The sequence below is a fragment of the Cenococcum geophilum genome (genome assembly GCF_001692895.1).
Source record: "Cenococcum geophilum 1.58 unplaced genomic scaffold K441scaffold_49, whole genome shotgun sequence".
NCBI lineage: Eukaryota > Fungi > Ascomycota > Dothideomycetes > Gloniales > Gloniaceae > Cenococcum > Cenococcum geophilum.
Genome location: NW_027137607.1, coordinates 982,191 through 1,054,279, shown reverse-complemented (window position 1 = coordinate 1,054,279; position 72,089 = coordinate 982,191). Strand labels below are relative to the sequence as shown.

Genomic DNA, 72,089 nt, shown 5'->3' with positions numbered 1-72,089 from the left:
TATAGTACTAAGTAGGAGCAACCTATAAAGAAATAGAAAAAGGACTAAGTTATATACCAAAGAGATACTATAAGTATGGCAAAAAACTATGGTTACCGGAAAGTAAAAAGCTATTAGAATATACAGCATGGGACTATAAGATAGAATTAGAACTAGGGATAAGTCCAAAGTTCTTTCTAATCTATAAGCTTACCGAAAAAAAAGGTAAAGCGCTAAAAGAGTTTATCTAGGAAAATCTATAAAAGGGATATATTAGACCATCGCAATCATTAGCAGGTTATCCAGTACTATTCGTACTAAAGAAAAATAGCAAACTAAGGCTGTGTATTAACTATAGATAGTTAAACAGCATTACCAGGAAGGATAGGTATCCTTTACCCTTAATTAGCGAAATCTAAGACAGGATAGGTAATGCGCAAATCTTTATAAAGATAGATCTAAGATAGGCGTACTATTAGATCAGGATTAAGGAAGGCAATAAATGGAAGGCAGCCTTTAGGTTAAAGGAAGGACTATATAAACCATTAATTATGCAATTCGGGCTTATAAACGCACCAATAACGTTCTAGAAACGTATTAACAATATATTAGGAGAACACTTAGATGAATTTATTATGGTATATTTTAACGATATTATTATCTACTTAATAACTAAGGAAGAATATAGGGAATACGTTAAATAGGTTTTAAAGAGACTATAGGAAGAACAGATGCTAGTAGCAATTAAAAAATACAAGTTCTTTACCAGGAAGACCAATTTTATTAGATTTATTATTAAACTAGGCTAACTTAGTATAGATCCAAAAAAAATTAAAGCTATAGTAAATTGGCAGGAACCAGAGAACGTTATATAATTAAGATCGTTTCTAGGGTTTTATAATTACTGTAGAAGGTTTATAGCGTAGTAGTTAAAGGACATTAAGCCATTTACGCGGTTAATAAAGAAAGAAGAACTATAGGCATAGGGAGAGGAGTAAAGAGAACTCTTTAAGAAAGTTAAAGAGTTATTTACCTAGGAGCCAGTTCTTAAAATCTATTAACTAGGACTAGAGACGGTTATAAAGACAAATGCATTAGACTATACACTAGGGGCGTGCTTTATATAAAGGCATTAAGATAGATAGCATCTAGTAGTATACTACAGTTGGAAGATAATACCACTAGAGCTAAACTATAATATCTACAATAAGGAGTTATTAGGTATAGTTACAGTATTAAAGAAATAGAGGGCATTCTTATAAGGCATAGAGAAACTATTTATAGTTAAGACGGATTATAAAAACTTAACAGAATTCCTAACAACGAAGGAACTCAATTAAAGACAGGTTAGATAGGCAGAGATGCTTACAGAATACCATTTTAAGATTTAGCATACTAAAGGTATAGACAATACGCGGGCAGATACTCTAAGCCGCAAAGCTAAACTATAAAATGAGGAAAAGCTATTAGGGGCTTTATTGCAAAAAGATATAGATAGATTAATTAGGTATAATTATCCAAAATTATAGTAACTCGAGAAGATAATAAACCAGAGAAAGTCTACAAGACACTAGAAAGCTTTTAGGCATAAAGAATTCTAGAAGTATAGCTAGAAGATCCATAGACGGATATATACGAAAATTAAGAAGTAAAGTATATCCTAAGAAGCATAGCAGAGCAGTTTATAGAAGACTTCTATAAGGGACTAACTTAAGGACACAATAGGGCTACAGGCTTAGTATTAAGACTCTAGGAGAAATACATTATTAATAGAATTTAGAGAATAGCCAAAAAAGTTATAAAGGAATATTTAGATTACTAAAGGAATAAACTGACGAGGTATAAGCTATATAGAGGGCTACAACCTATCAAAATACTAGAGAGACTATAGGAGGTTATATTATAGGACTTTATTATTAAGTTGCCAAAATTAAANNANNNTATTACCGGANAAGATTATAACGNGATNTTAGTAATAGTAGATAAGCTTATAAAGTGGGGATACTTTATAGCATATATAGAAGAAATCTTAGCGGAAGATATCGCTAGAATCTATATTAAAGAAGTGTTCGTAAAATATAGAGCACTAAGTAAGATTATATCAGATAGAGATCTAAGATTCGTAGTAGTATTCTAGGAAGTATTCTTAGCGGAGCAAGGAGTTCAAGCAGCAACTTCTACCATATATTATCCACAAATAGACAGTTAAATAGAAAGATTAAACCAGACACTAGAACAATATCTAAGGTATTATATCAATTATACACAGAACAATTAGGTATCGCTATTACTAGTTATATAGTTTGCGTATAATATAACACCTTAAAAAGAAATAGGCATATTACCATTTAAGGCAAATTATGGATATAAGCCAAGAACATTATTATTACTATAGTAAGTAAAGAAAACAAGTAGTATAGCTAAAGAAAGAATAAAGAATTTAATAAATCTTTATATAGACCTTATAGAGACAGCTAAGGTAGTACAGTAGAGAATAAAAAGGTACTATAATACTAAGAGATCTAAGGGACTAGATCTTAAGGAGGGAGATAAAGTATAGCTACTATATAAAAATTTTAAGAATTAATAACTAAGTAAGAAATTGGACCATATTAGACTAGGACCTTTTAAAATTATATAAAGGATTTCACTAGTTATATTTAAGTTAAACCTACCAGCCAAAATAAAGATCTACCTTATACAGCACATTATAATGCTAGAGCTAGTATATAGGAATATTAAGCCACTAGTCTATAAAGCAGACACATATAAAGGACAAAAAGAAGATAAATAGCAAGTTTTAAAGATTGTTAATTATAAGGACATCAACAATAAAATATAGTACGAGGTTAAGTAGATAGGCTACACTAAGACTACCTAGAAGCTACTAAAGAATTTAAAGAACACTATAGAAAAGGTATAGGAGTATTAGAAGAGATTAGGTTAGGCAGCATTAATAAAGAAGAATTACTAAAGAACGAGTTACCTAAGGGGGACCCAAGAAGAGCAGTTACTAAACTACTTAGATCTATTTCTTTCTCTATTAGAGGAGAATCCGTTCTTTTATTACCTAGTTCCTATAGACCTTATTCTATAAGTTTCTACTCCTTAAAATAAACCTTCTTATAAACCTTCTTAAGACGAAGCAGATAAGCAGACGCCATAATTCAAGTATTTAGGGCCTTCTATTCCGCGTTATAGGAATATTCTAACTTAGCAAGGGCTTGCGACAGTTTACTATCTAGCCGCGTAGCAGCAGATTAAATATAAAACCCTAAGATAAATTAATCAGGGAACTAGATAACTATTAAGAGTAATAGGTCGCGTATATTTAGTATTAAAAGTAGAGTAAACGTTATAAGATAAACAAATATTTACTTTAGTACACTCTAAGTAAGAGGACGGTTATTATAAAGATAGGTTCGCCAACGCAATATAAACTAACCCCTTTTTTAAACAATAAGAACACGGAGACGGCATAATCTCACTAAGAGATAATATTACAGCAATAGTGCGGACACGACGTTGGGCGTATAAAGAAGAAATTGCTTTAGGCATAATAAGCAATAATATTAACTAAATTAATTAGATGGATATTACACCTTTAGTAAACAACTTAGAGATATTTTAAATCTTTAAGGACGAAGATAAAGAGGAGGGAGATAGTATTACGGACGCTTTAAGTACAATATTATAACTACTTGGAGAAGAGACGGAAGAAGCTAGTTGGTTAATTTAGGTACGGTTTAGGATAGAGCCGATAGAACTATATAACGAGGAATGGTAACTAAGGTTATATAATATACTACGTATTAAACAAGAGGAATAAGAGGAACTTATGTACCTTATATATAAGACGTATATTATATATAAGAAGGATTTTATAGGAGTATGGTTATATATTTAAGGACCCTTAGTCCCTACCTAGATAGTTTCTTCTTTATAGTGATTCTTAGAATACAATTAGAGTTAATCTATTAGGCAACCACTCCACCAGTTGTTATTACGTTCTTAACTTTTATACTTGCATTTCCTACACACCTAGCCCAATAACGAGCCCATTGTAGTTCTTGCTACAAGGTTCCGTTACACTAGTTTAATAATAAATCTAATAAAATTAGTCTTCCTTATAAAGAACTTATATTTCTTAATTGCTACTAGTATCTATTCTTCTTATAGTCTCTTTAAAACCTATTTAACGTATTCCCTGTATTCTTTCTTAGTTATTAAGTAGATAATAATATCGTTAAGGTATGCTATAATAAACTCATTAGGGTGTTCTCCTAATACACTATTAATTCTCTTTTAAAATATTATAGGTGTATTTGTTAACCTAAATTATATAACTAATAGTTTATATAGTCCTTCTCTTAACCTAAAGGCTGCCTTTTATTTATTGCCTTCCTTAATTCTAATCTAATAGTATGCCTATCTTAGATCTATCTTTATAAAGATATACGTATTGCCTATCTAATCCTAGATTTCGCTAATTAAGGGTAAAGAATACCTATCCTTCTAAGTAATGCTATTTAATTACCTATAGTCAATACATAACCTAAGTTTTCTATTCTTCTTTAGTATAAATAGTACTAGATATCCTACTAATAACTACAACAGTTTAATATATCCCTTTTGTAAGTTCTCTTAAATAAACTCTTTAAGTACTCTTAACTCTTCTTTAGTAAGCTTATAGGTTAGAAAGGATCTTAGACTTATTCCTAGTTCTAACTCTATATTATAGTCCTATACTATATAATCTACTAGCTTTTTACTTTCTAGGCTCTATAGTTTCTTACTATACTTATCCCTTGCATAGATAAACACGCCCTATAAAATGTGGCCCGTGCGCACCAATCAATAAGGTATATATATAGGCGGTAAGTCGTTCTGCCGCATTACCAAACCAAAACTCTTAAAAAAATTTAATGTTTTACGCACGGGCCACAGAATATAGCACCCTATTCATGCAAGGGATAGTATCTTTTTAGTATATAACTTAAGCCTCGCTTAGTCTCTTTATATATTACTCCAACTTAGTACTATACTAACTTAGTTTATTATTATATCCTATATTATTAAATATCCCTAATATTAACCTAACCTATAATCTAATTAATCCTTAAATTATATTTCTGTAACTAAGGCATTTTTAATACTACCTTATCCCGTCCTAATAATAGGATATTAAAAAGTATCTTAATTTATCTTCCTTTAATAGTTATTTAAATAGGTCCTGTTTTAAGGTTAATAATCCCTCCTCTATAGGTTATTAGATCTTCTAAAATTATAACTAATAGGTAAAGTTACTATTTCTGTCTATAAGGTAATCCTATTCTTTTAACTACTGCTAATAAGATATAGTTCTATATTACTCTACTATCTATTAATACTTTAAACTACTAATCTTACTAATTAACTTATAAATTTAGGTATTATCCTTAAATTCCTCTAAGGGTCTAAAGCTCTACTACTAGCTTCCTTTAGTTCTATAGGCCTCTACTTTTCCTAACTATTAGCTACTTAATCCTGTTATATTTAGCTTACTCTTTAGCTAATACCTAGTTCGCTTTTTATCCTCTATATACTATAAATATATATTCTTTAGGCATTCCTACTACTATTATCCGTCTAAGTATTCTTCCATAAGGAATCTTCCTAGTTAAAGTATTAAATCTCCTAACTCTTATACTTCTATTAAATACCATCCATGTATATATTTAGTATTTTAGTATTATTACTTATTTAGCGCCTAATATATCCTTATAGGGTACTTCCAATTCTTTTTTTTTTTTAGATTTTTATATATTTCGCATATATTATCTATATATGCAATCTATAATAGTATATAGTATACTAGGTGCTTTAGGTTAACTCTTAACTTATCCTTATCTTTAAGTTTAAACCTTTACTGTATTAATCTAAACGTTGCAACTTTATTCGCAGGTACTAAAATACGTCTCTTACCCCTCTAGTCCTTTAATTATTTCTTTAAATCCTTTAATATTATAATTAAGGCTCCTTTAATATAAGTTATAGCCTTCTCTATAATCGGGTGGTCCTAAATAACTCGTTTATCTAACTATATATAGAAATCTTCCTACTTATTATTGTGTTGTTGCCTATACTACTTTTAGTACAGCTACTAGAGTATATACGGCTTATCTATAGAAAAGTATCTTCTTATTATTATATTGTAACAGCCCTTTATATATTGTTTTATAAACCTAGTAAGAATCCCTAAATCCTCTTTATTTTCTAATTAAGTAAGCTACTTAGCTCTTAGTGTGCCTGCCCTAGGCCTATTAGTAATTCTTTATACGGGTGCTCTATCCCTTATATAACCTAGTATACTAAATCTCTTATCTAGTTTCTGTTCTTGCTATATAATAATTCTTTACCTAAATTCTTCTATAGTTTCTTTTGGTTTATATCTTATAAGTAGATCCTTAAAGTCTTCTTACTTCTTAATCTTAGTATTAACATTTTAATCCTATTGCTAAGCCTTACTTGCAATTTCTTTAATAGTCCTTATTCTGTTACTAAAATCTTAGTCCTATAGGATTTTTAATCCTAAGCTTACTTTTTTCTTAAGCTTAGCTCTAGCCTTAGTTTAACTAGGCTTTTATAGTATTCTTATCTTATCTTAAGAGTCTTAAATCTCACTTATTTTATCTTAAGAGTTTTATACCTTTAGGAAACTTTATCCTAAGCTTATTTATATATTACTAAACTAAGCTATTGCTCTACTTTATTAGTTATCGTCCGTTATAAGTCCTTAAGCTTACCTTATCTTGTCTTAAGAATCTTAGTTATCTTTTATTTTATCTTAAAAATCTTAAGCCTTTAGCCTTTTGCCTTTATTAAGTGCTAAAGTAGTTCGCTATTCTACTTCTCTTATATCTTATAAAGCGATAGATATTATATCTAATTGTCACGGAGTAAGCATAAGCGGTGATAATATATAGCGAAGTAGGTATTATTAAGCTATGTATATAAACTGCGTGATAAAGTTAAGACGTTGCGTAAGGAAAGAAGGTAGGAAAACGGGAAGAAAGGGCATATATTGTTGACTTGGTTGCTTAGTTAACACATATATGGGCAGAATAGGGTTTAGGTTGTGGTCCTGGCAGAACTTAGCAAAATTTAGTAGAACTTGGCAGAATATGGCAGAATGCCGTAGATTGCCGTTAGATTGCCATTAGATTGCCATTAGATTGCTATTTTACGGTTAGTCTCTAATTACTAAGTTAGTAAAAATAGGTGGATGTGTGCAAGGTGTTACGGGGGTGTCCCGTAATAGTACCCCCCCTTTAAACTTAAGCTTCTGCGAGATAGGGCTGTGGTAGTTCTGGGTAGAGTTTGTAAAAGTCTTCTGCGGCTTATATAAGTCTTATAGAGTTAATGGGTTCCTATAAGGACTTAGTAAAGCCTTTCTATTTCGTAAGATATATATATTAGCGTTTCCGTTTGTTATACTTAATATTATTAATTCTTTTAATAAAGTACTCGTTCTTACCATCTACTTTAACTAGTGGGGGAAGGTCTTATATCTGTCTAGGCAGGGCATCTAATATAGGGGTAGTAGGGTAGAGGACTAACATATGGAATATGGGGTGGATTTTAACCGTATTAGGGAGCTTTAGTCGGTAGGCATAAGGAGAGATAACCTTTTCAACCTTATAAGGGCCAGCGTTCTTCCAATTAAGTTTCTTAGTAGGTTATTTCGTGTTTAGATTTCTTATATCTAGCCAAATAAAATTGCTAATTTAGTAGGCTGGTGCTAGGGTTTATTTCTTATTTACTGCGGCTTTATAGACAGATTAAGCCTATATTATCTCATTAGTAAGGAACTATTATAGTTCCTCTATCTTCTCTATGAATTTATTTGCTTCTGCGACTTGTAAGGCGTGGTAAGTAGGGTAAGGAATATTACTAAAGGGTTTAAAACCTATTTATAGGTGCTGGCCGTAATTAGCTAGGAACAGGGAGACTTTCGTGGTTTTTGAGACGGAATTATTTATAGTAAACTTGGCGAATGCGAGCCAGTTAATCCAGTTATCCTATAAATATAATATGTATATCCGAATATACTGTTCTATTATAGCATTTATGCGTTCTGTTTAGCCATCCGTTTCTAGGTAATACGTAGTAGATAATAGTGCTTTAATGTAGAGTTAAGTAGTTAGTTCCTTTTAGAATGCTAAGACAAACTAGCTGCCTTTATTAGAGATAATTGTTTTAGGGAGTCCATAGAGTTTCCATATATAATCTAGGAATAGTTAGGCGATAGTAGGCGTTAATATATTAGGGCAGGCGATTAAGTATCTTATTTTAGATAGTCGGTCTATAACTACTATAATGTTTATGCAGCCTTTACTCTTAGGAAGGTTAATAATAAAGTTAATTAAGATATTTTTCTATCTTTGGTTTGGAATAGGCAGTGGCTTTAAAAGACCGTTATATGTCTTATGCGAGGCTTTAGCTCGTCGGTAGGTATAGTAGCTAAAGATGTACCTTTATGTCGTGTTATGCATATTTGGCTAATAATACTCCCGTTAGAGTAGTTCTAGGGTCTTTCCTTAGCCTAGGTGGCCGGTAATAGGTAGATTGTATACATATTTAAGGAGTTTAAGCTTAAGCTTATTATAATTAGGGATAACTAAATAGTTTTAGTAATATAAGCAATTTCTATAGGCTTCGTATTTACTTAAAGAAATTTTTTTTTTTTTAGAGCATCTAATGCCATCTTATATTAGCTTAAGCGTCTCTTAGATAAACTCGTTATTTAGGTATTTATTAACTATAATCTATTTAATTAATTGATTAGTTATTTCAAGAACGTGTACCGTAAGATCTTTAGTAGGAGGGTTAAATAGTTTAGGGCGAAGTAGGGTCTGATTTTGGTAAGAGCGCGCTTCTTTTAGGGCTGGCGCGTCTTACGAGTATTGGGTTAGGGCATTAGGCTTCTGACCTTAGACGCCTAGGCGGTATATAATTAAGAATTGGAAATAAAATAGATATTCTAACTAGTAGGCCTAATAATGACTTAGCTGTTTCGTGGTTGTAAAGTATTATAGGTTCTTATAGTTGCTAAGGACCTTAATTAGAAATCTAGCGCCTTTTAGTTTGGGTCGCTATTATTCAAAATACCTAATAATAGCTAATAATTCCTTATTGTAGATCTTATAGTTATATTTAGCTAAACTTAGTTATTTTAAGAAGTATACTATAGGATGTAATACTCCATCCTTATTATACTAAGATAGGATGCCTCTAGTGACGTAGTTAGATAAGTTAGCTTCTATAACACTTATTTAGTTTAGGTTAAAGTGTTAGAGTATAGGCGTAGTAGTAAATATAACCTTTAGATAGGTAAAGGCCTTCTTATATTCCTTATTAAAGATAAAGACTTTATTCTTTTAGGTTAGAGCTATAAGGGGTAAAACTAGGGCAGAGAAGTTATTAATAAACCGTTGGTAGAAATTAGTAAATCCTATAAAGGCTCTTACGTCCTTAACGTTCTTAGGTTCTTACTAGTTTACAATTACTTCAACTTTCTTTGGGTCCATTTATATACTGTTTATAGAAATAAGGAGTCTAAGGTATAGAACTTCCGTTTTATAGAACTCGCATTTATCTATATCTAATTATAAACTAGCTCTGTACAGGGCTTATAGGATAAGGTTAACATATTTCCAATATTTGGTTAGGTTATTACTATATATTAGGATGTTATTAATATAAGTAGTATAGAAGATATCCAGGTAGGGGCGTAGGGTATTGTTTATATAATGTTAAAATAAGCTTAGGGCGTTTATAAGGCTAAAGGGTGTTACTAAGTACTTAAATAGTCTATATCGGGTACAAAATATAATAAGCTATTTATCCCCTTTTATAATATAGAGACGGTTAAATATAGAGATAATATTAAGCTTCGTGTAGTAATAAGCCTTACTTAGTTAGTTTAGTGTCTCCTATATTAATGGGATCGGATATTAATTCTTAATAGTAACGGCGTTAAGAGCTTAGTAGTCTACATAGAAGCGCAGACTGCTACTGGGTTTCTTAATGAAGATCACTAGTGCGGCTATAGGCGATAAGCTTGCTCTAATAAATCCTTTACTTAGGTTCTTATCTAAATACTTTTATAGTACTTAGAGTTTATTTTAGGATATTTTATATAAGGGTCTAAATCTAGGCTGCTTTCCTTCTTTAAGTATAATCTTATGGTCGTACAATTGGTGTTCTAGTAGCTTATCGGCTTCCTTCCGTAAGAATACCTCTAGGCGGTTATGGTACTTTACTGGTACCTTTATAGCAGGGTTAGTGTACTTCTTTAGTGCTAAGGCCTTCTTAATATTAGCTATAGTGACAGCAAAGATTATATATTTAGGTTTCTTAGCAAGTTGCGCTAACAGAGTAGCTCTAATTATGTAGATATCTAGGGTACTAAGCTCGTTTGGCTTGTCTGTAGTTTCTTGTTTAAGTTTAGGTTTAGTATTAGGTACGGAGTTAGTATTAGATTTAGGTTTAGGTTCTTTAAGTATTCTTTTTATTATAGGATACTAGTCCTTTTAGTAGTTTTGTGTGCTAAGTTTAAGTTTCTATTTAGTTTAGGGCGGTGTAGTGCTTAGTAATAACTTATGGAGCTTAGTGGAATTTTTAGATCCTTAGTGGGTGTCGGTGGAATTCTTATGTTAGTGGAATTTAGTAGAAATCTTATATTGGTGGAATCTGGTAGAATTTTTAAATTTTGGTTTTGGGTTTAAGTAGCGAGTTATAAAGCACTTCTACTTATAACGGGAGGCGGTAAATAGAAGCTTAAGGTTGTTTTAATTAATAGTTACCTTATATAGCTTTATCTAGGGTTATCTAAGGATTACTAAGTGACCTAGGGTGGTAACGAAAAGCTTAATTAGTTCTTTATGGTTTAGGTATTAGAGTCTTAGGGTTACTACATAGGTAATACGGCCTAAGATGGTGCGTTTACTATTAAATCCAAATACGTTAATATGCCGGTTAAGGGGGGTTAGGGTAAAACCATTATCTTATATAAAGATCTTATTAATAAATCCTATACCGCTAGCTCCTATATTAATTAGGATTTAAGTGTTAGCCTATTAACTATTTTGCTAAAGATAACAGTTAATAGTTATGCTATAGTCCTAAGAGTTGGAGTTTGTGACGTTAAATGTGTTTAATGAGATCCTATAGCAAAGCCGTCCTAGAGAGCGACTTAGCTTTAGGACCTTCCTTTTAGAGGCAATTAGGGTGGGGTTCTTGTGGGACGTTAGCTATAGCTTTATCCTCGTGAATAGTGCTTACTAGATATAGGGGTGGAACCAAATAAAGATCGGGGACGGTAACCGGAAGATTAATGTGGTGAACGGCTGCTAGTATTGGCCGTTTATAAATTGTTTTGGGGTATAGGGACGGAGTAGTGGTTTAAAAGGTAGAAGCTACTTCCATATTTAAAGTAGAGGCCTAGCTTAATGCGTTGTTCTTATTTAAAGGACCCTAATAGGGCGTATTCTAGGGTCCTAGTATTAATATCTATGGCGTTGGGGTGCTTAGGTTAAGATAATAACTTAATAAACGTTTACGGGGTTATTATATTATATTAATAAATGGGCTTTAGTATAAGGCGTAGTATATTATTATACTGTTTGTTAATAACGTTTATATAGGCGTTAAGAGTTTCCGGGAGGTCTATGCCTATTAGGGAGGTTTTTAGTTTAGGGCTTAAGGACTTAATAAGGCTGTTAATTAGTGCGGAGTTATTCTAGCCTATTTTTTTTGCGTAGTGGTTAAATTTAGAAAAGTATACTAGGAAACTTTTCTTTTCCTAAGTTATTTAGTTTATCTTTCTTTAAGCAGTAGCTTGGCGGTTTAGGTCACTATATATAGCTTTAAGAAGTGTAACTAGGCTTTATACTAAGTTTGGTTGGAGAGGTTTAATAAGGTTAGCTATATTTTCTTCTAGTTAACTTAGGGCGTAATAGAGTTGGTTGGCTTTAGTTAGGTAGCGGTTAGTATTACCGGTTAGCTTATTCTTAAGCCAGCTTAAAAATAATTAAAGCTCTTATTGTTTACTAGTGAATACTAGGGGGTCTAGTAGTTTCTTAGATTATTTTGGTGTAGTAGTTGGTTTTATAGGGTAAGTAACTACTACTAATTTGGGGCTTATATTCCGCGTATTTATTTCCGGAGATGGCGTTTGGTTTTAGGGCCTTAATATAGGCATCTTAAGGATACGGACTTCTTCTTAAAGTGCTTTAATTAATTNTTATTNTNGTGCTTCTTATTNNGCTTNCTATTNAGTTAAAGTGGCTTNNTNCTATNNAAGGGNGTCNNTAAAGGACTTCTATATACCTGCTAATTGTTCTTAAAGTATAGCTATAATAGCGTCGGCCGTTGCGGGGGCTTTAGGGTTATTCTGCATTTTTGGAGGGTAGTATAAGTTTTTAACGTAACGTAGTATTATAGAGTAAGCATAAGCGGTAATAATATATAGCGAAGTAGGTATTATTAAGCTATATATATAAACTGCGTAATAAAGTTAAGATGTTGTGTAAGAAAAGAAGGTAGGAAAATAGAAAGAAAGGGTATATATTATTGACTTGGTTGCTTAGTTAACACATATATAGGCAGAATAGGGTTTAGGTCATAGTCCTAGCAGAACTTAATAGAATTTGGTGGAACTTGGCAGAATATAGCAGAATGCCGTAGATTGCCGTTAGATTGCCATCAGATTGCCGTTAAATTGCCATTTCGCGGTTAGTCTCTAATTGCTAAGTCGGTGGAAATAGGTAGACGTGTGTAAGGTGTCACGGGGGTGTCCCGTGACACTAATGGGGCCTTAATCCCTACTAATATTCCCTATTTTATAGTAGAATTATTCTCTACCTCTTATATAATATCTTTAAGGTCTATACGCTCCTAGTAAGCTGCTTTTATTACCTTATCATTATTAAATGTTTTACCTATATTAAATTTATTATCCTTAATATCTAATCTATAAACTAGTTTATTAGTTCCTCTAAACTCTATTAATTTTAGCTCCTATAGCTAATAGCTTACGCTATACTTAGCATCCTTATAAATTTAGTATGCGTTATTATAACAAAATGCGAAACTTTTAATTAAATATTCTTTTATTCTTATAGCATATTATTATCCCTCTATACATATATATTGTCTACTAGTCTTATTCCTCTTACTATATAGTAACTCTAACCACTTTTACAGTCTTTAATATAATAACCCTATTTTCTATAATTTATATAAGCTCTTTCTTTAAACTATTTTTTTTGCTATAGAGTCCGCCTAAATGTCTTCTACTACTAAAATCCCTAGTTTAGCCTTTACTCCTTAGACCTTTAATTACTTAATCTTTATCCCTTAGGTTTCTATAATTTCTTATTTTATCTTTTAGATTCTTTAGTACTACTTAGGTCTATTAGCTCTGCGCTATACTATAATTTCTAACTTTAACTTTATTATTACGTGCCCTACGCCTTATATAACTATAAAACTCTATTCTAACCCTTTTTAGTCTACTCTCTTTAGTAGATCCTATTATTAATCTTAATTGCTTAATTAATTAAATCCCTAAGAGTATCCGTATCTTCTATTAGGATAATTACGTTTTAGACTTTTACCTTAAGTCCTTACTTATATTATACTATAAGCGTCTTATTGTTCTATTTAACCTATATTGCTAATATTTAAAACTACGTCGTATACTTAATTACTAAAGTCCTTTATACTAGGTTTTAAAGCTTTTTTCTACCGTAGTAGTTACTTCTAGGTCTTTAAATATTTGCGTTAATTGTTCCGTAAACCCGCTCTAACTTAAGAATATATATTATACCTCCTAGTTAGTAGTTATTATGCTATATTCTTATACCTCTATAAGGTAAGGCTTAAACTACTTAAGTGCCCTTCCTATTAAGAATAATCCTACGTAGGTGACTTAATCTATAGGTATTCCTAGTTTAACTCCTTCCTATATAACCTTAAAGTGCATTTATATAAGAAATCCTTTAAGTTTTAACTTCTCCCTTAAGAATCGCTTAATTAAGGGTAACTTAACCTTAGCTGCTCCAATCCTATTAATCCTTTTTTTAAGTATCCTATTATTATTTATTAATTTATTAACTATTTCCTATAGCTATCCAATAGTAACTAGTTATAAGTTAGTATCTACTATACTAGTGTTATTATCTAATCCTAAGGTAGTTGCTACTATAGACGCTATTATAGCTGCTACTTTTAGTAGCATATTATTTAACTTTATTAATACTATAACCTTAGTAGTAAATATATAATAAAGCCTTATAGTAGGAACTACAGTAGGCTTATTAATAGGCTAGGTATATAGGTAAATAAGAAGTTAATAACGTAATAATAACTAGTGAAGTAGTTGCCTAATAAATTAACTCTAATTATATTCTAAGATTTACTATAAGGAGAGAAGAACTATCTAGGTAGGGACTATAGTCCTTTAAATATATAACCGTACTTCTAAGAAATCCTCCTTATACGTAAGGTACGTCTTATATATAAGATATATAAGTTCCTCTTATTCCTTTTATTTAATACGTAGCACGTTATATAACCTTAGTTACTATTCCTTATTATATAGTTCTATCGGCTCCATTTTAGGCTGTGCCTTAATTAACTAATTAGCTACTTCCAACTCCTCTCCTAGTAGTTATAACATTGTACTTAAGCTGTCCGTAACATAAAGCAGCTATAAGGCTAGTATTCTTTAAATTAGCTTTATATAAATATTTAGGGTAAGAAAGGTATAACAGAACCTTATAGCAAGTACTATAGTAGGCTTATTAATAGGCTAGGTGTATAAGTAATATAAATTAAAGTTAATAACGTAATAATACTAGTAGAGTGGTTGCCTAATAGATTAACTCTAATTATATTCTAAAAATTACTATAAGGAGGAACTATCTAGGTAGGGACTAAGGGTCCTTAAATACATAACCGTACTTCTATAAAATCCTTCTTATACGTAATATATATATACTCTATTTACTCTATTACGGATTATACAGATCCTATAGATTATATAGATTACGTTATATAACCTTAGTTACTATTCCTTATTATATAGCTCTATCGGCTCTATTCTAAACTATACTTAGATTAACTAACTAGCTCCTTTTAACTCTTCTCTAAGTAGTTATAATATTATACTTAAAGCGTCTATAACACTATCTTCGTCCTTAAAAATTCCTAATATCTCTAAGTTGTTTACTAGAGGTGTAATATTTGTCTAATTAATTTAGTTAATATTATTACTTATTATACCTAAAGCAATTTCTTCTTCTTTAACTACTCGTCGTGTTCGCACTATTGTTACGATATTATCTCTTAGTAAGATTATACCGTCTCCATATTCTCGCTGTTTAAAAGAGGGGTTAGTTTATATTACGTTAGCGAACCTATCTTTACGCCAACTATCCTCTTATTTAGAGTGCACTAAAGCGAATATTTATTCGTTCTATAACGTTTACTCTATCTCTAATACTAAATATATATAACTTATTATCCTTAATAGTCGTCTAGTTCCCTAATTAATTTATTTTAGGGTTTTGCGTTTAATCTGCTGCTACGTAGCTAGATAATAAACTGTTTATCACTCTGGCGGAGTTATACCATTCTTATAATGCAGAATAGAAGACTGCCGATACTTAACAACGGGCTCTTAAGTCTCGTCTTATAGCGTTTACTTAGTTAATCCGTCTTAAGAAGGTTTATAAAAAAGTTTATTCTAAGTAGTAGAAGCTTATAAAATAGGGTTTATAGGAACTTAGTAATAAAAAAACGGACTCCCTTTTAACTAAAAAGGAAATAGGTCTAAGTAGTTTAGCAACTACTCTTTTTAGGTCCCCCTTAGGTAACTTATTTTTTAGTAATTTTTTTTATTAATACTACCTAACCTAATCTCTTTTAATACTCCTATACTTTACCTATAGCGTTCTTTAGGTTCTTTAGTGGCTCCTAGGTAGTCTTATTATAGCCTATCCACTTTACCTTATACTATATTTTGTTGTTAATATCCTTATAACTAATAATTCTTAAAACTTACTATTTATCTTCTTCTTACCCTCTATATGTGTCTGCTTTATAAACCGGTGGCTTAATATTCCTATATGCTGGCTCTAGTATCGCAATATACTATATAGGGTAGATTTTTATTTCAGCTAGTAGGTTTAACTTAAACGTAACTAATAAAATCCTTTACTTAATTTTAAAAGGTCCTAGTCTAATGTGGTCTAACTTCTTACTTAGTTATTAACTCTTAAAATTTTTATATAGTAGCTATACTTTATCTCCCTCCTTAAAAATCTAGTCCCTTAAATATCTTAGTATTATAGTACTTTTTTATTCTTTCTTATACTTTTTTTACTAATTCTATAAGGTCTACATAAAGATTTATTAGTGTCTTTATTCTTTCTTTAGCTATACTACTTGTTTTCCTCGCTTATTATAGTAATAATAATATTCTTAGCTTATATCTATAATTCGCTTTAAATAGTAATATGCCTATACCTTTTTATAGTGTTGCATTATATATAAATTATATAACTGGTAATAATAATACCCAATTATTCTGCGCGTAGTTAATATAATGTCTTAGATACTGTTCTAGTATCTAATTTAGTCTTTCCGTTTAACCGTCTATCTATAAGTATTATGCGGTAGAAGTTACTACTCTAACTCCTTACTTCGCTAAGAATACCTTCTAAAATACTACTATAAATCTTAGATCTCTATCCAATATAATCTTATTTAGTGCCCTATATCTTATAAATACTTCTTTAATATAAATTCTAGCGACATCTTCTACTAATATTTCTTCTATATATACTATAAAGTATCCCTACTTCGTAAGCTTGTCTACTATTATTAAGATTATATTATAATCTTATCCGGTAATAGGGTCCCTTAACCTTAATAATTTAATATTAAAATCCTATAATATAACCTCCTATGGTCTCTCTAGTATTTTAATAGGCTATAGCCCTCTATACGGCTTATATCTTATTAGTTTATTTCTTTAGCAATCTAGATATTTCCTAGTAACCTTTTATGCTAAGCCCTAAATTCTATTAATAATATACTCCTTTTAGAGTCTTAATACTAAACCCATGGCTCCGTTGTGTCCTTAAGTTAATCCCTTATAAAAATCTTCTATAAAGTATTCCGCTATGCTTTTTAGGATATACTTTACTTCTCTATGCTTATATAATATTTCTTCTCTTAAATGTTCTAATTATTTTTCTAGCTGTATTTTAAAGATCCTTTATACCTAAAAGCTTTTAGTAACTTATAAACTCTATCTAGTTCCTTTTAAGTTATTATAATTTTTAGATAATTATACCTAATTAGTTTATTTATATCTTTTCGCAGTAAAGCCCCTAATGGCTTTTTATTATTTTATAGTTTAGCCTTTTAACTTAGAGTATCTGCTTATATATTTTCTGTACCTTTAGTATACTAAATCTTAAAATAGTATTCTATAAGCATTTTTGCCTATCTAACTTATCTTTAGTTAAGTTCCTTTATTATTAAAAATCCTATTAGGTTTTTATAATCCGTTTTAACTATAAATAGTTTCTCTATACCTTATAAAAATACCCTCTATTTCTTTAATACTGTAATTATACCTAATAACTCCTTGTTATAGATGTTATAGTTTAACTCTAAAGGTGTTATCTTTTAACTATAGTATACTACTAAGTGCTATCTATCTTAATATTTCTATATAAAGTACGCCCCTAGTATAAAGTCTAATATATTTATTTTTATAACCGTTTCTAGTCCTAGTTAATAGATTTTAAAAACTAGCTCCTAGGTAAATAACTTTTTAACTTTCTTAAATAATTTTTACTATTCCTTTCCCTATACCCATAGTTCTTCTTTCTTTATTAGTCGCGTAAATAGTTTAATATCTTTTAACTATTGCGCTATAAACCTTCTACAGTAATTGCAAACCCCTAGAAATAATCTTAGTTATATAACGTTCTCTAGTTCTTACTAATTTACTATAGCCTTAATCTTTTTTAGATCTATACTAAGTTAGCCTAGTTTAATAATAAATTTAATAAAATTAGTTTTACTAGTAAAGAACTCGTATTTCTTAATTACTACTAGTATCTATTTTTCTTACAATCTCCTTAAAACCTATTTAACGTGTTCTCTATACTCTTCCTTAGTTATTAAATAAATAATAATGTTGTTAAGATATACTATAACAAATTTATCCAAGTATTCTTCCAATATATTATTAATATGCTTTTAGAATATTACTAGTGTGTTTATAAGCCCGAATTATATAACTAATAGTTTATATAGTCCTTCCTTTAACTTAAAGGCTGCTTTCTATTTATTGCCTTCCTTAATCCTAATCTAATGGTACGCCTATCTTAGATCTATCTTTATAAAGATTTATACATTACCTATCCTATCTTAGATTTCGCTAATTAAGGATAAAGGATACCTATCCTTCCTAGTAATGCTATTTAACTATCTATAGTTAATACATAGCCTTAGTTTACTATTTTTTTTAGTATAAACAGTACTAGATAACCTGCTAAGGACTGTAATAGTCTAATATATCTTTTTTATAGGTTTTCTTAAATAAACTCTTTTAATACTCTACCTTTTTCCTTAGTAAGCTTATAGATTGGAAAAAACCTTAGACTTATTCCTAATTCTAATTCTATTTTATAGTCCTATACTATATACTCTAATAGCTTCTTACTCTCTAGTAACTATAGTTTCTTACTATACTTATAGTATTTCTTTAGTACGTAACTTAACCCTTTTTCTGTTTCTGTCACGGCACTAACCTAACGCGTAATTATGGCTCGTGTACGCGTATGCATGAGCACGGACCTGACCCCTGAGCGATATATATACACCGCCTCACCTCTATATATAGATCCTCACACGATATCGTTTGTCAATAATATACAGTCACCTCGTACATCGTACCTTGACAGTCCGCACGTACTGTGACAGTTTCTTTATAGGTCGCTTCTACTTAGTACTATACTAACTTTGCTTATTATTGCATCTTACGCCGTTAAGTATTCCTAATATTAACCTAACCTATAATCTAATTAATCCTTAAATTATATTCCTATAACTAAGGCATTCCTAATACTGCCTTATTATTCCCTAATAGTAATATATTAAAAGATATCTTAATTTATCTCCCTTTAATAGTTAACTAAATAGGTCCTGTTTTAAGATTAATAATACCTCCTCTATAGGCTATTAGATCTCCTAAAATTGTTACTAATAGATAAGGGTGCTCCTTTTTCCTATATAGTAACCCCATCCTTTTAACTATTGCTAGTAAGATATGGTTCCTTATTACTCTACTATCTATTAATGCTTTAAACTGTTAATCTTACCATTTAACTTATAGGTTTAGGTGTTGTCCTTAAATTCCCTTAAGGGTTTAAGGCTTTACTAATAGTTCCCTTTAGTCCCGTAGGCCTCTACTTTTCCTAATTATTAGCTGCTTAATCCTGTCTGTACTTAGTCTATTTTTAGCTAATACTTAGTTCGCTTTTTATCTTTAATATGCTATAGACACGTATTTTCTGGGTATTTTTACTACTGTTGTCTGTCTAGGCATTCTTCTATAAGGAATCTTCCTAGTTAAAATATTAAGTCTCCTTAGCTTTACACTTCTACTAGGTGCCAACTATATATATATTTAGCGTTTTTATACTTTACCTTATCTAATACCTAATATATTCTTACTAGGTACTTTCTGTTCTTATCCTTAGGTGTTCTATATATATTATATATATTATCTATATATACAATTTATGCCAATATATAGTATGCCTAGTATCTTAGGTTAACTCTTAGCTCGTTTTTATCCTTAAGTTTAAACCTTTTTTATACTAATCTAAGCGTTACGACTTTATTCGCAGGTACTGAGATTTACCTCTTACTTCTTTAGTCCTCGAATTACTCCTTTAGATCTTTTAATATTATAATTAAGGCTCCTTTAATATAACTTATAGCCTTTTCCGTAATCGGGTGGTCTTAGATAACTTTTTTATCTAACTATATATAGAAATCTTCCCACTTATTATTATATCGTTGTCTATACCACTTTTAGTATAACTCTTTAAGTGTATACGGCTTGTCCGTAAGGAAGTATCTTCTTATTACGGCATTATAATAGCCTTTTATATATTGTTCCTTAAACCTAATTAGGATCCCTAGATCCTCTTCCTATTCCAGTTTAATAAGCTACTTAGCTCTTAGTATGCCTGTCCTTAGCCTATTAGTAATTCTTTATATAGGTGCTCTGTTCCTTATATAACCTAATATACTAGTCCTCTTATCTAGTTTCTAATTTTACTATAAGGTAATTCTTGCTCTAAATTCCTTTATAGTTTCTTTCTTTTCGCGTCTTATAAGTAGATCCTTAAAGTCTTCTTACTTCTTAATCTTATTAATAGTCCTTATTTATATCTTAAAATCTTAGTTCTATAGAATTCTTAATCCTAAGCTTACTTCTGTCTTAAGCTTTACTCTTACCTTAGTCTAACTAGACTTAGGTATTCTTATCTTATCTTAAAAGTCTTAAATCTTACTTATATCGTCTTAAGAGTTTTATACCTATGGGAAACTCTATCCTAAGCTTATTTATATATCTTTAAACTAAGCTATTGCCCTACTTTATCGGTTTTTATCTATTATAGGTCCTTAGGTATGCCTTATCTTATCTTAAAAATCTTAGTTATCTAGCCTTTTACCTTTATTAAGCGATAAATTAGCACTAGCAGTTATCTGCTTACTTAATCTCTATAAAATACTCTTCCTTTTATCTTGCGAAGCGACGGATGCCATATCTAACAGTATTATAATTCCCGTTACTAACCCTTACTCTATAGCGGTCTTAGTTTCTACTTTTAGTATAACTTTTTTAAGGTTTATACGCTTCTAGTAAGCTGCTCTTATTGCCTTATTATCTATAAATATTTCACCTATATTAAACTTGTTATCTTTAATATCCGATCTATATATTAGTTTATTAATTCCCCTATATTTTAAAGATTTTGGCTCCTATAGCTAATAGCTTATGCTATACTTAGCGTTTTTATAAATTTAGTATACGTTATTATAACAAAACGTAAATCTTTTAATTAAACATTCCTTTATTCCTCGTAGTATACTATTATCCCTTTATATATATGTGTCTTCTACTAGCCTAGTTCCCTTTATTATATAGTAACTCTAACTATCTTTATAATCCCTTATAAAGTAACCTTATTTCCCGCAATTTATATAAGCTCTATTTTTAAACCACTAACTTTACTATAAAGTCCGCCTAAACATCTTCTACTACTAAGATCCCTAGTTTAGCCTTTACTCCTTAGTCCTATAATTACTAGATCCTTAACCTCTAGGTTTTTATAGTTTTTTACTCTATCTCTTATAGGCTTCTTTAGTACCGCTTAGGTCTATTAGCTTTACGCTATACCATAGTTTCTAATTTAGCTTTAGTTATTACGTACTCTGCGCCTTATATAACTATAGAACTCTATCTTAACCCTTCTTAGCCTGTTCCCTTTAGTAGATCTAATTATTAATCTTAGTTACTTAATCTATTAACTCCCGTAGGGTGTCCGCATCTTTTATTAAAATAATTATATCCTAGACTTTAGCCTTAAGTCCTTATTTATACTATACTATAAGCGCCTTATTATTTTACTTAACTTATATAGCTAACGTCTAGAACTATATTATATACTTAATTGCTAAGGTCTATTGCGTAATATCTTAGAGTTTTCTTTCCGCTATAGTTACTACCTTTAGGTCTCTAAATATTTGTATAAGTCGCTCTATAAACCCTTCCTAACTTAAAAATATAAATTATACCTCCTAATTAGTGGTCGTTATTCCGTTTGCCTATATTTCCATAAAGTAAGATTTAAACTATTTAAGTACCCTTCCTAATAGGAATAGTCCCGCATATACTATTTAATCTATAGGTGTTAGTAGCTTTACCCCTTCTTATATAACTTTAAAGTGCATTTATATAAGAAATCCCTTAAGCTTTAACCTCTCTCCTAAGAATCTCTTAATTAATAGTAATTTAATTTTTGCTGCTCCTATCCCGTTAATCCTATTTTTTAACGTTATATTATTTTCTATTAACTAATTAACTATTTCTTATAACTGTCTAACCGTTATAGGTTGCTATAAGTTAGTATCTGCTATACTAGTATTGTTTCCTAACCTTAACATAGTTGCCGCCGTCAATAGCGTTGTAGTGGCTGCTTTTAGTAGCATATTATTTAACTTTCCGTATTTAATACCGTAACTAGGTAGTAATTGTATAACAAAACCTTATAGTAAGTACTACGGTGGGCTTGTTAATAGGCTAGGTATATAGGTAATATAAATTAAAGTTAATAACGTAATAATACTAGTGGAGTGGTTGCTTAATAGATTAACTCTAATTATATTCTAAGAATTACTATAAGGAGGAACTATCTAGGTAGGGACTAAGGGTCCTTAAATACACAACCGTACTCCTATAAAATCCTTCTTATATATAATATACGTGTGCTCTATCTACTCTATTACGGATTATATAGATCCTATAGATTATATAGATCACGTTATATAACCTTAGTTACTATTCCTCGTCATATAGCTCTATCGGCTCTATCCTGGACCGTGCCTAGATTAACTAACTAGCTTCTTCCAACTCTTCTCCAAGTAGTCGTAACATTGTACTTAAAGCGTCCGTAACAAAAGGCTCCCTTTTAGGTAGTAGATAATACCTATTTTACTATAATAACTAAAACGCCTTAATGTAGGAATAGAGCCTGTTTAGGTGTTGTAAATTTAGAGCAATATTACGCGACCGTCCAGAAGTACCGATCTAACTTAAATTATGTAAAATCGCGTGCGAAAATACTTAGGGGTGGTCGCTGCGCAACCTTGTGCGGGGTTCGGGCGCGTTATCAGCAGGACCCCGGGGGTGGCCCTAACCTCGTATTAACCCCGGTCGTAACCCGCCCCCGATATGTTAATCCAAAATCCCAGGGTGTACTTTAAGGCTGCCGTCGCCAGCCGGCGGTGGCCGAGGAGCTAGGCTCGTATGGACCTTTCCCATATTTAATTTGGCCGCTACTAATTGCACACCCCCTAATTACTGCGCGCACACCCCCCAATTACTGCTCGCACCCCCCCGAAACAGGCTTAGATCCTTCCACTTCAAGTTAGAATATCACGTGTGTTTGACTTGTTTACACCTAAATCGCGAAAACAACACTACGCGCCCATACTAAGAGCCTGCAATTGTAGAGCGTCGTCGCGGTCGCGGTCGCGCGGCTGGCTGGCTCTACTGCTGGCTCTACAAATCGCATCAATAATTCTACTCAGCGGGAGCTCTTAGTACTCGAGCGAAATACTGGCTGCACCACCCGTGGGTGCACGTGGGCATAAGTGCAGGCGCAGGTGCGGCGCGGGCGCGGGCGCAGATGTGTCCATAGAGGCAATCTACAGATGTTTAAATAGAGACAGTAGCACCCAATCTAGTTCTTACGGTGCTTCGCAGAGCACTCCCGTAGTCCTACCAGTTAACTTAGGACAATCTTAAAGATATTACGGAGGTGCATTGCAGAAGTCTTTGCCGGCCCTGCCTAGGTTGAGCCAAAGGAGCCCGCATGTAGCCGAAAATTGGGCGCATTTTAAGCCGGTTTTAGGGGACCTTAGGCGCCATTGGGCGGCTTCTAGCCCGTTGCCTTACCAACCTTAAGGCAGCCACCGCCCATAAGACCGCCTAATAAGGGCGGCGAAGACTTTTGCAACGCACCTCTGTATATTTTAACACTTTGATTTTCGCGATTTGGGTGTAAACAAGTCAAACACACGCAATGTTCTAACCTGAAGAGGAAGAATCTAAGCCTGTTTAGGTGGGGCGTGCAATTAGTAGCGGCCTTAATTTTCTCTCGAATCCATCGTCGCCTCTTCTACGAACGTCACGTCCATCCAGTGCAGAACTTTCACACTCGCCCACGTCATTCAATGGCGTTCAACTTGAGAGTTTCTCCCTCCGGGATTATCGGCCGCTTCTTGTGTCGCGTAGACTAGAACCAGATCGGGATCTGCTCAGCCATTCGTTGGTCTTATCTCGTTTCTGTCACGTAGAATCTTCCCAATACACCCTCTTTCCTCGCTGAAGAAGACCATCAAAAAATCTTGTCAAACTAGGCATCGCAGTAGCCTTTTTATTCATCGAGAACTCCCCACCTACGTCAATCGACATTGGACATGCACATACTCCACGAACGACATCGGAGCTCTCCCGCCATGCCTCAAGCCACCTTTCCCGCCCTCGGCCTTCCCCAATTGCGATGGCTAGGAATGAAGGTCACAAGCTAGTTCAGTCACTTAACTTCGGACGGCGTTGATCGGCGAAGGCTTCAAACTCTTCTAGAAGTTCTTATCAGGTGCCTTTTCAGCCTCGCATGCCGTGTGGCGCTTCCTGTACACCATCTTGAGATCGAGAGCCAGATCGAGACTGAGAGGAATACAGATGTTGACATGCAAAGAAAGCAGTATGTCTCAGGATAGGTATTAAAGGACAGCGAACCCCAGCTGCATCTTGTAGTTATCGACCAATTACCCACACCACCAGCCATGCAAGGCTATATCTCCTCCCCAATTTCTCCCTCATCCTAATCCTCCTTGCCCATCCCCCTCCAACATCCACCCAAGCCAGCTACCAATACAATGAAACCATCACCGTAAGCCCCTCTTCCCACCCCCTTTCCTACCCTCAACCCACTACCCCCAGTTCGACGACCAATCCCTCGACCTCTCCTTCAGCAACACAACAAGCCAGCTCCTGCTCCACCCGGCCGGCGAAACCCAAGGCATCTTCTTCAACATGTTCATAACGTCGTACAACGGGCTCACAGGCCTAAAACCCAGCTCCGCGCCCAACGTCCTCGTAGCACGCTCCCTTCCAGACATCTCCAGCAACCTCACCGTCGCCTATCCCAACTCCCCCTCTCCACCCTCTCCCTCACCTCCTTCTCCTTTGGCTGCGAAACCGGGCCCCGGAACGCTCTCACCACCGTACCGCTGGCGTGCAGTTAGACGGTTAGGGGTATTCGATAGGACGGATGCCAGGGCAGGCGGTCCCGAGTCAGACGTTCCGGTACGAGCCGCCGCTGTTGGCGTCGACGGCGGAGATGGTGAAGGTGCGGGTGAATACGTCGCTGTTTGGGTTTTTGGAGGCGTATGCGGTTATTTTTGATGGGGAGTTGCCGGTGCAGGAGAGTGTTGGTGGCGCGGATGGATAATTTTGGGGTGGTGGTGCAGCCGAAGTAGAATGTGGGCTTGGGGCATTTGGGGCATTTGGGGTAGGATTTGAGGTGGAGGGTGGGGCTTGGGAGTCGATGGTTGATGGTTGTTAGAGCTATCAAGTAGTGTGAAGAGAAGAGCCGCTCCTTCTCGTTTCGCAATTCTTGCGTTTTTCGTTTCCTTCTACGGCGGCATAGGAACTGATCTGTTGCTCGCCATAGACGACGATGCAGGCGCTCAACGTCATTATAAGGTAATAAAACCTCATCAGCAGAAATCCCGTCATTCCATTCCACCATCCTTATATCATCTCACGCCCTTCGCCTCCAGCTCCACGTCTTCATTCCCAAAGCAATCCAACGCATTTCCCATTCCGTAAACTGCGCAAGCCCCATCACCGTCCCCATATCATCTCAACCCCTCTCCAACTCGCCAAAAAAAGAGAAATCCAGCACGTACATCGCAACAGGCCACGGCCGTATCCCCGCATCATCGACCATTCGCAACGCATTCCCCTTTCGAATCGGTGCCATGGTCCATATTCTGTATCTGCTGCATTAATACCATGTGGAGTTGCAGTTCAGCTTTCAAGCTTCAGAATCGTGTCCGAGATACCCCAACACCTCTTCTAGGATTCTAGCAGAATGCGGGGCTAGACTCTGGGTCCTATGTAGCCGAGCCAACCCTGCAGAACGCATGTGAGAATTGGATTAAGCGCCCATAAGCAGAGGAATTAGCTGCAAGAAAGTTACACGACATATATTACCATATTTCAATCCATACGAAGTTACACACTGCTGATGTCAGATATTCCTTCAATCTTCACACACAAAAATTAGGAATATCACGTGTTCGTAAAGAAAGCACCTGGGGATGATCATGAGCAGGAAGCATTTCCGAGGAACAACGCCCATACAGTCAATAACTGCATTACTGAATCCTCCAACCCGCACCAATGTTTCAATTTTACCAACAGGCCTAATCCATGTGATTACATCCGGAGGGGTATAGACAAAGCAGAAATTACCAAAGCAGCCATCTTCCCAGCCCTTCATCGTAGCCAAAGTCCAATTCCTAAATGAGGAACCAATCCATGTGTGAGCGAGGTATAGCGTTCCGTGTTTATCAGCGCTGGGTCGGCAGCTCATTATACCCAGGATGCGCCGGCGGCACAGGATAAACGGGCGGTGGTGGCGAAGCAACGGGACTTGGTACACTAGACGGATAATATGCAGACTGATGCGGCGTACCCTGCACACCAGCCGGGGCCACACCCACGGCGAGCTGAGCATTCTTCTCGGCCCCTGGTGCCATGCCCATAGGAGTGGGAGGGGGCATGTATTGGTATTGCATCGAGGGTGCTTGGGGCTGCGGTTGCTGTGGCTGATTCTTTCCGCGTCTGAGAAGGAGTACGGCGACGACTATGATGCCGATGACTGCGAGACCACCTACGGCTCCTCCGACAATGGCGCCGACCGGAGGACTGGAACTCTTGTTGTCATTGTTGGTGGGCTGGGCGGTTGGGAGAGGGCCGCTGGAGGAGGGGGAATTGATGGGGCCTGTGCCTGTGGGCACTGCGCTTGACGGTTCAGCACTTGAGGGTTCCGCGGTAGAAGGTGCTGTAGTCCCAGGAGCTGAAGATCTGTGAGGAACAATGGAAGCGTTGAGAGGAGAAGATGGGACTTACTCTGCCCTGGAGTTCGCTCGTATACGGTATGGCCGGTAGTGGGAACATCACCACACCAGTATGCTGTTTTACTACTCGAAGCTCCTACCGAGGGAAGGAGAACGTCGTATGTGCAGGTCCATAGCCCGCCAATGCCGCTTTGGAAATAGGTTAGAGAGGTAAGAGGGATTGGAAGTAGAAAGAAGCTTACCAGTAGCTCGATGTTGTTCCCCAATACATATATCCACTCGTGTCGCAGGAATAGTAAAGATTGCAGCGGCCTACGGTGCTACAGCAACCCCACAAGCTTCCTGAAGATGAAAAGGTAGCGCCATAACCGCAAGTATTTGCGTTCCCTACAAATCATTGAAAGGACAATAAGCTCGAGTTAAAGTCAGAAAGCGGGACAAGATCAACTTTACAAATTGTTGTCCCATCGCTCACAGTAACGGATCGCCAACCATAAATGGTAGGGTCTGCTCTTGGTAATACCGCCCGAGCTGTGATTACAGCCTCTGCAGGACTGACCTCAGTAGCTCCGACGAAGACGCTGAAAAGAAGAGAGATGAACAATTGAAGCATGATGAAGGATAGATATCAAAGGTTTAGCCTCGCGGATTGGAGAGACAGCAAGTGAGAATGAGGAGAGAGCACAGGACGCTCTTATTGCTTTCCCTGGACAAAAGTGGTGCCACTTCACAAGGCTGAGTCTCGTACTTCGTGTTCAACCCAGGAGAGGAGTAGAAGTGGCTCCAGGCCTCGAGGAGGGTAAGTGGAAAGAGCCTTGGAAATATCGGCTTGGCAAAGCGCCATCCATTTCCACACGGGAACTTGACACAAATAAAATTTTATAGAACCCAGGAAATTGGGACACGGCTTTCTCCAAGCGCGGGGTTGCAATAGAAGCCATATCGCTAACATTTGAGGTTGCTTATGCTGTCTGTGATAAAGGATAGACAATTAAAGCTGAAGTCTTTCAGCTGCGAGAAAGACGGGAGGGTTTGTTTTGTCCGCCAAGAGAAACGGGACGATCCAAATTGAAGGATTTGCCAAAGGATCAGGTGCCAAGAGTACGCGTGGCATCGTAATTGGAACTGCTTCAGCCCCATAGATTGATAAGGTCAGGTCATGTTGAGTTTGTGTAAGGGGAATTACAGAAAGGTAAGGTGTTAAGGGAAGCTTTTGACGGTAAAGCTTAGCGCCGCGCCGCACTTAGCCTAATACAAACAAGCTATATCAGGGGTTAGTTATTATCCCATGCGCCGTTGATATAGGCGCTATCGTAAGCGAACCAACCAAATCGTTTAGATTTTTGATGTTTTGATGTTCGCGCACAGGCCACAAATCGTGGTAGCGCCTTAACGGCGCATGGGATAACTCATCCGTTTGTGTGGCAACCATTTCAAGGACTTTTCGTATATGCACGCTTCATAAGCCAATCTAGAGGCTCTATACCGTATAGAGCTTGGTGTTAAGCCTCTGGTCAGTGCGATTGCTCGGCAGCAAGGGTGCTGGCGCCTCATTGACGCTTGGATATTATATAACCGCTGGTTAGACCGTTTAACCACTTGTAGCACTTAATATACCTTATTTAACGTATATAGTGTGTCCTCCCTTATAACCTTAAGCTGGTCCTTTACCGGCTTATCCTTATTAATGTTAAGAACGCGTATAAAGCGGATAGGTGGCAGTTTAGGGGAGGACTCTAATTAAAGATTTTCCTATATAATTAGCAGCTGGTTAATATAGAAAGGTGTAAGGGATATTATTGCAGCCACCTCGGGTTGTCCTTAGGATAACCCCCGGACGGCCCTTGGATGGTCGCTGGTCATATACCAGAGGTATATACCCGTACTATATAGTCTCTACAATCCCAAAGGCCTTACCTTCTTAAGGATTTATCTCTCTTACCAATCTATCCTATTCTATAATTGTGTCCTTATAGCCCCCTATCTATAAAGTCCCCTTATATTTAAATCCTTCCTACTCTATTTAGAAGGGCAGCTGGCTTAAAAACTAGACTATTTATTTATATCTTCTATTTATAATCTACCGTCTCCCCTGAAAAAACTCGCGATAACCTAAATATGTAACGGAACCTTGTAGCAGGAACTACGGTGGGCTCGTTATTGGGCTAGGTGTATAGGAAATGCAAATATAGAAGTTAACAAGTAATAATAACTGGTGGAGTGGTTGCCTAACAGATTAACTCTAATTATATTCTGAGAATTACTATAAGGAAGGAACTATCTAGGTAGGGATTGAGGGTCCTTAAATACACAACCGTACTCCTATAAAATCCTTTTTATATATAATATACGTCTTATATATAAGGTACGTAAGTTCCTTTCATTTCTTCCGTTTAATACGTAGCATATTATATAACCTTAATTACTATTCCTCATTATATGGTTTTATCGGCTCTATCCTAGACCGTACTTAGATTAACCAACTAGCTTCTTCTAACTCCTCTTTAAGTAGTTATAACATTATACTTAAAGCGTCCGTAACACTATCTCCCTCCTCTTTATCTTCGTCCTTAAAGATTTAAAACATCTCTAAGTCGTTTATTAGAGGTATAATATTATTACTTATTATACCTAAAGCGGTTTCTTCTTTACACGCCTAACGTCGTGCTTACACTATCGCTGCAATATTGTCTCTTAGTGAGATTATACCGTCTTTATATTCTTGTTGTTTAAAAGAGGGGTTAGTCTATATTGCGTTGGCAAACCTATTTTTATAATAACCGTCCTCTTATTTAAAGTGCACTAAAGCAAATATTTGTTCGTCCTATAACGTTTGCTCTACTTCTAATGCTAAATATACGCGACCTATTACTCTTAATAGCCGTCTAGTTCCTTAATTGATTTATCTTAGGGTCTTATATTCAATTTACTGCTACACAGCTAGATGGTAAACTATTTTAAGCCCTTATTAAGTTAGAATGTTCTTATAATGCGGAACAGAAGGCCCTAGATGCTCGGATCGCGGCGTCTACTTATTTACTTTATCTTAAGAAGGTTCGTAAGAAGGTCCGTTCTAAGGAGTAGAAACTTATAAAATAAGGTTTATAAAAACTTGGTAATAAAAGAACGGATTCTCTTCTAATAGAGAAGGAAATAGATTTAAGTAGTTTAGCAACTGCTCTTCTTAGGTCCCCCTTAGGTAACTTATTCTTTAGTAATCCTTTTTTATTAATACTGCCTAACCTAATCTCTTCTAATACTCCTATACCTTACTTATAGCGTTCTTTAAATTCTCTAGTAGTTCCTAGGTAGTTTTAATATAGCCTATCCACTTAACCTTATACCACGTTTTATTGTTAATGTCCTTATAACTAATAATCCTTAAAACTTACTATTTATCTTCTTCCTGTCCTTTATACGTGTCTGCTTTATAAACTAATAGCTTAATATTCCTATATACTGGCTCTAGCATTATAATATACTATATAGGGTAGATCTTTATTTTAGCTGGTAGGTTTAACTTAAACGTAACCGGTGAAATCCTCTAAATAATTTTAAAAGGTCTTAGTCTAACGTAATCCAACTTCTTACTTAGTCATTCACTCTTAAAATTTTTGTATAGTAGCTACACTTTATCTCCCTTCTTAAGATCTGGTCCCTTAGATCTCTTAGCATTATAATACTTTTTTATTCTTTTTTATATTTTCTTTACTAATTCTATAAGGTCTATATAAAGATTTATTAATATCTTTATTTTTTCTTTAGCTATACTACTTGTTTTCTTCGCTTGCCGTAGTAATAATAATATTCTTGGCTTATATCCATAATTTGCTTTAAATGGTAATATGCCTATTCCTTCTTAAGGTGTTATATTATATGCAAACTATATAACTAGTAATAGCGATACCTAATTGTTCTATACGTAATTAATATAATGCCTTAGATACTACTCTAGCGTCTAATTTAATCTTTCTATTTAACCGTCTGTCTGAGATAATATGCGGTAAAAGTTACTGCTCTAATTCCTTACTCTACTAAGAATACTTTTTAAAATGCTGCTATAAATCTTAGATCTCTGTCCGATATAATCTTGCTTAGTACTCTATACCTTATAAACACTTCTTTAATATAGATTCTAGCGATATCTTCCACTAATATTTCTTCTATATATGCTATAAAGTATCCCCACTTTATAAGCTTGTCTATTATTATTAAGATTGCGTTATAATCTTATCTGGTAATAGGATCTCTTAACTTTAGTAACTTAATAATAAAGTCCCATAATATAACCTCCTATGGTTTTTCTAGTATTTTAATAGGTTATAACCCTCCGTATGGCCTATACCTTATTAGTTTATTCCTTTAGTAATCTGGATACTCCTTTATTACTTTTCTTATAATATTCTAGATTTTATTAATAATATATTCTTCCTAAAGTCTTAACACTAAGCCTATAGCTTTATTGTGTCCCTAAGTTAATCCCTTATAGAATTCTTCCACAAATTGCTCTGCTATGCTTTTTAGGATATACTTTACTTCTTAATTTTTATATATATCCGTCTGTAAATCTTCTAGCTATGCTTTTAGAATCCTTTACGCCTAAAAGCTTTTTAGTGTCTTGTAGACTTTTTCTGGTTTATTACCTTTCTAAGTTACTGTAATTTTTAGATAATTATACCTAATTAATCCGTCTATATCTTTTTGTAGTAAAGCCCCTAATGGCTTTTTATTACTTTATAGTTTAGCCTTTTAACTTAAAGCGTCTGCTTATATATTATTTGTACCCTTAGTATACTAAATCTTGAAATGGTATTCCATAAGCATCTCTACCTATCTAACCTATCTTTAGTTAAGTTCCTTTATTATTAGGAATCCTATTAGGTTCTTATAGTCCGTCTTAACTATAAATGGTTTCTTTATACCTTATAAGAATGCTTTCTATTCCTTTAATGCTATAACTATACCTAATAACTCCTTATTGTAGATGTTATAGTTTAACTCTAGTAGTGTTATTTTTCGACTATAGTATACCACTGGGTGCTATCTATCTTAGTATTTCTGTATAAAGTATGCCCTTAATACATAGTTTAATATATCTGTTTCTATAACCGTCTCTAGTCCTAATTAATAGATCTTAAGAACTAGCTCCTGGGTAAATAACTCTTTAACTTTCTTAAATAGTTCTTCTTTCTTTGTTAACCTCGTAAATGGTTTAATGTCCTTTAACTATTGCGCTATAAACCTTCTATAGTAATTGCAAAACCCTAGGAATAATCTTAACTATATAACGTTCTTTAGTTCTTACTAATTTACTATAGCCTCAATCTTCTTTAGATCTATACTAAGTTGGCCTAGTTTAATAATAAATCTAACGAAATTAGTCTTCCTAGTAAAGAACCTATATTTCTTAATTGCTACTAGCATTTATTCTTTTTATAGTCTCTTTAAGACCTATTTAACGTGTTCCCCATACTCTTCCTTAGTTATTAAGTAGATAATAATGTTGTTAAGGTATACTATAATAAATTCATCTAAGTGCTCTCCTAATATATTGTTAATACGCTTTTAGAACATTGCTAGTGCGTTTATAAGCCTAAATTGTATAACTAATAGTTTATATAGTTCTTCCTTTAATCTAAAGGCTGCCTTCCATTTATTGCCTTCCTTAATTTTAATCTAATGGTGCGCCTATCTTAGATCTATCTTTATAAAGATTTACGCGTTACCTATCATGTCTTAGATTTTGCTAATTAAGGGTAAAAGATACTTATCCTTTCTAGTAATACTGTTTAACTGTCTATAGTTAATATATAGCCTTAGTTTGCCATTCTTCTTTAGTACAAATAGTACTGGATAACCTATTAATAACTGCGATAGTTTAATATATTCCTTTTATAGGTTTTTCTAAATAAACTCTTTAAGTGCTCTACCTTCTTCTTTAGTAAGCTTATAGATTGGAAAGAACTTTAGACTTATTCCCGGTTCTAACTCTATCTTATAGTCCTATACTATATACTTTAATAGCTTCTTACTTTCCAGTAACTATAGTTTCTTACTATACTTATAGTATCTTTTTGGTATATAACTTAAGCCTTACTTAGTCTCTTTATATATCGCTCTAACTTAGTACTATACTAACTTAGCCTACTATTACCTCTTACGGCGTTAAGTATCTCTAATATTAACTTAACCTATAATCTAATTGATCCTTAGATTATATTCCTATAACTAAGGCATCCCTAGTACTACCTTATCCCGTCCTAATAGTAGGATATTAAAAGATATCTTAATTTATCTCCCTTTAATGGTTATTTAAATAGGTCCTATTTTAAGATTAATAATCCCTCCTCTATAGGTTATTGGATCTCCTAAAATTATAACTAATAGGTAAGGTTGCTTCTTCTATCTATAAGGTAACCCCATTTTTTTAACTACTACTAGTAAGATATGGTTTTATATTGCTCTACTATCTATTAGCGCTTTAAACTGTTAATCTTATTACTTTACTTATAAATTTAGGTGTTGTCCTTAAATTCCTTTAAGGGTCTAAGGCTTTACTACTAGCTCCCTCTAGTTTTATAGGCCTCTACTTTTCCTAACTATTAGCTGCTTAATTTTTATATACTTAGCTTATTCTTTAGCTAATACCTAGTTTGCTTTTTATCTTTAATATACTATAGGCACGTGTTCTCTAGGTATTCCCACTACTATTATTTACCTAAGCATTTTTTTTATAAGGAATCTTTTTAGTTAAAGTATTAAGTCGCCTAACTCCTAAACTTCTACTAGATGCTAACTGTGTATATACTTAGCATTCCTATATTATTGCTTATCTATTATCTAATATATCCTTATAGGGTATTTCCGATTCTTTTCTTTTAGATTCCTGTGTATCTCGTATATATCGTCTATATATATAATCTATAATAGCGTATAGTATGCTAGGTGCTTTAGGTTAACTCTTAGCTTATCCTTATCCTTAAGTTTAAACCTCTATCGTGCTGATTTAAACGTTGTGACTTTATTTGCAGGTATTAAAATACGTCTTTCACTTCTCTAGTCCTCTAATTATTTCTCTAAATCCTTTAACGTTATAATTAAGGCTCCTTTAATATAAGTTATAGCCTTCTCTATAATTAGGTAGTCCTAGATAACTCTTTTATTTAACTATATATAGAAATCTTCCCACTTATTATTGTGTTGCTGTCTATACCACTTTTAGTATAGCTATTAGAGTATATACGGCTTGTCCGTAAGGAAGTATCTTCTTATTACTACATCGTAATAGCCTTTTATATGTCGTTTTTTAAACCTAATAGGGATCCCTAGATCCTCTTCATTTTCCAGTTTAGTAAGCTACTTAGCTCTTAGTATGCCTGCCCTAGGCCTATTAGTAATTCTTTATACTAGTACTCTGTCCCTTATACGTCCTAATATGCTAGATCTCTTATTTAGTTTCTGCTCTTATTATGCAATAATTCTTTACCTAAATTCTTCTATAGTTTTTTTTAGTTTACGTCTTATAGATAGATCCTTAAAGTCTTCTTACTTCTTAATCTTGGTATTAACTTTTTAATTTTTAGGCCGAATACTGCGTTCCCCTAGTAAATCTTCTAGGTCTATATATCTATCTCCTAGTCTAGTTACTGTTTATATTACAGATTCTCTAATCCCTTATCTTTTGCTTATAGGTATCTTTATTTATACTTTAAATTTTTAATCCCTTAGATTCTTTAATCCTAAGCTTGCTTCTAACTTAAGCTTAGCTCTAGCCTTAGTCTAACTAGGCTTACTTAGTGTTCTTATTTTGTCTTAAGAGTCTTAAATCTTACTTATCTTATCTTAAGAGTCTTATACCTGTAGGAAACTTCGTCCTAAGCTTATTTATATATTACTAAACTAAGCCGCTGCTCTGCTCTATCGGTTATCGTCTATTGTAGGTCCTTAAGCTTGCCTTATCTCGTCTTAAGAATCTTAGTTATCTCGCATCTTATCTTAAGAATCTTAAGCTTTTGGCCTTTTACCTTTATTAAGTACCAAAGTGGCTCGCTATCCTACTTCTCTTACGTCTTATAAAGCGATAGATATTGTATCTAGTGGGGTCTTAATCCCTACTAATGTTCCCTATTCTATAGTAGAATTATCCTCTACCTTTGGTATAATATCTCTAAGGTCTACGCGCTCCTAGTAAGCCGCTTTTATCGCCTTATCATTATAAAATATTTCGCCTCTATTAAATTTATTATCCTTAATATCCGATCTATAAACTGGTTTATTAGTTCCTTTATATTCTACTAAATATAGCTCCTATAGCTAATAGCTTACGCCGTACTTAGCGTCCTTATAAATTTAGTATATATTATTATAACAAAACGCAAAACTTTTAATTAAACACTCTTTTGTTCCTTACAGTATATTATTATCCCTCTATATATATATATTGTCTGCTAGTCTCGTTCCTTTTACTATATAGTAACTCTAACCACTTCTATAGTCTCTAACGTAATAACCTTATTTTCTGTAATTTATATAAGCTCCCTCTTTAAACTATTTTTCTTACTATAGAGTCCGCCTAAATGTCTTCTACTACTAGGATCCCTAATTTGGCCTTTACTCCTTAGACCTTTAATCACTTAATCCTTATCCTCTAGGTTTTTATAGTTTCTTACTCTATCTCTTATAGACTTCTTTAGTATCACTTAGGTCCATTGGCTCTGCGCTATACTATAGTTTTTAACTTAACTTTGGTCGTTGCGTACTCTGCGCCTTATATAACTATAGAACTCTATCCTAGCCTCGCTTAGCCTACTCCTTTTAGTAGATCTAATTATTAATCTTAATCGCCTAATCTATTAAATCCCTTAGGGTGTCTATATCTTCTATTAGGATAATTACGTCCTAGACTTTAGCCTTAAGTCCTTATTTATACTGTGCTATAAGCGCCCTATTATTCCACTCTACTTACGTTACTAACGTCTGAAATTGCGTTATATATTTAATTGCTAAGGTTTATTATATAATATCTTAGAGCCTTTTTTCCGCTATAGTCGCTGCCTCTAGGTTTTTAAATATTTGCGTAAGTCGTTCCACGAATCTATTCTAGCTTAAGAATATAAACCGTACCTCTTGGTTCGTAGTCGTTATTCCGTTTACCTAGATTTCTATAAGGTAAGGCTTAAACTATTTAAGTGCTCTTCCTGTTAAGAATAATCCTGCATACGCTATTTAATCTATAGGTATTGCCAGCTTAGCTCCTTCCTGCGCTACTTTAAAGTGCATTTGCGTAAGGAATCCTTTAAGCTTTAATCTTTCTCCTAAAAACCTTTTGATTGATAGTAACTTAACCTTTACTACGCCTATCCTATTAATCCTATTCTCTAACGTCGCGTTATTTTCTATTAGTTAGTCAACTATTCCTTATAGCTGTCCGACCGTTATAAGTTGCTATAAGTTAGTGTCTGCTATACTGGTGTCGTTACCTAACCTTAATGTAGTTGCCGCCGTTAATAGCGTTATAGTGGCTGCTTTTGGTGGCATGTTGTTTAACTTTCTGTATTTAATACTGTAACTAGGTAGTAATTATATAATAGAACCTTGTAGCAGGAACTACGGTAGGCTCGTTATTGGGCTAGGTGTATAGGAAATGCAAATATAGAAGTTAATAAGTAATAACAACTAGTGGAGTGGTTGCCTAATAGATTAACTTTAATTATATTCTAAGAATTACTATAAGAAAGAAACTATCTAGGTAGGGACTAAGGGTCCTTAAATATATAACCGTACTCCTATAAAACCCTTCTTATATATAATATACGTCTTATATATAAGGTACGTAAGTTCCTCTCGTTCCTCCCGTTTAATACGTAGCACATTATATGACCTTAGTTACTATTCCTCGTTATATAGTTCTATCGGCTCTATCCTAGACTGTGCCTGGATTAACTAACTAGCTTCTTCCAACTCCTCTTTAAGTAGTCGTAACATTATACTTAAAGCGTCCGTAACAAAATAGAAACTCTATAAATATCTTATAAAAAGCCATTATATTAAGGTAGAAAGGTCCCTTTAATAGCAAGAGATTATAATAATATAAACCTCTAAGTAAGACGGCTAAATAAGCCTATAATTAGTATAGTAGTAGTATATAGACTGCTTATAAGCTAAGCAGGCCTACTCTTTTAAGTAATATAATTTAATTACTAACTTAAAACCTAAGCCTTATTAGGAAGCCTATACTAGCTACTAGTACTAATACTACCTTTATAGCCGGAGCTTCCCTAGGCCTAAGTTTGGAAAGTTAGGAGCCTTATACTAATATCCTCTAAAATGGATATTAGGAAGCTATTATAAGGCTCTTAGAAGCTATATAGAAGGAAGCTACTAATAAATATATTAGAACCCTCTAGGGGTAAATTTAAATCTAGTAGGACTTAATCTAGGCTAGATAAGTTCTTTTATAACCTAGCTTGGACTAAGGGCTTTCTAAGGGCTACTTAATACCTATTTAAAAAGGTATGGAGGACTTTAAAAGATATTTACGCTATTCCTTAACCCGTTAGAGTCCTACACTAAGGTCGCTTAAGTTCGCGACTGGATTTCATTGGGTGTCTTTCGCTAATCCAGATACTTTAATTGGCTGATAACCGTTAGACGAATTTTAATGGGTTAAGGGATAAATATAAAAAGAATATAGACTAACTAGCTAAGACCTTTAGTAGTTTAGAACTCCGCCATAAACCTGGGGCCTAATAATTGGACAATTAGGTTTATAAGGTAGATAACTTCTTTAAGATGCTAATAATATAAGATAATACTAAAGAACGTATATATTAGATTATTAGTAAATTTAAAGACTAATTACTAAACTAGATTATGTAATAAAGCCTTATAGGAAATATTACAGTAGACTTATTAATAGGCTAGGTATATAAGTATAGATTAAGTTAACAAAGTAAATATAACTAGTAGAGTAGGTTACCTAATAGATTAACTCTAACTATATTCTAAGATTTACTATAAAGAAGAGAACTATTTAGGTAAAGACTAAGGTCCTTTAAATACACAATACTGCGCCTAAGAAATGTACTAAGTATATTAGTACGTTGCGTATACTCCTATATTCCTATATTTTTATATTCTAAACTTATAACGTAACTAGCTATATAACTTAACTACCCCTTATTCTATAGCTTAATTAGTTTTAGCGCCTCCTATACTATTTTAATTAACCTATTTATATTTCTCTTTAATAGTGCTACTACTACTAATATAAGGTCCGTAATACTATCCCCCTCCACTTTATCTTTATTCTTAAAGATTTCTCCCATTTTTAAGTTATCTATTAAAGGTATAGCATTCCTATTCTTAATTTAATGACCTTTATTATTTTTTATGCCTTTTGTTAAATCCTTTATATCTAATGATTATAACTAGCTAGTAACGATAATTCTTTTACTTAATAAAGTTATACCGTCTTATTCTTATTATACGGAAAAGAAGTTAGTATATATTATAATTACGGCTCCACCTAGTTACTACCCTTTTTTTACGCTAAGTATATGCAAGCGAATATGTGGTTGTCCTATAATATTTAATCTATCTCTAACGCTAAGTATATACGTCTTATACTTTATTTAATTTAGTATAGGGTCTTAAATCTAATCTACTGCTAAGAAGTTAGAAGACTAACTCTTTGCCACTTATAATAACTTAGATTATTTACGTAGTAAATAAGAGCAAGCCCTAGCTAAATTTTAGCGTCTTTAAGCTAAAGAATCTTAAATCCTTAACGCTTGGCTAGCTGCCTACACTTAATTATCTCGTCTTAAAAGGGTGCGTAAAAAGGTACGCTTAAAGGAGTTAAAGCTAGCTAAACTTAAGGCTAAAGAGGCTAAAAAGGATTCTAATTAAGAAGGGGCAGAAACGACTTATATACTAGTAGTAGATCCCTTAAATAATCTGGCTCGTCTATTACCTTTAGCTTTTTCTTAATGCTGCCTAGCCTATTTTCTTTTAATACTCCTATACCTTTTCTATAGCGTTCTTTAAATTCTATAGTAGTTTTTAGGTAGTCTTATTATAGCCTATTAACTTTATTTTATACTATATTTTATTATTAATATCCTTATAACTAATAATCTTTAAAACTTACTATTTACCTTCCTTTTATCCTCTATATATATCTACTTTATAAGCTAGTAGTTTAATATTTTTATATACTAGTTCTAGTATTGCGATATACTATATAGGTGTTATAGGACACCCCCATAACACCTTATACACGTCCACCTGTTTCTACTGACTTAGTAACTAGAGATTGACCATAAAATAGCAATCTAATAGCAATCTGCGGCAATCTGACGGCAACTTGCCATATTCTACTATATTCCACTAAGTTTTACTAAATCCTACTAAGTTCTACTAGGACCACTACCTAAAATCCTATTCTGCTCCATATACGTATTAACTAAGCAACTAAGTCTACAATATATACCCTTTCTTCCCGTTTTCCTACCTTCTTTCCTTATATAACGTCTTAACTTTTTATACAGTTTATATATATAGCTTAATAACATCTACCTTGTTATATATTACCGCCGCTTATACTCGCTCTATAACACTACGTTATATTAACTTTATATACTACCTCTAAAATATAAAACGACCCTAAAGCCCCTATAATGGCCGCTAGTATTATATTCGCAGTTTAAGAATAACTAGCAGAAATATAAAAGTCTTTTATAGACGCCCTTATATAAAACTAAGCTACTTTAAATTAATAATAAGCCGAATAAGAAGTATAACACTAGCGATTAATTAAGGACCTCTAAGAAGAAATCCGCATACTTAAGATGCCTATATTAGGGCCTTAAGACCAAGTACTATCGTTAGAGATAAATACGTGGAACGTAAGCCCTAAACCTATAGTAACTATCTACCTTAAACTAACTACTATACTAAAACAATCCGAACGACTACTAGATCCCCTAGTATTTACTAATAAATAATAAAAACTCCGATTATTTTTAAGCTAGCTTAAAAATAAGCTAATTAACTCTGTTACGCCCTAAGTTAACTAGGAGGAAAAGTAGCTAACCTTAGTATAAAGCCTAGTTGTACTTCTTAAAGTCTTATACAGTAACCTAAACCGCTAAGCTACTGCTTAGAGAAAGATAAACTATATAGCTTAAGAAACGAAAAGTTTCCTAATATACTTCTCCGAATTTAACTGTTACGTAAGGGAAATAGGCTAGAATAACTCCGCACTAATTAATAGCCTCATTAAATCTTTAAGCCCTAAACTAAAAACCTCCCTAATAGGCGTAGACCTACTAGGAGCCCTTAATGCCTGCGTAAACGTCATTAATAAATAGTATAATAATATACTACGCCCAATACCAAAGCCCGCCCCCCAATATAATATAGCAACCCTATAAACGTCTACTAAGTTATTATCTTAGCCTAAGCACCCTAACGCTATAGATATTAACACTGGGACCTTAGGATATGCCTTACTAGGGTCCTTTAAACAAGAACGACGTATTAAGCTAGGCCTCTGCTTTAAATATAGAAGTAACTCCTACCTCTCTAACTACTGCTCTGCCCCTTTTTAAAAAGATCTATAAATAGTTAACACTAGCAGTCCACCGCCCTAATCCTCTAGCTACTATCCTTAATCTTTATCTAGCTCTAGCTTAATAATTAGTAAGCACTATTTATAAGGACGAAGCTCTAACCGACGTCCTATAAGAACCCTACCCTAATTGCCTCTAAAAGGAAGGTCCTAGAGCTAAGTCGCTCTCTAGGACAGCTCTGCTACATCGGGAAAATATTCGCAGGATGAGATTCAAGTAGACTTTGTGTGGCGCGTTTCGCGTAATTGACATGTAATTTAACCAACTTGACACGCAATTAACCAACTTGACACGCAATTGACCAACTTAATATGCAATTTAACTAACTTAATACGCAATTGACTAACTTGACATGCAATTTAACTAACTTAATACGCAATTAACTAACTTGACAACTTTAAAAGCTAACTGCATATTCCTTGACACGCAGTTAACCTATTTAACAACTTTAAAAGCTAACTGTATATTCCTTGATATGCAATTAAGGTAAAGCTATATGCCAATTACGCAATCTTATATAATCTTACATAGTCTTATTACTTAGAGGCTCTGCACAAGGCTCTGCACAAGGCTCTACACCGAAGCTCTACACGAAGCTCTACACGAAGCTCTACACGAAGCTCTACACGAGGCTCTGCACAAGGCTCTACACGAAGCTCTACACGAAGCTCTACACGAAGCTCTACACGAAGCTCTACACGAAGCTCTACACGAAGGCTCTACAGTACAGAGGCTCTGCACCAGCCTCTGCGCGAAGCGTCTGCTCTACGGAGGCTCTGCACGAAGCTCTACGTAGAGGCTCTGCACGAGGCTTGGCGCGAGGCTCTGCGTACGGAGGCTCTGCACGAAGCTCTGCACGAAGCTCTCCGCACGAAGCTCTGCACGAAGCTCTGTACGAAGCTCTGCACGAAGACTCTGCACGAAGCTCTACGTAAGCGGAGAAGCTCTGCACGAAGCTCAGGCTCTGCGTGCGAGAGCTCTTCGCGTGCTTCTACGAGAGCGCCTGCCACGAAGCTCTGCACGTAGAGCTCGCATGAGGCTCTGCGCGGCAGCCGCGCGTACGAGCGGCGTGCTCTGCACGAAAGCTCTGCACGAGGCTCTGCACGAGGCCTGCGCGAAGCTCCTGCCGTACGGAGGCCTCTACACGAAGCTACTGCACGAGGCTCTGCGCGAAGCTCTGCATACGGAGGCTCTACACGAAGCTCTACACGAAGCTCTTATACGAAGCTCTACGTACAGAGGCTCTGCACAAGGCTCTGCGCTAGGCTCTGCGTACGGAGGCTCTACACGAGAGCTTCTGCATCGGGGGTCCCCGCTATATTCCCGATAGCGTCTACACGTGTCTCTTGCCTATGTTTAGCCGCCTTATTTTTACCGCTCCTTCCCTCCTTACATCCTCCCTACCTAGGGAGGCCACTAGAACGGCAGCCAGCAGAGGAACCCGTTGCTAGAACTAGGATGACTATCGCTTAGAAACCAGACCGACCGTCGCCAGAACCAGACAATCGTCGTAAGGCCAGACGACTATGAGCCAGAGCCAGACAACTGTCGCTAGAAACGCAGACGACCGTCGCCAGAACCAGAAGCCAGACGACCGTTTACCAGAACCAGACGACCGTCGCCAGAGCCAGACGACCGTCTCCAGAGTCAAGACGACTGTCGCCAAAAACCAGACGACGTCGCCCAGAGCCAGAACGAACCGTCGCGCAGAGACCAAGGACGAAGCCCGTCGCCAGAACCAGACGACCGTCGCTAGAACTAGACGACCGTCGCCAGAACCAGAACGACCGTTACCAGAGCCAGACGACGACCGTTACCAGAGCCAGACGACCGTTACAGTAGAACTAGACGACCGTCGCTAGAACCAGACGACCGTCGCCAGAACCAGACGACAAACCGACTAGCCAGCGAACACTATAAACGATTCGATTAATTGATCGAATCAAGGTAAGCACAGACAGGTAGGTATAAACAGGGGAGATGCTGACGGGTAGGCAGATTGCAGACAGGTAGGCAGATACAGACAGGTAAGCAGATGCAGACAGGCAAGCAGATGCAGACAGGTAGGCAGATGCTGACGGGTAGGCAGATATAGACAGGTAGGCAGATGCAAACAGGTAGGCGATGCAGATAGGTAGGCGATGCAGATTAGGTAGGCAATGCAGACAGGTAGGCAATGCAGGCAGGTAGGCAATGCAGACAGGTAGGTAAATGCAGACAGGTAGGCAAATGCAGATAGGTAGGCAATGCAGACAGGTAGGCGATTGCAGGCAGTAGGTAGATAGGCCAGGTAGGTAAGTTAATAGGTAGATAGGTAGAAGAGAACCATCGCTATATTATATTAAATTATCTAAAATATTATTATTTATTTTGCTAGCCTTATAAATAGCTTTAAAATAGCTTTTATTTATTTAAAATATGCTATTAGTATAAAAGAGGTAAATATAATTATGGTTGCCAAATGCGCAGATTGCTGGCAGGTTGCGCGCAGGTTGCGCGCAGGCTGCGCGCAGGCTGCGTGTCAAAAAAACACGACATAGGCTAGTCGGTCGAGTTGCCAAATGACCTCAACTGCGCGCCAATTGCGTCAACCACCAACCATTGAGGCCATTGAAAGGGTACCATATTTTGCCGATGTATAGGATCTCATTAAACGCATTTAACGTTACGAACTTCGACTCTTGGGACCATAGTATAACTATTAACTGCCGTCTTTAGCAGAATAATTAATAGGCTAATGCTTAAATCCTAATTAACACAGGAGCTAGCGGCATAGGATTTATTAATAAGATCTTTGCGTAAGATAATAGTTTTACCCTAACCCCCCTTAACCGGCATATTAACGTATTTGGATTTAATAGTAAACGCACCATCTTAGGCCGTATTACCTATATAGTAACCCTAAAACTCTAATACCTAAACTATAAAGAACTAATTAAGCTTTTTATTACCACCCTCGGTTACCTAGTAATCCTTAAATAACCCTAGATAAAACTATATAAGGTAACTATTAATTAAAACAACCTTAAGCTTCTATTTACCGCCTCCCGTTATAAGCAGAAGTGCATTATAACCCGCTGCTTAGGCCTAAAACTAATATCTAAAAAATCTACTAAAATCTACTAGTCTAAAATTTCTATAACTATCTACCCTATACCTAAGGAATCTACCAAATTCCACTAATATAAGAATTCTACCGACATCCACTAAGGATCCGAAAACTCTACTAAATTCTATAAGTTATTACTAAGCACTATACCGCCCCAAGCCAAGTAGAAGCTTAAGCTTAATATATAAAAATACTAGAAGGACTAGTATTCTACTATAAAAAGGATTCTTAAAGAACCTAAGCCTAAATCTAATACTAACTCTATACCTAATACCGAACCTAAACCTAAATAAGAAACTATGGACAATCTAAGCGAGCTTAGCACCCTAGATATCCGTATAATTAGAGCTATTCCGCTAGTATAACTTACTAAGAAACCTGAATATATAATCTTTGCTATTACTATAGCTAATATTAAGAAGGCCTTAGCACTAAAGAAGCATACTAACCCTGCTACGAAGGTACTAGTAGAGTACTATAACCGCCTAGAAGTATTTTTATAAAAGGAAGCCGATAAGCTACCGGAATACCAATTATACGACTATAAGATTATACTTAAAGAAGAAAAGTAGCCTGGATTTAAACTCCTATATAAGATATCTTAAAACAAACTCTAAGTGCTTTAAAAGTATTTAGATAAGAACCTAAGTAAAGGATTTATTAGAGCAAGCTTGTCACCTATAGCCGTACTAATAATCTTTATTAAGAAACCCGGCGGCGGTCTGCGCTTCTATATAAACTACTAAGCTCTTAACGCCGTTACCGTTAAGAACTAATATCCGATCCTATTAATATAGGAGACACTAAACTAACTAAGTAAGGCTCGCTACTATATGAAGCTTAATATTATCTCTATATTTAACCGCCTCTATATAGCAAAAGGAGATAAATAGCTTACTACATTTCGTACTTAGTATAGATTATTTAAATACTGAGTAACGCCATTTGGCCTCACAAATGCTCTAAGCTCGTTTTAATATTACGTAAATAATACCCTACATCCCTACCTAGACATCTTTTATACTACTTATATTAACGACATTCTAATATATAGTAATAACCTAACTAAATATTGGAAATATGTTAATCTTATTCTATAAGCCCTATACGGAGCTAGTCTATAACTAGATATAGATAAATACAAGATTTATAAAACGGAAGTCCTATATCTTAGACTCCTTATTTTTATAAATAGTATATAAATAGGCCTAAAGAAAGTTAAAGTAATTATAAACTAGTAAGAACCCGAGAACGTTAAGGATGTAAGAGCCTTTATAGGATTTGCTAATTTCTACTAACGGTTTATTAATAACTTCTCTACCCTAGTTTTACTCCTTATTACTCTAACCCAAAAGGATAAAGCTTTTATTTTTAACAAGGAATATAAAAAGGCCTTTACTTATTTAAAGGTTATATTTACTACTATACCTATACTCTAATACTTTAACCTAGAACGAATAAGTTTTATAAAAGCTAACTTATCTAATTATGTTACTAGAGGCATTCTATCTTAATATAATAAAGAAGAAGTATTATACCTGGTAGTATACTTTTTAAAATAACTAAGCCCTACTAAATATAATTATAAGATCTATAATAAAGAATTACTAGCTATTATTAGATGCTTTAAGCAATAGTAACCCAGACTAAAAGGCGCCAGATTTCTAATTAAGGTCCTTAGCGACTATAAGAACCTATAGTACTTTACAACCATAAAACAGCTAAGTTATTATTAGGCCCATTAGTTAAAATATCTATTACGCTTCTAATTCTTAATTATATACCGCCTAGGCGTCTAAGGTTAGAAGCCTAATACCCTAACCTAACGCTCGCAAGACGCGCTAGCCCTAAAAGAAGCGCGCTCTTACTAAAATCAGACCCTGCTTTACCCTAAACTATTTAACCCTCCTACTAAAGGCCTTATAGTACACGTCCTTAAAATAACTAATTAACTAATTAAATAGATTATAGTTAATAAATACCTAAATAACGAGTTTATCTAAGAAACGCTTAAGCTAATTTAAGATAGCGTTAGACGTTTTAAAAAGATTTCTTTAAGTAAATACAAAGCTCGCGGAAACCTCTTATATTACTGGAACTATCTAGTTATCCCTAATTATAATAAGCTTAAGCTTAAGCTCTTTAAATATATATATAATCTACCTGTCACCAGCCACCCAGGCTAAAAAAAACCCTAGAACTACTCTAACGGGAGTATTACTAGCCGAATATATATAATATAACACGAAGGTATATCTCTAGCTGCTATACCTGCTGATAAGCTAAAGCCTTATATAAGACGTATAACGGTCTTTTAAAGCTACTACCTATTCTAAACTAATAATAGAAGGATATCTTAATTGACTTTATTATTAACCTCCCTAAAAGTAGAGGCTATATAAATATTATAGTAGTTATAGACCGACTATCTAAGATAAGATACTTAATCGCCTATCCCGATATATTAACGCCTGCCGTCGCCTAACTATTCCTAGATTATGTATAAAAACTCTATAGACTCCCTAAAACAATTATCGCTAATAAAGGTAGTTAGTTTATCTTAGCATTTTAGAAAGAACTAACTACTTAACTCCGCATTAAAGCACTATTATCTACTATATATTACCTAGAAATGGATAGTTAAACGGAATGCATAAATACTATAATAGAATAGTATATTCGGATATATACGTTATATTTATAAGATAACTATATTAACTAGCTCGCATTTACCAAGTTTACTATAAATAATTCCGTCTTAAAACCCACGAAAGTCTCCCCATTTCTAGCTAATTACGGCTAGCACCTATAAATGGGTTTTAAACCCTTTAATAATGTTCCTTGCTCTGCTTATTACGCCTTATAAGTTATAAAAGTAAATAAATTCGTAAAAAAGATAGAGGAACTATAACAGTTTCTTACTAATAAGATAATATAGGCTTAATCTATCCATAAATCCGCAGTAAATAAGAAACAAACCCTAGCACCAGTCTACTAAATTGGTAATTTTGTCTGGCTAGATATAAGAAATCTAAATATAAAATGACCTACTAAGAAACTTAATTAGAAGAATGCTGGCCCTTATAAGGTTAAAAAGGTTATCTTTCCTTATACTTACTAACTGAAGCTCCCTAATACGGTTAAAATCTACCCTGTATTTTATACGTTAGTCCTCTACCCTACTACCCCCATATTAGACGCCCTGCCTAGATAGATATAGGACCCTCCCCCACTAGTTAAGGTGGACGGTAAGGATAAGTACTTTATTAAAAGAATTAATAATATTAAATATAATAAACGGAAACGCTAATATATATATCTTATAAAGTGGAGAGGCTATACTAAGCCCTTATAGGAACCTGTTAACTCTATAGGACTTATATAAGCCGTAAAAGACTTTTATAAACTCCACCTAGAACTCCTATAGCCCTATCTCGCAGAAGCTCGAGTTTAAAGGGGGGGTACTATTATGGGATACCCCTGTGACACCTTATATACGTTTACCTATTTCTACTAACTTAGCAACTAAAGACCAACTATAAGACGGCAATTTAATAGAAATCTGTGGCAATTTAATGGTAACTTACCACATTCTACTATATTCCACTAAGTTCTACTAAATCCTACTAAGTCCTGCCAGGACTACTACCTAAATCCTATTCTACTCTATATACGTATTGACTAAGTAACTAAGTCTACAATATATACCCTTTCTTCCCGTTTTTCTACCTTCTTTCCTTATGTAACGTCTTGACTTCTTACACAGTTTATGTATATAGCTTAATAATATCTACCTTGCTATATATTACCGCCGCTTATACTCGCTCCGTAATAATAAAGTAAATCTTTATTTTTACTAGTAAGCTAAGTCTATATATAACTTCTAAAATCTTAGCTATAATTTCAAATAGTCCTAGTCTAACGTAGTCTAACTTCTTGCTTAGTTATTAACTCTTAAAATTTTTATATAGTAGCTATACTTTATCCCCCTCCTTTAGATTTAGTCCCTTAGATCTTTTAACGTTATAGTACTTTTTTTAGCTATTTCTATAAGGTTAATATAAAGATTTATTAGTATCTCTATTCTTTACTTAGCTATACTACTTATTTTCTTCGCTTATTATAGTAATAACGATATTCTAGGCTTATATCCATAATTTGCCTAAAATAGTAATATCTCTATACCTTCCTATAGTGTTACGTTATATATAAATTATATAACTAGTAATAACAATACCTAATTATTCTATACGTAATTAATATAATGCCTTAGATACTATTCTAGCGTCTAATTTAATTTTTCTATTTAACCGACTGTCTACGGGTAATATATAGTAGAAGTTACTACTCTAACTCCTTATTCCGCTAAGAATACCTTTTAAAATACTCTATAAATCTTAGACCTTTATCTAATATAAGTTTTACTAATACTCTATATTTTATAAATACTTCTTTAATATAGATTCTAGTAATATCTTTTGCTAAGATTTCTTCTATATATGCTATAAAGTAGCCCTATTTAGTTAACTTATCCACTATTATAAGGATTATATTATACTCCTATTTAGTAATAGGATCTTTTAACTTTAGCACCTTTATAATAAAGTCTTATAATATAACCTCCTATAGTCTTTCTAGTGTCTTAATAGGCTATAGTTTCCTATATAGTCTATACCTTATTAGCTTATTTCTTTAGTAATCTAAATATTCTTTTATAACTTTTTTACTAAGCCCTAAATTCTTTAAATAATATATTTCTCTTAAAGTCTTAATACTAGTCCTTAGGCTCTATTATATCCCTATATTATTTCCTAATAAAAACCTTTAATAAAATCTTCTTTAATACTCCTTAGTATATATATTACTTCTCTATTTTTATACTACTCTAAGTTTAGATTCTTATTTTATACTTTTTAGATCTTTTTTACCTAATTACTCTCTAGTAAATTATATTCTTAGGTTATAGCAATCTTTAAATAATTATACCTAATTAATCTATCTTTGTCTCTATATAATATTGCCCCTAATAGTTTCTTGTTATTCTATAGTTTAGCTTTTTTTTACTTAATATATTAGCTCTTACGTTTTCTATACCCTTAGTATACCAAATTTTAAAATGGTATTCTATAAGCATCTCTATCTAACTTATCTCTAATTAAGTTCTTTTATTATTAGAAACCCTATTAGATTTATATAATCTATCTTAACTATAAATAGTTTTTCTATGCCTTATAAGAATGCTTTTTATTTCTTAAGTACTATAACTATGCCTAATAATTCCTTATTATAGATATTATAGTTTAACTCTAGTAGTGTTATCTTTTAACTATAATATGCTACTAGATACTATATATTCCTATACTTCTATAATAAATATACTCCTAGTATAAAGTCTAATACGTCTATTTCTATAACTATTTCTAATTCTAATTAATAGATTTTAAAGATTAGCTTCTAGGTAAATAACTTCTTAAGTTTTATAAATAATTTCTTTTACTTATTTCCCTATACCTATAGTTCCTCTTTCTTTATAAGCCTTATAAATAGTTTAATATTCTTTAACTATTATATTATAAACCTCCTATAGTAGTTACAAACCCCTAAAAATAACCTTAACTGCGTTATATTCTTTAGTTCTTACTAACTTACTATAGCTTTAATTTTCTTTAGGTCTATATTAATATAACCTAGTTTAATAATAAATTTAATAAAATCTATCTTTCTTATAAAGAACTTATATTTCTTAATTACTACTAGTATTTATTCTTTTTATAGTCTCTTTAAGACCTATTTAACATATTCTCCGCACTCTTCCTTAGTTATTAAGTAGATAATAATGTTATTAAGGTATACTATAATAAACTTATCCATTTATTCTCTTAATATATTATTAATTTATTTATAAGTCCAAATTATATAACTAATAGTTTATATAGTCCTTCCTTTAATCTAAAGGCTGCCTTTTGTTTATTACCCTCCTTAATCTTAATCTAATAGTACGCCTATTTTAAATCTATCTTTATAAAGATTTATATATTACTTATCCTATCTTAGATTTTACTAATTAAGGGTAAAAGATACCTATCCTTCCAAGTAATGCTATTTAACTATTTATAGTTAATATATAGCCTAAGCTTTCTATTTTTCATTAGTATAAATAGTACTGGATATTCTACTAATAACTATAATAGTCTAATATATTCCTTTTATAGATTTCCCTAAATAAACTCCTTAAGTGCTCTTAACTCTTCTTTAATTATTTATAGATTAAAAAAACTTTTAACTTATTTCTAGTTCTAATTCTATCTTATAGTTTTATACTATATACTCTAATAACTTTTTATTTTCTAGGCTTTATAGCTTTTTACTATACTTATAATATCTTTTTAGTATATAGAATAACCCTTTTTTAGTTTCCTTGTATATTGTTCTAACTTAATACTATATTAACTTAGTTACTATATACCTCTTATATTATTAAGTATCTCTAATATTAACTTAACCTATAACCTAATTATATTTTTAAATTATATTTTTATAACTAAGGTATCCCTAGTACTGCCTTATCCTATCCTAATAGTAGGATATTAAAAGATATCTTAATTTATCTTCCTTTAATAGTTATTTAAATAGGTCCTATATTAAGATTTAAAATACCCCCTTTCTAGGCTATTAGATCTCCTAAAATCATAACTAATAGGTAAAGATACTTTTTCTACCTATATAGTAGCCTTTTTTTTATTACTATTATTAATAAAATATAGTTCCTTATTACTCTACTATCTATTAATACTTTAAACTATTAATTTTACCAATTAATTTGTAAATTTAGGTATTATTCTTAAATTCCTTTAAGGGTTTAAGGCTTTATTACTAGCTCTCTTTAGTTTTATAGGCCTCTACTTTTCTTAACTATTATCTGCTTAATCCTACTATACTTAGCTTACTTTTTAGTTAATACCTAGTTTGTTTCTTATTTTTAATATATTATAGATTGTTCGTACTAATTTAATAGCATAAGTGAGTCGTATCCCGGGGCACGAAATACGTATAGTATTGTATGCTTTTTAGGATGGTAGTAACTGTCGATTATATAAAGCAGACTACGTAGTCTATATACTGATACGCCTCCCCCCTAATTAGTTAGTGCTTTAGAAGTGCACTAAATACGTAAGCGGGTGGTTGGTGCACTAAACGCGTAAACGCGTACTCGGCGTACCGAACGCGTAAGCACGCGGTTAGTACGACAGGTGCTGTAATTATATACTGGCGGTACTTAGAAAATAAAACCACTTATATATAGCCTCCGTAATTGTCTTAATAGAACTATAAAACACATAAGAAAATACATAGGAAATTCCTCCTAAGGTGCCTTCTAGGTTGCCTTCCAAATGGTGCTCTAAGCTGGCCGTAAGTCCTGCTTACGGTCCGTAAAATGAATTATACGGCCTTTTAACAGGCCATAAATGCATCGTACGGCCTTCTGACGGGCCGTAACTAAACCATAAATGCTCCGTTAGTCTCGCTCTACCTATTCTATAACCTTTAGGTTAAGCTTATTTATATTAATTAGGGTTTTAAGAGCTTAATACGGCTTTGCCTTAGTTATAGCGTTTACTAGGTTATCTTCGCTACTAATCCATTTAACCTCTGTAATCTTATATTGTTTATAAGCCTAATATAAGCATATTAGGTTGACTATAAGCCTCTTCTCTTATATTATACCTAGTTTAACTAGGTAGTTATAAAGGGACTTTAAATTGGTGCATAAAACTAGGGGTAACTACTCTAGTTATAGAATCTTCTAGACCGTTAATTTAATTGCGGCTGCTATATTAAATCTATAAGCTAGTGTATATAGTTTAGAGGCTAGTATACTATAGGTTACTTGTTTGTACTTAATTAAAGACCAATATAGTATATTTGCGTCCTAATTACGGTCTATAAGTACAATTATAAAGCCGATTTGTAGTAATAGGTCTTTATTATTAGCAAAAGATGCGTCCGTAAATACTAGTAGGCTAAGGGAATTTAGATCTAGTGGTATAAAAATAAGTCCCCTTGCTGCATTATTAATTTGCCACTGGATGCGCTTATTAAGCTGCTTAATATTTTCTTCTTATAGGTCTACTGCCTGGGCCGTAAAGGATAGATCGTAGGTAGATTTAGGTTAACAGACTATAGCAATATAGGCGCCTCTTATACGCTGTGCAGCGTATTAGTCCTTTATATTTATGGTCTTATAAGTCCCTCTGCGGGAACTAGTAAGGTTTATAGGTTTTACTATAATAGGCTTTAGGTTTTAAGCTTGGCGTTCCTAAGTTAGCTTAATTAGGTTGCCCTTTTATGTAATTAAGCCTTTATTAAACTTAATTAGAGTCTATTTAGTTAACTGTTCTTATAGCTTTACCAAGAACTTTACCTTTTATAGTTTAGTTTCTTTAGCGTCCGTAAAGGTTTGGTCTACTAGGAAGAGGGTATTATTAGTTTAGAGTCTAATAATACCGAGGCTATTTAATAGGGTGTATAAGAGGTAGGGGTTATAGGTTAACTATTCTATTTTAAGTTTACTAATGTAATGCTAGTGGTATATCTTAAACTAATGGTTTCTGGCTTCTGGTACTCCGTAAAGAGGTTTTATAACCTATAAAATTGTTCCTAGTTATAGGTTAAGCTCGCAGGGTAGTCATATAAAGATGTCCCTACTTAGGTAGGTGTTGGACTACACATAGGCTTATAAGATGTCCCGTAAGTAAAGGGCTACGGGTTTAATTTGCTGTAATTTAGGCGTAAGTATAAGTATAATCCGTTAACTAACTCGTTAAATTATAGGCGACTGTATAAGGACTAAACCCTTTTCCTAGTTGTTGTAAGCTTATACAATAAGCCTTAATTTCTTAAAGGCTTTGTTAATACTAGGGTGTTTAATTTCGTTAATAAAGCGTAAGTTAAATATACGGACGCCTTGCGGAATGTCTTTCTCTATTATAACCGCAAAGACGCCCTTTTTAAGTAGTCCGTTAATCTCTTTGCGTTATAAGTCCGTAAAAGGGGTTTCCTGTATTAGAACTAATATATCTATAGGCGGAGATTACCTTACGGATATACCTACGGAGGTTAGGTAATTCTCTATTACGGGGTTCTTATAGGGGCATTCTCGGCCACGCTTTACGGTAGGTTTAGTAGGTTTAGTAGGTTTCTAGGGGACCTCTAGGGTAGGTAAGGGTGCTTCTAGTTTATTTAATTCGGTAGGTATTTCTGGTTTACCTAATTCAGTAGGTGCTTTTAGTTTATCTGGCTTAACGTTATAGGTGTTTTTGGACCAAAAATAGGGTTTTACGGACGTGCTTCTAAAGCTTATTAGTCCGCTAGGGAGCTATATATAGTAGGTCTCGTCTTTTACGGCTAGTAGACGGTAAGGTCTAGTCTAATTACCGCTTTTACGCTATATAAGGACTTTAGAATTAAGCGAGAGGTTATATACTAAGGTTGTATTAGGTCCGTTGTAATAATGCAAAGCGTTATTAATAGTTTGTTTAGCCCGTAATTTAACTATTTTGGCTATTACCTTCTATATTATAGCTGCTCGTTCCGTAATAGACGGGGTAGGAGGGCCTAGGTTGCTTATCTTTAGGTAAGCTCCGTAAACTAAGAGGGTAGGTACTAGCCTATTAGGGCTAGCGGTGTTGTTAACGGCTTTTACGGCCATCTATAAAGCCAGTTCCTTTTAAATATCCTTACACTCGTCCGTAATAATCTAGTAAGCTCTCTATAGAGCTAGGTAAGCTCGCTTAATAAGCCTAATAGACTAGTGCGCCTTAACTAGAACGGCTTTTGTTAAAATAGCTATGGCCGTAGCGTATTATTAGAATTCCTTACTAATAAAGTTCCTATTAGCGTTGTGGGTAATATACTTAGGGGGTCTAATATATGTGTTAATCTAGTAGGTCTATAAAATTTCCTAAGTGTATTTTATAGATATATTTTGCAATTAACGGGCAGCTTAATAGCGGGTTGCCTCGTTAATTATATATAATACTAGGCTGCCGTTAATATATATAATATCTACGTACACTAAGTAGTTAAAATTAAGGTCTTTATAAAGAGTAAACTTAAATCAGCCTAGGGAACGTCCGTATTTCTAGCAGAAGGAGTAGTATTTAGTTAGGTGGTTAATTGCCTTCCTATTAACGTCGTTATGTCTAGAACGTTTAAGGACTCTATGCAGCTTTTCGGCTAATAGGTGGCCGAAACGGCGGTATAGGCGGTGGATTTCCGTACTGGTGAGGTAGCACGGGTTATAGTCGAAAGATTCCTAAATATAGGTCTGTAAAGTCTCTCCCTATATAAGGAACGGGTGTCTAAATCGTCGTATAATTAGTAGGGTAATATTCTTACTTCTTAGGGCAGTTGCGGGGCTAATTAGGGTATCCGTAACATTATTGTAGTAAACCTATAATCTATCTATGTCCGCAAGGCAAAGTAGGAAAGGGGTGTCCGCTTTTACTATATGGAAGTTAACTGGGCTAATTAGAGTCTTAACTTTAACTAATTTAATTAATGCGGTTAAGCTAATGCCAAATTAGACGTTTACGGCCCCAGTTTACATAGTATCAATATCCGTATTATTATTTGTGGTGGTCTTATATATAAGGTATTGTCTATAACCTATAGTAGACTTCTTAGAGGCACCTATATTAATTATAACGCTATAGAATTCTTTAGGGGTATAGCGTTTAGTGGTAATATATGCAAATAGGTCCTGTTCGCGGTCTATAATATCTATAATAGGTCTAATAGGTATACTTATAGGCTGGTTTTTGGGTATAATCAAGTATATAAAGGAGTGGTTGGCTAATATGGTCGTAATATTAAAGGCTTAGCCGTCCGTAAAAGGTTTAAAAGTAGTTAGAAATATCTCTAAGGTCTCCTATTCCTAAATATCTAAGTTAAAGTTAATTATAAAGGCTTCTATTAACTTATTAAGAGACTCCTTTACTTCCTCTCCTTTATAGTCTAAGATAAACTAGTTAATCTAATTGTTAAATCTCTTCTTAGACTTATTACGTTCTTCCTAGATATACCTTATAGACTAATATCCTTCCTTACCGTATATAAAGCACTTTTGGCTAGTTTATCTATAGGGGTATGCTTTTATATGGGGGTTGCTATAGGGGTTATAGGTAGGACTTGGTCAGTACAGGTACTGCTAGCGGTAGCGGTGGTCCGTAAAGTAGACATCTAAGTCTATTTACGGATATTAAATATCCGTAATAAAGGCTTAAGTGCTGCCTAGCGGGTTTAAGGCTTCATACATTATAATAGAGGCCCGTAAATTATTAATAAGGCCAGCTATAGTATCTATAGGCTTGTAATAGGCGTATTTATAGGGTTCTATTTCCTAGCAAGCCGTAATAAGTTTATTATACAGAAAGTCATCCGTTTAAAGCTTAATATTAAGACCATACTATAGGTGGCGGAGGTCTTTAATAAGGATTTATAGGCACTCTATGGTTAATTTTTTAGTGTTCTTATCTATTACGGTCCGTAACTTAGTCGCATTCTATTAGGTAAGGATATTACGCTTATATTCCGGTCCTTTAAAGTAGTTATATATAGCTTTGTATAGTTTATTAAAGGGAACACCAAGGGGGTTACTCTTAAGGTTAGTGTAGTAGTAGTTAAGTACTAGGCCGCGCAGAATGGTAGAGTAGACTTAGCTAAACTTCTATTTAGAAATATCGGCCTTCTAACAAAGGTCCGTAAAGATGGTTAGTTTAAAGTTAAAGTTATTGTTTTTACTACTATACTTAGATTCGTTGGTATAGAGCTTAGCTAGGTTAGCTAGCTCCTTGCTATAGGTCTTTACTTAGGTAGTTTACGGATTTATAACTTAAGTAGCGGAAGTATTTTAGTCTATATTTTGGTTTACGGGGGTATTATAGTCCGTAATTTAGGTTGCGGGGGTATTGCGGTCCGTAACTTAAGTACTAGGTATACTTTAGCCCGTAAGATTAATTCTAAAACTGCTTAGGTTTATAGGATAGATTTAGTTAAATAGGTTAGGTATAAGGCTAGCGATCCTATTAAGTTTAGAAAAAGTAAAGAGTTCTTTAGTGGCTTTGACCTGGTCTAGGATTTCCTCTTTAGTCTATTTTATTTAGTCCTTCTTATATATTATATTATATAAAGACTATATAATAGTAACTTATTTATCCCTTTTAACCTATACACCCTAGTAACATAAAAGGGTTTATAGGTTGCGGATAGTAGTAAGGTTACAGGCCTTAAAAATGGCTTCCGTAAAGTCCATAAAGTCTTTCTAATATTGCTCCTATAGGTCGTCATTTATAAGCTTAAAATATTTGTATTTAAGAACTTTAAATTTAATATAGTTATTAACATCGGTTATAGACGTGAGGTTAACTCCCTGCCTCCACTTTTCTTAACCTTTATTAACTTGCTTACTAATGTTTGCTATACTATATATATAGTATAGTATGTAGTAAATAGAAGAGGTCTTATAGTGGTCCGTAAAATTGGTTAACGGGTCCGTAGCGGTTCGTAGAAGGGTAAAGGTATCCGTAAGGGGTCTTAAGAGGTCCGTAGTAGTTCGTAGAGGGGTAGGAGGTCTCCGTAACGGTCCGTAAAGGTGATTAACAAGTCCGTAACGGTTCGTAGAAGGGTAAAGGGTTCCGTATAGGTCTATATTTGCGTTTATTATACTTCTAGTAAACCGTATTAAGACTTAAATAAGTATACGGAGTTAGTGATAAGTCTATAATCCCCAACTTCCGACCTTCTAGCAGGTCGTACTAGGAGTCTAAACGGGTGGTCGCTGTTATAATCGCTCGGGGGGAGGTATTAAGTAATTGCTAATCTGTGCGCGCTTACTAATTAGTATTTGTACTAATTTAATAGCACGAGTAAGTCGTATCCCGGGGCACAAAATACGTATAGTATTATATACTTTTTGGGATAGTAGTGACTATCGATTATATAAAGCAGACTACGTAGTCTATATACTGATACGCCTCCCCCCTAATTAGTTAGTGCTTTAGAAGTGCACTAAACGCGTAAACGCGTACTCGGCGTACCGAACGCGTAAGCACGCGGTTAGTATAATAGGTGCTGTAATTATATATAGATATATATTTTCTAGGCATTTCTACTACTATTATCTATCTAAGCATTTTTCCGTAAAAATTTTTTAGTTAAAGTATTAAGTTATTTAACTTTTAAACTTTTACTAGATACTAGCTATATATATACTTAATATTTTTAATATTACCGCTTATTTAGCGCCTAATATATCCTAATAGGGTATTTCTAATTCTTTTTTTTAGGGTTTTATATATATTATATATATATTATCTATATATATTATCTATATATATAATCTATATATATTAATATATAATACGCTAGATGCTTTAGGTTAACTCTTAACTTATCTTTACTCTTAAGTTTAAACCTCTATTTAGCTAATCTAAACATTAGTTTCTTATTTATAGGTACTAAAAATTATTTTTCTTATCTCTAGTCCTCTAATCCTTTTTCTAGATTTTTAAACGTTATAATTAATGCTCCTTTAATATAACTTATGCGTCTTTCTATAATTGCTTAATCTTAGATAACTCTTTAATTTAGTTATAGGTAAAAATCTTCCTAACTATTATTATATTACTACCTATACTACTTTTAATATAGCTTTATAAGCGTATATAATATATCTATAAGAAAATATCTTATTTTTACTGCTTTATAACAGCCCTTTATATACTATTCTTTAAATTTAGTTAGAACTTCTAGGTTCTCCTTTTATTCCAGTTCTTTAAGTTACTTTACTCTTAGCGTACCTATCTTAGGCCTATTAGTAACCTTTTTTAAATAATTTTTAGCTTACCTAGCATCTTTAGTCCGTAGTATTCTTACTACGCTTTAATTCTATTCTTAAATCCTTTTTAGTCTTCTCCTAGTTTACGTCTAGCTATTAAATCCTCTAAATCTTTAAGTCTTATAATTTTAGTATTACTTATTTAACTCTAAGGCTAAATATCTTATTTACCTAATATAGGTGCTATTAACTTTAAACTTGCTTCCTTTTTAAGCTACGCTCTTACCCTAGTCTATTTAGGCGTCTATAGTGCCCTTATCTTGTCTTAAAAACCTTAATGCCCTAGGAATCTTTATCCTATACTTATTTAATTATTTTTAAACTAAGCCTATACTTTATTTTATTAATCCTTATCTATTATAGGTCCTTAAGCTTATTTTATCCTATTTTAGAAATCTTAAGCGGTTTTTATCTCTTCTTAAGAACCTTAAGCCTATAGCCTTTTGCCTTTATTAAGTGCTAAAGTAGCTTACTATTTTACTTCTCTTATATCTTATAAAGTAATAGATATTATATCTAATAAAGTCTTAATCCCTATTACCAATCCTTTTTCTATAATAGATTTAACCTCTACATCTATTATTATATCCTTAAGGTTTATATACTCCTAATAAGCTACCTTTATTACTTTATCATTACTACTTATAGTCTAATTATTTTAATTTTTAGATTTTATAACTTAGTAGAACTAGTATATAAGAAACTTCTTCGTTAATTACTGGCTAGCTATGCCGTTTTAGTTTTAATTTAGTTTATAGAGTTAATCTAGTTCTTTATCTAATTCTCTTATACCCTAAGGTCCTCTTAACTTAGGCTCTTATAGCTAATAGCTTACGCTATACTTAGCGTCCTTATAAACCTAGTATACGTTATTATAACAAAACGTAAAACTTTTAATTAAATACTCCTTTATTCCTTATAGCACGTTATTGCCCTTTTATACGTATATATTATTTACTAGTCTTATTCTCTTTACCGTATAGTTATACTAACTACCTCTATAGTCTCTAGTGAAATAACCCTATTTTCTACAGTTTATATAAGCTCCCTCTTTATACCACTTTTCTTGCTATAGAGTTTATTTAAATATCTTCTACTACTAAGATCCCTAGTTTAGCCTCTACTTTTTAGACCTTTAATTTTTTAATCCTTATCCTCTAGGTTTCCATAGTCGTCTATTTTTATATTCTTTAATACTACTTATATTTATTAGCTCTACGCTATACTATTATAAGGGATATTATTGCGGACACCTTGGGTTGCCCTTAGGATAACCCCCAGACGCCCCTTAAATAGTCGCCGGTTACGTACCAGAGGCACGTACCCGTAGTATATAGTCTTTAAAATCCTAGAGGCCTTACCTCCTTAAGGATTTGTCTCTTTTACTAATCTATTCTATTCCAATCGTGTCCTTATAGCCCCCTGTCTACAAGATCCCCTTATATTTAAATCCTTTCTACTCTTTTTAGAAGGGTAGTCGGCTTTAAGGACCAGATTATTTGTTTATATCTTTTTATTTATAACTACTATCCTCCCTTAAAATCTCGCGATAACCTAAATGGAAACTCCACGGATACCTTATAGAAAGCCGTCGCGTAAAGGTAGGAAGGTCCCTCTAATAGTAAGAGATTACGATAATATAACCCTCTAGGTAAGACGGCCGAATAAACCTTAATACCCAGATACTCTAGGAGCTTAAAGACTCTCGCACACCTATAGTTACTACTAAGGAAAACGCAGACACCCTTTATAATAGTTATAACGCTACCAGAAAGCAACCGGAACCCCTTTAGCCCTACTTAAGCCAATTAGAAGATTAAGCGCTAAAGGAAACTCTAAGATCTTCCCCTAAGTTAGAAATGCTAGAGAAATATACTAACGCGTCTAACTAGGGAACTAACTAGAACCCTCCTAGAAGACTACCGGCCTATAATTAGTATAGTAGTAGTATATAGACTGCTTACGAGCTAAGCGGGCCTACCCCTTTAGGTAATTTAAGCTAATTACTAACTTAAGACCCAAGCCCCGTTGGGAAGCCTATACTAGCTACTAGTATTAATACTACCTCTATAGCAGGAACCTCCTTAGGCCCGAGTTCGGAAGGTTAAGAGCCCTATACTAATCTCCTTTAAGATAGATATTAGGAAGCTGTTGTAAGGCTCTTAGAAGCTATATAGGAGAAAGCTACTAATAAATATATTAGAACCTTTAAGGGTAAATCTAGATCTAGTAGGGTCTAATCTAAGCTAGGTAAATTCTTTTATAACTTAGTTAAGGCTAAGGGCTTTCTAGGAGCTACCTAGTACCTATTTAAAGAGGTGTGGAAGACTTAGAGAGTTATCTACACTATAAATAGAAAAAGGATATAGACCAACTGGCTAAGGCCTCTAGTAGTTTAAAACTCCGCTATAGACCTAATGCCTAGCAGTTGGACGATTGGGTTTATAAGGTAGATAACTTTTTTAAAATACTAATAATACGAGATAATACTAAAGAGCGTATACGCTGGATTATTAGTAAGATTAAAGACCGATTACTAAACTAAATTGCACTTAATTAGCTTAATAAAGAGCAAATTACTATATAGCTATAGCTGTAAACCTTCCTAAAGAAATAGATTTAAGATCCGTATATTGTATAATACAATAATATAGAGCTATTCTAGAATAGGATACAGCTGGACCGCTATAACTTCCGCCAGTTTATAAACTTTGTAAAAACTTACACTTAGTAGATAGATCTAGAACCCTTTAAAAATAAAGACGGTAGCATCCATAAGAAGGAGAAGATTGGGTTTATCTGGGCTAGAATTAAGCTAGCAATTCGTAACGAAATAAAGCACGTAGAAGCCCTATCGCGGATTATTATATATGCGGATTTTAAATAAGTAGTTCTAAACGCCAAAGATATAATAAGGAACTAGACCTCTTCTAGTAGGAAGCTAGGGGGTTACTAGAAGCGTAGGCACTCTAGTAGTAATATAGGGCAGACCCAACCTTTAAAGAAGCTATTCTTAAAGAGAACTTTAAAAGGGTTAAAGTTAGAAACCTTAAATAACGGGAAAGACTCCTAGGGTTAACCTAATACCCGTCTGGCACCTTTACGGAAACACTCTAAGAAGTTAAGAGAAAACTCCGGAGGTAGATCCTATTAGAAAAATAAGTAGGGTAATAACCGCACTAACAATCTAAAAAAAAAGCCCTAGTCGCGGACCTTTCCTAGCTATAACTAGGGTAAGATATAAAAGAAGAAACTCTCTATATTGCTATTAAGCTAGAAATAATACTCCCTATAGGTAAGGTATAACAGTTCTAAGTATTATATAATAGCGGCGCCGAAATTAATCTTATACGATATAATTTAGTAAAGGAGTATAAACTCATCCTATCGCAAAGGTGGCGGAAACCTATTATAGGCTTTTTAGATAAGTATTGGATTAAGCTATATAGTGCCTATAAGCTTATAGTATTAGTGGCCGATATATATAACCGCACTAAGGTAGTTAGCCCGCAACCCTTCTAGGCGGCTAACTTTGTAGGTTATAACTTTATCCTTAGATACCCTTAGCTTGCGGAAGTAGATCTTAAGATACGCTTTAAGACTAGAGCCTTTAAATAGTGGAATAATAAAGATTTAGAAGGGCGTATATTACTAATAAGTTTAAAGGACATCCTAGAGAATATAGCCCTAGGCGAAATAGTATACGCTTTATACCTAAAGGAGTATCAGATCTAACCCCTATTTAATAGCAAAATGGGTATAAAGCCTAGTATAGGTAATAACCCCTCTATAACGGAGACCCTATAGGGAACTGCTAGATAGGTCACAGAGATATTATAGGGAGGCGGCGATCTTAAGGATCTTATAAGATACTTTAACTGTTACGGGTTACTATAGCTTAAGCAATATGCGGAGAGTATACTACGGCATCTTAAGCGCTGCGTTAAGGATTTCCCTACCCTTTACTAGCTACCGTATAAAACGGTATAATATACGGTGGTAACTATATATAAATAACCACTATAGCGTATAACGCTGCCTATAAGTATTCTAAGGGAGCTTTAGAACCTATTTAATAATAATATAGAGGATAAACGCGACCCTAATTTATTAAATATTCCAGTAGGCCTAAGGGACCTATTAAGGGTATTTTTGGGTAGGAGAGCTAAAGTCCTATTATAGAACTCGGAGTACGATTATACAATTAATTTAGAAGGAGGTAAATAACTACTAAATCTTCTTATTTATAACCTCTTGTATAAAGAGCTTAAGATCCTACGGGAGTACCTTAATGGGTTACTAGAAAAGGGGTGGATCCGGCCTAATAAGTCGCTATTAGGTGTACTAATTCTCTTTATTTTAAAACTAGATAGAACTATAAGGCTATACGTAGACTATTACAGTCTTAATAAGATTATAATTAAGAACCATTACCTACTATTACTAGTTAGTAAAATGCTAGATTAACTATCTAGGGCGAAGATCTTTATAAAGCTGGATTTATAAGACGCCTACTATAGGCTCTGTATTAAAGAAGGGGATAAGTGGAAGACCGCTTTTAAGACCTAATACGGCCACTTTAAGTATCTAGTGATGCCTTTTGGGCTAGCTAATGCGCCTATAATATTCTAATTGTATATTTACAGAGCCTTAGGGGGACTAGTTAACCGCATATACGTTATTTATTTAAATAATATCTTAATTTACTTAGAAGACGAGGATTAATACAAGTAATATATCCGCGAAGTGCTGGAACGTTTGGATAATTAGGGCCTCTACGCTAAGGCGTTAAAGTATATCTTTAATACTAAGCAGGTTAAGTTCCTAGGTTATATTATAACGCTTATAGGTATAGTTATAGACCTAGTATAGGTGTAGATAATTTAGGAGTAGCTAGAGCTAGAGAGCTACTAGGATGTTTAAGTGTTCCTAGGCTTTACCAATTTCTATAGGCGCTTTATCTATAACTACTTAGATATTACCTAATACCTATCTAACTATATTACGGAAGCTTTCTAAGACCTAACCTAAGGAGTAAAAAGCTTAAAGGCGGCAAGGAAGAAAACTAAGAAGGGACTAACTAAATGGTATAAGCTATAGTTATAGCCTAGAAAGGTTTAGGAGGTCTTTTAGAAACTTTACGCGAAGTTTACAGAAGCTTTATTACTGCGGCATTTTAATCTAAATTAGCTATTAATAATAATTACTAATATATTAAACTTTACCTTTATTAGTATCCTACTGTAACCTAATAGGCATCCGGACGCTACCTAGCTCTATTAGAGACTAGTAGTATTTTATAATAGAAAATTTTAGGGACCTAAAGTTAGGTATTATACCCACGATAAGGAACTGCTGGCTATAGTTAACTGCTTTAAATAGTGGCGATACTACCTTAAGTACGCGAGCTATACCACTTATGTACTTTTAGATCACTATAATCTACGCTACTTTATAACTATAAAGGAGCTTATACCTTAATAAGCCAGATAGGTAAAGGAGCTTACGCGATTTAATTTTAAGATTAAATATAAGCTAGGGGAAACCAACCCTACTAATAGACTATTATAACGGCTAGATTATACTAAAGGCTTTAAAATAGGAGAAGGAAAATAGATAATAGATATCTTACTCTCTATATTATAGAATAAGCTCTAGGTATAGAATGCTTAAGTACCTACAGCTCTATATACTAAGTCTTAGGTAGTATAAGCCCTATTAGTTTTTACTAATGTTTTAGCTGGTACCCGGTCTGTTGCCAATAAGGGTCCAAATATACCTAGATAGAACATCCCTAATATATTTTTAGAACCTAGTAATATACTATCCCTAATTGCTAAGCTATCCCCTTAAGCTAATAGCGAAGCTATAGAGCAATCGGAACTTGGAGCCCTATAATAACTAAAGGACTTTAATCTTATAGCGGCCTTTTTAATATACGTGTATTAAAGAGTTATAAAATCTATAGTACTATCTAGTTTTATACTTAAAGTAGTATAGAACGAAATAGCTTTTACTTGGGAACTATCCGAAAGGTTAACGGATCTTATCCGTAAGGTGTAATGGAGGGACGCTTTCTATACTATTCTTAATGCGGAAGTAGACTGGAAACGTAATATAAAGGAAGCTGCTAGGCGCTACTATTGGGAACTAGACCTAATGGGCCTACTACGTAGATGTAGTAAGGTTTAGGTGCTATAAGAAGCAAATCTATAATAGAAGATTCTTATAAAGAATTACGATAACCCCCTAGGCGGCCACTATAGTTAAGCAAAAATAGTAGAATTACTTTAGCGTAAATACTATTGGCTAAGGCTTAATTAGGAAGTAAAGGAGTACATTAGCTATTATAAGAAGTGTTAAGTATATAAGATCCGTAGGTATAAGCTATAGGGTCTACTTAAATTAGTTCCCCCTGCTAGTAAGCTATAGCGATATTACGCTATAAACTTTATTACGGATCTCCCGCTATTTAAAGATGGCTAAGGACGAATATATAATTTGGTACTTATACTTATTAATAGGTTTTTAAAGTATATCTAATACCTTCCTATTAATAAGACGATTAACGTATAAAAGCTTACCAACCTAATTAAGGAGAAATGCTTTTTTAAAGTAGATTAGCTATACTCTATTATTACTAATAGGGGTAGCGTCTTTATAAGCTAATACTGGTTGGACCTATGCTTCTATTTAAAGATAGACTACTAGTATAGTACGGCTTTTTACCTATAGATGGATGGGTAAACAGAACGCTAGAATTAGGAACTGGAGTCTTATCTATAGATGTATTTAAACTACTAGTAAGATAACTGGTGTAAGCTACTTTTATACACGGAGTACGCTTATAATTTAAAGTAATATGTATCGCATAAGTATGCACTAATCTAGATTGCCTATAGCGTTTAACTATTTAGGTTTAATAGTATACCTAATAATTACTGGCTAAGGCCGTATAATTAGTTATAGGACCCTACCAGGAAGTTTAAGGATATTTACTAAAGAGTATAAAGATACTTCTAAGAATAAGAGGAGTAATGGAAGTATGCGAAGTAGAGCCTATAAGATGCCTAAAAGTAGTAGAGACTTTAGTATAACCGCAAGCACCAGGATAAGTATTTTAGAGTAGGCGATAAGGTTCTATTATATTTAACGAATATTAAAACCCGTTAACTATTAAAGAAGCTTAATATAAGATACCTAGGTCCCTTTTAAGTTAAGGAATAAATTAGTAAGCTAGCCTATTATCTTTAGCTACCCCTATCTATAGCCTATATATATTTAGTATTTTATATAAACCTACTGGAGCTATAGTATAGACTACTACTAGAAAAGAACTTCTATCTAGGCCTAATTAAACACCCTAAGGTGGTAGGCAAGTGGTATAAGGTTAAAGCTATACTACGCTATAAGTCTATTAAGAATAAGCTTTAATTTAAAGTTAAATAGCTAGGCTGGCCCGCTAAGGACTCTATATAAGAACTAGAGGATTACCTTAATTATTGTAAAGATATTCTAAAAGAATATTGGGACTAAGGTCCATAATTTATAAGTTGTAAAAAGCGCTCTAATACTATAGTGTTATTACGACCTATAAAGAAAGCTTGTGAAAAGAGTAAATAGGTTAAATCGGATATGGAATAGATAGGCTTTAGAAACTATAGGGATAGGGCTATAGCCTAAGGCAGGACGGGTTTTTAGCCTTTTTACGTATATAGCATAGAGTTAATAGGGCATTTTACTAGAATTGTATTCCTATTTATTAATCTATACTAGGAATATTATTTTTAGGGCTTCTAAGCCCTTCTTAAAAGCCTTTTAAGGCCTTTCTAAGCACCTAATTGAGGTCCTTAATTGCTACTATATATAAGAATAAATCCTAAAAGTCTAAACCATAAATGCCCAATCTGAAAAGCTACTACGCCTTATTATTATTAGGAGTAGGATTAGTATCTATTGGGCTACTAAGTGATAGCTAACGAGAATAGGATCTAGATGCCTTGGTAGGCGTATAAGTAGGTATAAAAATAGGTATATGATGATAAGGTGTAGCTAAAGCAGAGACTCTTAAACGCTTAATATTAATATTAGGTCTAAACTAATATTAATAAAGCTCTTGCGGCGTAAGCTTATAGTTAATAAAGATATACTTAAGCCTAGAATAAATAGATATGTTAGCTGGCTAGTATGGTCTAGAACTACCAAGACCTTGCTATAGTAACTGTTAGTTACCTATCTGCTAGGTACCTAAAGGGTAACCTACCTAATACCGTATTATATTATGCTCTTTTAAAACTTAACGCGTATATACAAACTCCTTTCTGTAATAGACAGTGACCTTCTTCTTATTACCCTTATCCCGCACCCTATCCTTAGTATACTAACCTTACTCTTATATTAGGCGTTGCTGGCTAGCTTACTAGGAATTGTAGGCGGTGTAGATAGCTATGGTATAGTCTTAAATTCGACTAAGATATTTAGTATTGGCGCTAAAATAAGACAAAGCCTAGGTAATGTAGTAGTTAAGGATATTAAAGGATCGTCGCCACTTAGGCCTAGGCTATTAAAGCTTAAAGTTAGTAATGGAAATCTATTAAGGATAGAAAAGCTTACCTTAACGTAATTACCGCTCTTAGTACGTATACATTGATTATAAGGACTAAAGGTATTAGATTTAACGTAGTGCGTCTTATTATAAGCCTTTAGAATCCTATTATTAGATTTCTAGTCTTTTAAAGATATATAGGCAAAATTATTTAGGTAGGACTAGCACCAGTTATGGGTTATCGGAGGTTAGGGTTTTGTATGTAAAGGTAGGGCTAGGATACGCTATAGAATTTGCTTAAAAGAGCAGTTAGTAGAAGAATAAAGAGGCATATTAAATTGATAATAAAAAAGAAGAAAATCTTAATGATATATTGAAGATACGTCTAAATTGGATAAAGGTTAATGATGGGAAGTAAGGTATTAAGGAAAAGGATTAAGCTCGATAAGTAAAGTGTCTTTATACTTTACCGTCCAATACCCTTTCAGTAAATAGCCGCAACCTTACCAATATAACTCCGTTATAATAGCGCTATTTAGAAGAAAGGAAATACGCGTATAAGTTATTTAACTATTACTTCCTTACAAAAACTAACTATATGGCTAGGGGAAGGCAATTAAGACGTTAAATTAAAGATGTATATAGATTAAATTAGACCTAAAACGATACTATAGTATTAAAGAACAACGTTATAGACGTTTTTGACAATCGCATAATAGCTATAATTGCTATCGCGAAATGTCCCTATTTGCTAGGTAGTAAAGCTACGCTAAATATACGGTATAGGACTACTAGATTTAAAACCATATATACTAAATCTTAAGAGATAAGTCTTTTTAACTAACTAATTAATACCTTAACTGTATCTAATAGCCTAAGGGTAAATATGGGAGTAATGCGTTAGTAATGCAGGGGATTATAAGAAAAGGATTATAAGAAAGGATTATAGACTATATCTTAGTAGTTAAAGACGACGGCAAGCTAAGGCTCTATACGTTAAATCCTATATTAAAAGGTTCTACGGAACTATACTGGAATACTAAATTGCTTATAATACTCGTGATTAATTATAGACCGGTATAAAGGCTTAGAAGTAAAGTTGTATAAAAATCCCTATGTTAGCCTAGGTAGTTACTAGTATACTTCCAGTAGGCTTCTAATAGGTTTTTTAGCAATCCTCGCGTCTTTTCTCTAGTTATATTTTTTCCTTATTAAGGTTTTTTAGGAGTTTAAAGTAGGGGTTAGATAGATAGATGATATATAGTAGCATACCAACACCTCTCTAATATCTCTCCAAACCTCTTCTAGGATAAGCCCTTATAATCTCCCTACCGTAAGGTAATAGCGATTGGGGGCTGACTGTAAAAAGGGGGGGGGTAATGTAAGGGATATTATTGCGGATACTTTGGGTTGCCCTTAGGACAACTCCTAAACGCCCCTTAGGTGGTTGCCGGTTACGTACTAGAGGTACGTGCCTATAGTATATAGTCTCTACAATCCTAAAGGCCTTACCTCTTTAAGGATTCGTCTTTCTTACTAATCTATCCTGTTCTAATCGTGTCCTTATAGCCCCCTGTCTATAAGATCCCCTTATAACTATAGCTTAAATACCTATTAATGTGTCTTTTTTATATACGCTAGTCCCTAATACGTTCTATACTCCTTATCGCTTTAGTATAGCTAGTTATTAATCTTAATAGCCTACTTAATTAATTCTCTTATATTACTTGGGTCCTCTATAAGTATTATTATATCTTAAACCTTAGTCTTTAGTCCTTATTAATACTAAGCTATTAACGCCTTTTAGTCCTACTTAGTCTAAGCTACTAGTGTTTAAAACTATATTATATAGTTTATTACTAATCCCCTTTATATAAGCCAGAAAAGTTTCCCCTTTATTATTACTATTAATTTTAGATCTCTATATATTTATATAAGCTTACTAGTAAATCTATTCTAGCCTAAGAATATATACCACGCTTCTAAATTAGTAGTAACTAACCTATTAGCTTTTATCTCCATAAAATAGGGTTTAAACTATTTTAGTACCTAACCTATTAAAAATAATCTTATATAACGTAATTAGTAAGTAACCTAGCCACGTAAGTAACCTAGCCACCTTAAAAATTAGAAAATTCATACTTTAATATCTTAACAACCACTTAATAATAAATTTTAAAAATTTAGATTTAGACTTTTATATACGCTTTGCAGCTTCTATTAAAGTTGCATAGTAATTAGTTAGGTAGTTTTTAAAATATTATAATTTGGGGGCCAAAATAAAGCCAAATTGCGATATCTTAATAACTACTAAATTAATTACTATGTAACTTTAATAGAAGCTATAAAGTGTATATAAAAGCCCAAACCTAGATTATTAAAATTTATTATTAAGTGGCTGTTAAGATATTAATGTATAAATTTTCTAATTTTTAGTAGGGTTTTAAGGTGGCTAGGTTACTTATAGGGGTTGTTTAGTTGCAAATCGCCTCTATTTCATATCTGTTCAATCTATACGCCTTTTAGTGTCGCCCGTTTTGTAATTAGTGGCGGCTACTACTATGGCTCATTTGAATATGTAATTAAGTCAATTATTCAATTGCAGCTATAACGGCGCTATCGCACGTTACCTGCCAAATTCTGCCATATTCTGCCGACCTGCAATTAGCCCGCCCAAAGTTAGCGCCTTGGCGGCTCACCTTATATATTTATTTACATCGGTCCTAGCAACCCCTTTTTCCTTCTCTTTAGCTTAGTATCTTTATAATACAGCATTTATTCAAGCTTCGGTTTAGAGGCATTTATTTAAGCCGTGACATTATACTAAGCTCTCCCTACCTTGCCTAGGAAGGCCTTAATAATATCCCACCCCAAAGAAACTTTATCTGCAACGACGTATTGACGCGCTATACTTAGACACCAAAACCACTCTATATTGCCTGGGAAGGCCTAGATAATATCCTACCTTATAAGCTAGACAGAACTAGACCTATACCCCTAGAATTAAAACCAAAGCATATAATACCAACAAACCTTAAGAAGCTAATAATGGTACCTAAAGCAAGCTTATTTAAGAGAGCTGCCTTTACCTAAGAGGAACCTGAGATCTAATTAGGATTAGAAATTGAAGACAATAATAATATCGTAGACGTATGCGAGCAGATTTGTGCCCTTATAGCTAGCTAGAAAGCCAATCGTCTTAAAGTAAAAAATATATAAGAGACCCTATAAGAGATCCTAGAAAGCCTTGCGGCCCTATAAAATAGCCCAGCTTTCCCTTTTTAAAGCCCTAGCCGACCTGTTTACTCCATTAAATGCAATATACTAGGGAGTACGGATATAATAATAAAGTAATTAAAGTCCGTTAAGCTCCCTAACCCCCTACCACTATCTAATGGGATAGACCCTACCTTTAAGAATTAGAGGATTTAAGTACGAGGAAAGCTCCGCGTTAACTATAACTATTTCCTTTCTAAAAAGGCCAAAATACTCTACCTCTTTAGTCGAACCACTGGGGACGCCTAATAGCACCTTTAAGCCAAGTTTAAGGATAACTCCCCTATCTAATTTATATCCGTTAATGAGATAATATAGCACCTAGCGGCTATTTATATTAACCCGAACAAAGTACGGGATGCCCGTTATAACTATAATTACTTAATAATAAAACCGAACTAACCCTTTACTAAATTCTAAACTTAATTCCTACACCTTATAGGAGAAGGCTAGGTCCCCCTTAAGAACTACTAATTAGACCTATATAATAAGCTAACAATCTAGCTATAAGAAAAGATTGCTGTAACCTTAGATAACCTACCAACCTATAAAAGACTTACAGCTTATTGCCTATTATTGGACTTAGAATTAAAGCGGATTAACGCCCGCCCTAATTAGTAGAAGCAACTCTATAATAATCGGAACTCGCTAGCTATACCTATAGAAGCTAGAGTAGGAAGATAAGTTACGACTACTCTTTTACTAAAGGCGGTTATAACTATATATTAGCGAGCCTCGCCCGACTAGTTATATACCACGCCATTAACTAATATTCGCCGTAATACTCCGATTAACCCTGCCTTGGCTATATGCTTTAACTATAATAAGTAGAGTTACTTTACCTCGTCCTGCCCGGAGCTAAAAGATATAGGCGATATTAAGGAGATAGAGGAAGAAGAAATATTAGATAAGTTGGAAAAAGAGGAACCCTAGGGAAAGACTCCCCCCTAGGGTACCCTATTAATCTTAAAGAGATTAATTTTAGTTAGTTAATAGGTGGAAAGCATTTTACGTTTCTATGTATAGTATCTTAAAATAAATATAGAGTTAATATAACTGCCCTTATTAACACTAAAGTAAATAGCTTCGCCTTTATAAATACTACCTGTGTAAATAATATTGCTAAGTTTCTAAATGCAGAAGCCATCTAACTAGAGAAGCCTATCTAGGTAAAAGGCTACAACGGCTAAGCCGGTTGGCCTATTACCTACATCTTAAAGTTGTATATCGCTCTTAACGGACAACGCTAATATAGTATCCCCTTTTATATCTTAGACCTAGGGTCTTATAATATAATCCTTAGACGAAAATAGATGTCCTATTTTAATATCTAGTTAAATATACGATAAAAACGGTTTATCTAGCCAGAGGATAGACCGAGGTTACCTTCCTTTATTAGGGAGATCTGAATTGACCGTAAGACACTAACCGTAAGGGCTAACCCTACCTACTAGCAGGATGTCCGGGCCCGTAACTTAGCCTTTACCTAAAAAAACGCCCGCCGCGAAGCTAGAAAGAACTTTGTACTAATAAAGATACTCTCCTAAAGCACTACGTTTAAAGAGGACTCTACGTATAAAAGCGGGATAGATAGTAACGTAAATAATGTCTAAATTATATAGATCTAACTGGTATAGAAAAGAACGTATTAATAGGATATAAGGGATAACCTCTAAAAGATACAATAGGAGCTAAAAGGGGTAATAATAACACTAGTACCCTAGAAGTCCCTAAAGTTATATACGCCCCTATTATTAGGCAACCCCCCTACTATAGACATTGCCGCAATTAGCGCTATAGCGTTCCACTTTAATATATACTAGAAGAATAATAAGGTCTTTATAATAAGCCTATATAAGATTAACCAAATTATTAATAATAGAGAGGAAAGGCTAGCTAAGGAAACTAACGAGAAACTAGTCGAACGCCTCCTTCCTACTATTTATATAAACTACAAGGATACATTCTTAAAGGCGGCCTTAGATAAGTTACCCCCCTACTAGACGTATAATTATAAGATTTAATTAAAAGCCAATAACTTGCTAGGCTATAGCCCCCTCTACTATTAATTAATGGATAAGTTAAAAGTAATAAAGCAGTACTTAATTAATAACCTAGATAAAGGGTTTATCGAGCTAAGTTAAGCCCCTTTTACTTCCCCTATCCTATTTATAAAAAAGCCTAATAGAGGCCTTCGTTTTTATATTAACTATTAAAAGCTAAACGCTATTACTTAGAAGGACCGGTATCCTATTTCTTTAATTAATAAGACCCTTATACGTCTAAGCTAGGTAAAGATCTTTACTAAACTTAATATCTGCTAAGCTTTCTACCGAATTAGGATAGACCCTACATCTAAAGATTTAATAATATTCCGTACCCATTATGGTTCCTATAAATATAAAGTTCTTCCTTTTAGACTAATAAACGGACCGGCTATGTACTAAAGGTATATAAATAACGTTCTTTTTAATTACCTTAATAAATTCTATATGGCATACCTAGACGACATTCTTATATACTTAAACGACGAACTTAAGCATTAAGTTTATGTTAAGAAGGTCCTAGAGAGACTATAAAACGCGGGCTTATAAGTTAATATTAAGAAATGCGAGTTTAGGGTAAAACGTA

General features: G+C 33.8%; 2 protein-coding genes across 2 annotated transcripts; both read right to left on the bottom strand.

Annotated features, from left to right (window-relative positions):
• Positions 1-24,923: 24,923 nt before the first annotated feature.
• Positions 24,924-26,074, bottom strand: K441DRAFT_249523 (uncharacterized protein). Its single transcript, XM_067640762.1, has one exon. It carries the CDS (start codon positions 25,659-25,661, stop codon positions 25,152-25,154), a length of 510 nt encoding a protein of 169 aa, XP_067499697.1. The 5' UTR covers positions 25,662-26,074; the 3' UTR covers positions 24,924-25,151.
• Positions 26,075-27,776, bottom strand: K441DRAFT_249537 (uncharacterized protein). Its single transcript, XM_067640763.1, has 4 exons — positions 27,451-27,776; positions 27,240-27,384; positions 27,050-27,186; positions 26,075-26,996 (listed from the first exon to the last, which is right to left on the bottom strand). Exons 1-4 carry the CDS (start codon positions 27,608-27,610, stop codon positions 26,488-26,490), a joined length of 951 nt encoding a protein of 316 aa, XP_067499696.1. The 5' UTR covers positions 27,611-27,776; the 3' UTR covers positions 26,075-26,487.
• Positions 27,777-72,089: the final 44,313 nt, after the last annotated feature.

Excerpts from the sequence above, each read along its gene's own strand:
- K441DRAFT_249537 (XM_067640763.1), bottom strand. The coding sequence starts at position 27,610 with ATGCTTCAATTGTTCATCTCTCTTCTTTTCAGCGTCTTCGTCGGAGCT. Across the intron at positions 27,385-27,450 it reads GAGCGATGGGACAACAATTT|GGAACGCAAATACTTGCGGT; the intron begins GTAAAGTTGATC and ends AATGATTTGTAG. Across the intron at positions 27,187-27,239 it reads GGAACAACATCGAGCTACTG|CGGCATTGGCGGGCTATGGA; the intron begins GTAAGCTTCTTT and ends CTATTTCCAAAG.
- K441DRAFT_249523 (XM_067640762.1), bottom strand. The coding sequence starts at position 25,661 with ATGGTGGAATGGAATGACGGGATTTCTGCTGATGAGGTTTTATTACCT.